The sequence below is a fragment of the Psittacula echo genome (assembly GCF_963264785.1).
Source record: "Psittacula echo genome assembly, chromosome: 4".
In the NCBI taxonomy this organism is placed as follows: Eukaryota; Metazoa; Chordata; class Aves; order Psittaciformes; family Psittacidae; genus Psittacula; species Psittacula echo.
Genome location: NC_137738.1, coordinates 20166149 through 20233535, shown reverse-complemented (window position 1 = coordinate 20233535; position 67387 = coordinate 20166149). Strand labels below are relative to the sequence as shown.

Below are 67387 nucleotides of genomic sequence, written 5' to 3'. Positions count from 1 at the left end.
CTGCCGGTGCTCAGGCCCTTGCCTGCTCTCCTCTATCCCACTGCCTGAGGGACAGCTTGGGATGATGCTTCCCGGTTCAGAAAGTCTGGACCTTCTCCCACCAGCCACCGCTGCTCCCCCCTCTCTGCATTCCCACCTTGCTGCCCACATGCCGCGGAGCCACTTAATCCTGTCGGCTGGCTAAGCCCTTCCCCGTGGGCTCCCGGTCACGGGTTGCTGGGGGAGGCCCCCCGGGTTGGGGTCCCCCAACAGTTACCGGCCTCTCACGGAGGCAGCCGCAAGGGGAGGGCTGCGCCGGGCCGCGCCAGCAGGGGGCAGCACCGGCATGCGTGAGCTTGTGGGTGCTCGGGGGGTTGCAGCGCAGCAGCCAGCAGAGACCCAGCACAGCCACAGCACAACCCCACTACATCCCGCCTGGGGTCGCGGAGCTTTACAAGGAGGATGGGCAGCGCCCAGAAGCAGGTGGCTCCCCTCTGGGGACAACCAAAACTCTGCCAGCCCCCCCCCCCCCCCCAGCAGCATGAGCACAGGGCATCCATGGAGGTTACACCCAGCCCCATGCGTGAGGGCTGCAGGACACCCCTCCTGAGAGTTCCCTTCTCCCTGGGCCGTGTGAGCACGGCCTCTGACCATGGGTGGATGCTGGGCTTTGCAGAGGGGCCGAGGGAGGAAGGGCAGGCCAGGTGATGCCCAGGTGATAGCTGATGGCTAGGCTGCCAGTCATGGGTTCAGCATGCCCCTTCTTTTGATGTCTCATGGCTCTGCTTCACCAGGTGGCCTGGGGGCCTCATTTCCACTTGGGAACCCATGGAAGCATAACTGGCAAGGAGGGAAAATGATGAATGGCTGGTACTGTTGGAAGCTGTGGGAAAGGGCCCTCCTGGAGACTTCTCTAAGGGATGTTTGGGAGCGTTCAGCCACAGCTCTGCTGCCGATTCGCCCAAGGGCGAAAGCATGACGGGACGGGCTTAGTCTCCGGGTTTAGTCTCCAAACAGGATTTAGTGAGCCGTGCCAGACATTTGCACAGGGCTGAATTCTGCCACACCAGCCAGCAACTGTTGGGTTGGGCACAGACCAGGGCCAACACAGCTGTGAGAGCTCCAGGCCCTGTGTTTGGAGCCCTCGTCTCTGCAGGTGGCCATGTGCCATGGTCCACGGGATGCCAGTGGCCACAGAGCCTGCCCAGGAGCAGGCTGGCTGCGGGAGCAGGGGGTGCCTTGCCCCTGCTCTGCCGTGCAGAGTGAGCAGCCTTTGGTGACTGAGAGCCAGAGCATGACTGCCCAGTGCCACCGAGGTGCCTCAGGAAGGCTGATGGGCAGCCACGGCTTCAGGCGTCCACTCAGGTCTTGGATTCAGCCATGCTCTGCAAAGGCTTTGCAGGGAGCGGGACCACACAGCGGCTGCCACCCTCTTCCTCCTGCAGGTTCCCCGGTTCCCAGCTGCCCACAGCTCCCCTGTGGTGGTTTACGAGGGTGGCCGGGTGCCAGCAGGCTCCTTCCTCAATGGCTCTGCTCCATCGCGGGAGGCTGGTGCTGCCGGCCAAGGAGAGGGATGTGCCCCCGGTGCGGCTTCAATGGGCCGGATGACTTTGACTATAGTGCAGCTCTCCCTGCCCATGCCAGCTCCCTCCTCCACCAAGGACACCCAGTGTGAGACCATGACATGATGAGGCTGGGTGCTCAGAATGGCCTAGCCCCGGGGCTGCTGTGCCTGAATGCTGCAGAGCATTGCTGCCTGCAGCTGTGCCAGGGGTTAACCTTGGCTGGTGGGAGCCTGCACTCTGTGTCTTGAGTTTGCCCAGGTCTCAGCAGGGGTTAACCCTTGGCCCGTGGCTGTGCAGCTGTCACTCAGTAACTAGTCACCCAGCAACTCAGTGACTAATTGGTGTCATTAGGCAGTAAATACTTGTAAGAGTAAGCAAATGGGCAGCTGGAGCAGAGGAGAGGGCAGCAGCAGTGCAAGAAGGGAGGCATAGTGATGGAGATGGAGTGGAGAGGGATTGCTGTGGGAAGGATCATGCCAGGAGGTGACAGGGGCAAGAGACCCTCAGCAGTAGTTTAGGCAGAGGGGTTTGTGTCCCCCCCACAACCTTTCAGCTGGGAGATGCTCTGCATCCCAAAGATGCTGCTGTCCCACAGGGTACCAGGCCCTTGGCCCTCCCCTCCGGTCATCTGGGAGGGGCTGAAGCTTGGCTGGACCCCACTGTCCATGTCAGCCCCTGGGAGCCCCTTACCGAGCTGTGCCCACCCAGTGCACAATGGGGTTTGTTTCTGCTTGCCCAGCTGGAAAATACCCTCAGCCCCACCACTGCGCTGGAGGTGCTCGGGGTCGAGGCCCTTCCCTGCTGCTCACTGGAGCTATGAGTGCTTTGGGCGTAGCAGTGCACACACATTGCATCTTGGTGTTGCCAGTGAGGGGGGATGCTGGGCATGGGCAGGCAGTGGGGCCAATTGGCAGCATTTGCCTCCCTCTCCCTGGCCTCTCCTTGCAGGTTTTCACCCAGTGCTCCTCCTCTGCTGCCCTCAGTGACCTGGTGAAGAAATCTCAGGCAGCTGCCTGACTTTATCCCCACAGGTTGAGTCGTGTGAGGAAGCAGAAGGATGGCGGGATGATGGAGATCCACATGGCTCCCTGCAAGCGGTGACATGCGTGGCTGAATCGCCGTGCCACAGGCAGAGCTCAGGAGGGGATCACAGACTGCTCCTTTCCCACCTCATTCCAGCCAGGCTCAGGCCATCAGGTGAGCATCACCTCCATCTTGCCACCTCTCTTCCCAAAATGCAGGGCAGGGCATCAAGGTCTCAGGGGGTCACCATCAGGAGCCCTGCAAGTAATGACCAGAGAACTTCCCCCCCGGAAGGATCTGCCAGCAGCTCTGGAGCCAGGGCCCTGCTCCGGGGTCAGCCAGGGCCAGCAAGAGAACAGGAAGACTAAAACTGTCCCCAGGCCGTTCACTGGTCTCAGCAACAGGCTGAGATGCTTTGACTATCAAAGCATCCGGCAGCCTCACTATAACTGGATTCCCAGGACCCTGTAGTGGTCACCCCTCCCCAGCCCACCCCATTGGCTAATAGGTTATTAACCTGGTGGCACTTGACAGGTCCAGCATCTTCTGTGTTTCCCTCCATGTGACTGATTAAAATGCCCCTTCTCCCCCTTTCCCAACCCGGCTGTGCTCCGCTGCATTGTCGCACATGCAGAGAATCGGATATGGCTGCTAATCTGCTTGCTACCCCACTCCTGCCTGCCTGCTCTGCCTTTTAAACACACTGGCTCTCTGTTTCTCTGCTCTGTGACACTGAGAGCCAGCGCAGAGGCTTTTTGAGGTGAGCTACAGGGTGGGCAGAGCCTGATGGAGGGAAATGCTGTTGCTGCGTGTCAAGCTTGCAAAGGGAAGGGCAGTTTCGCACTGGGAAGGAGAGCTTTATGTGTGCATCCTGCCCCGCTGGAAGGTGGCGGCCTCGCCGTGCCTCAGTTTCCCCTGCCCCAAGCACAGGCACATTAGAGGGAGAGGGAAATCTCATTGCAGAGGAGGGCTGGCAGGTTTATTAATGTATGGTTGCAAAGTGCTTGCAAATCTCCAAGGAAAACGGTTGACGTGAGTGCCAAGTGTAAAAGATCCTGGAAACACTGAGTGCCTGCAAATGCTGTCTCCTCAGGCCCTAAAACTCAAATATTACCGAAGAGGAATGGAAAATATTCCTTCATCTCATATGATGCATTACCCACTGCCTGGAATAAATCTCCTTTTTCACTCTTGCTTTCCAAACCAGCTGTTTGTTTGCTTCCCACTTTTGGATTTCATGGCTTTCGTTGAAGCAGGGAATTGCTACAAAAAGGGAGGGGAAAAAAAAAGCCCAACTGAAAAAAAACAGCTTTTGTGAATGGTTTGGCAGCAGATGCCTCTAAAGGGAGCGCACTTTGCCTGTTTGTTCTGCCTGTTACGGACTAGCTTAGAGCAGAGTGTACAAATTGGGGTTCAGGTGCCTGTGGTGCGCGTTTGAGGTTGCAGAAAAAACCTCAAAGGTGTGGGCAGCTCGAGCCCCATCAGCGTGTCCTGGGGAGCATGTCCATGGGACTCCCAGCTTTATGTAAGGGAGAGGCTTTGCTGGCTGCCTTCCTTCGGGAAAGCAGGGCTCTGCCTTCCCCCTTTGCTCGGAGGATAGCAGCAATCTGCCAACAGCAGCAGCATGTTTTGGCACCATGCTGCTGCTTCGAGGATGGGGAGGGTGGAACAGCAACAAGCCCCCAGGTTCCACTCGAGGCTGCCTTTTCTCCTTGCCTACATTTCATAGGGGAGAAACATCTAGCTCTGTGTGTTGTACTGGTGGTGTACAGCGGTGGGCCCAGTACCAGTACTGGGCAAAGCAACAGCTGTTTCCAGTTTGGAGCAGAAACCATTTTGGTAGTTGTTTGCTTCTTCTGGGAAGCTTGTTATTGTACTTACAAAGGTGAAGACGATAACATGAGAGTCACTTGGGAGCAGAGGGCTCTGCAAAGGCAACACATCCCCCATCAAGAGGAAGCAAGGCAGCTCTGCTCTCCAGCAAAGGCTCATCATGCTTGTGGGGCAGTGAGTTGTCACCAGCAGTGTCATTTGTCACCTCCCCTCACAGAGCAGGTGTTGTCCCCCTGAGACCACACACCGGCGTTGGCATCATACACCCCAAGGGCTGTGCATTGCTCTTGAGGTCTGTGCACATACACTGCAGACAGCCCGTCCTGTCTTTAGGAGCTGGAAGCTGCCTTTCTCCTCTCCTCCCCTCGGGTGTATGTGCTGGCCTCCTGTCTGCCTGCAGTCACCCGTGGCTGTGACGCTGCTCAGTGCTAATGGATTTCAACCCCCCTGTCTCCACCGAGAGGCTTATCTTTTGAGAGATGTTGATTCGGCTGTGTGGACAGGAACAGAGCTATGAATTAGAGAACACTTAATCCCGTCCTTTGGTGATAGTTAAGTGCTATGCACCTCGTTGCTGAAAGCCTGAGGTGAGGCATTGGCTGCACTCACCCTGTCCCGAAGCAGACACTTCCCAGAATATCCACTCAAAGGCAAATTTTGCGATGTTTCTCCTTCTGACGGGGCCTGAGGCTCTTAATGATGCTGAGAGCCCTGTCATGGCTACTGGAAGCATGGTGGTGGTTCGGCTGGGCACCGCCAGTCTGAACCCTGTGCTCAGGTGTCAGTTCTCACAGCTTTTAGTCTGTGCTGAAGTCAGAGGTTATATAGAAGAATAAAACTGTAGTGCTGACACATTTTAGCTCACGCTGCTGAGCATGTGGACGTGACAAGGGGAAACGTGAGCCCTGAGGAGCCACAGCATCCATGTTCCAGGGACTGCCACGGGGGCTCACAGGGCTCTTTGACAGCAGGGCACACCTGAAAGTTAGCGAGGAGGTGACGTGAGACATCCCACAGTAGGCAACCTTGCTCTTCTATTTTGCTTTTTCTGGAGAGAAGAGGAAAAGAGAGAAAGAGGAGCAGAGAGGATGGAGGTTTTTCCTGTGTTGAAGCTTAACCCAGAAGACCTTCCAGATTGGAAAGGCTTAGGGAAAGTGGGCTGAAGAAAGGCAGGCCTAGGGCTTGGATCCATCATTGCCTGGGAGACACAGCAGGAGCTTAATTGGAGCAGAGATGGGAGCTTTTAAATTGAATTTGATCTGATATGAATCTTACATTTAAGACCAGAGCCTCCTGTCTTCCTGTCTTAGTATCTGAGAACATTGTCTGCTGCTCACTTGATGTTGTCAGTGCACCCTGCTATCTGGCCTCAGAACCCCATAACCACAACAAGTATCTACCATCAGCAAGAGGGAGAGATCCAGCGGCAGAGGCTGCTGCAGAGCAGGACAGCAAAGAAGCTGCTTCCTGGGGGTGACATTCCGCAGTGGCATCATTGTGTCTCAGAGAGCACTGAGAGCTGTCTCACCCCTGTTCCTTGCCTCTTTCTCAGGCTTTGGGGACTCCTTGCTTACAGAATCATAGATTCAACTGGATTGGAAAAGACCTTTAAGTTCATCAACTCCAACCGTTCCCCAGCACTGCCAAGGCCACCACTAACCCATGTCACTGTGGGCCTCACCTACACAGTTCGTGAACGCTTACAGGAACGGTGATTCCTGGGAAGGAATGTTTATACACATTCCCTGGGAAGCCTGTACATATATATATATATATATATATGCATTTTCTGCATAGATTTATGGGCCATTTGTGTCTCTCAGGTGCCCTTTTGGATGTGCTCGTATTCTCCTGGCAAAGGAGATAGGAAAGTTAATGCAGAATATAGAAAATAGACAATAAAAGAAAATAAAGACAACTCCAAGAGGCCAAAGGGGTAAAAAGGGAGAAAAAGTGAAAATCAGTGAAGACAGAAATATTGTAAAAAATGTATGTTAGATTTTAAAAGAACATGTCCTTCCTCTAAGGCCTAGTTGTGTGGTGGTGTTTTGCACATCTCTTAAAATACAAGCTTGGTGCTTGGATTCTGCAGGAAGGTGTGTGTTAGAGATCATCGCACTGAGAGAGCGTGAGGATGGGAATCTGCCAGAGCGTTCGGGGGTGTTTTAACTTCTGATTTTCATTTCCAACCCAAACTGCATCACTGTCTGCAGAGAATTTTCCAAGGCTGTTTATTAATGGATCAAACGCTTTTGCAGTCAAAGCAGCCACAGGGACTTCCTGGTGCCAGCATAGAGGAGCAGAGAGTGAGGAGGGGCCCATGCTCCAGCAGAAGCACCTGGAGACACTGAGATACATAAAACAGATTTCTGCAGAACATTTAACCACCCGGATACGAGGTTGGATTCAGGTGCACTCCCCTTTGCTGCAGGACAAAGTACCCTGAGTCCTGCTGCACCCTGGCACTTAAGCAAACCAACAGGCTTTTATCACAGTGGAGTAGATACCTATTCTGGAGAGATAGGAGCCTGGAGATCGGCAGCCAGAAAAAAACCTGGCTTTGAGCCCGTGTGTGTCCAGTATCCCCTTTGGATACTGGACACACATGACACTTATTCTTTGGATACAGAGGAATGGCTAAATTCAGAGGGGTCTGCACATTGCCTGCCATCCTGGGTAGCACCACCATGAATGCACAGTGAAAAGCTGTCTTTGAGCCTCTCTGCAACCCAAGATAATGATAATTTTTTATATATATATATATACATACACATATATATACACATATATATATATATAAGATGATCAGGGCTGGAACATCTCTTCTGTGAGGACAGGCTGAAAGAACTGAGCTCGTTCAGCCTGGAGAAAAGAAGGCTCTGGGGAGACTTCAGAGCAGCTTCAGTGAGTAAAGGAGGGCTACAAGAAATCTGGAGAGGGACTTTTTACACAGGCATGTAGTGACAGGACAAGGGGGAATAGTTTTAAACTGGAAAAGGGTATAGATTTAGATAAGATATATGGAAGAAATTCTTTACTGTGAGGGTGTTGAGGCACTTGCACAGGTTGCCCAGAGAAGCTGTGGCTGCCCCATCCCTGGCAGTGTTCAAGGCCAGGTTAGATGGGGCTTTGAGCAACCTGATCTACTGGAAGGTGTCCCTTCCCGTGGCAGGGAGGTTGAAACTGGGTGAACTTTAAGGTCCCTTCCAACTCTAACCATTCTATGATTCTATATACACCTGTATATATATATTTATTTACACTCATCAGTGCTAACTGCCAGCAGAGGGAACCCCCTCTGTCTTCTTCCTCTGCCGCCTTCTGCCCCTTCTTCTTCTGCCTGCATTAGGACGGAGCGTGGGGGACAAGCGATGGACTTAGCAAACGGAGCCAGTTCGCGCTCCATTTAGCGCCGTAATATAACGTGCAGCTCCTTCTGGAGCTATGATATTTAGCAACGTAAGGGCACGGCCGCAAGAGCGGAGCTGGGTGCAGCTCAGGATGGGGGTGTGTGTGTCTGCGCTGCTTCCCCCGGAGGGGAGCCAGGAGGAGGTGTCGGAGCGCGGCGCAGGTGGAACGGCTGCCCCCGAGGGTCCCGCCGCCTCTGACCCGGTCCCTCCCCGCGGGGGGAGGCAGGGGGAGGCGGGGAAACCCATGCGGGGACCGCGTGGCGCTGAAGGCGGCAAAAGAGGAAGGAGGAGTTTGCGGAGCGGGCAGGGAGGAGGTGGTTTCCCGTCCGCACTGGGGTCAGAAGGCGCCAGAGCCGGCAAGGAGCGGGGCGCAGCGGTGGGCAGCCGGGTCCAAGGTATTGGCTTAAAGTCGGGGAGATTGCAACCTGCTCTCCGAGCACCAACCCCCCCCACCCTCCCGGCTCCCTACGTGGCTCCCAGCAGCGTTTCAAAGCTGCCGGGTACGTGGTCCCCCCGGCCCCAGGAGCCCTGGGAAGGAGCCGGCGGCGCCGCAAGCGCCGCGGCGAGGTGGGGATGCGGCGTGTGAGTGACGGGTAGGGGGGTTTGTGTGCATACATGCTGCCTTTTGGGATGGCGGGGCTTCTGTGGCTTTTCTTTGCTGCCTCTCACGGTGACTCCAAATCTCCTTCCGTAGTTACTGCTGTGGGGAGAACGTGGTTTTGGGCAGGCAAAGCAGAGCAGCTAGCATGTGTTTTTGGGAAGCGCAGTGATGCTGGGATGCAGGACTTCACCGAGAAGGTAGTGCCGCGGTCCTCCAGCTGCAGGGATGCACATCTCTGCGAGCACCCATGTTTGTGTCTGTTTGTGTGCAGTGCCGCAGCTGGGCGCGCGTTGCGAGGACCCACGGGAAGGCACATGGGCTGGGCGCCATGTGCTGCTCTCCGAGCAGGGGGGCACAGCCTCCTGGCTGGCAGCAAAGCCGCGGGGACGGGCTCGCTCCAGGTCCTGCTTGAGAAAATGCTCCCAGTTTTGGCTGTGGGATGCTGTGGAAGATTTCTTTCCTCCCCTTCCTGAGCAAACTAGTTGTGTTAACGGAGAGCCTGGCCCAGGCAGGAGCACCAGCAGCTCCTGTGGAGCCCTTTTATGCTGTCCTCCCCACCCCTGTAGTAAAATCTGAACCTGTAGTTAAATCTGAGCTCACACCCCTGCTAGGTGCTAATACTGCCAGACCAACACAGTCGCTGCCTGTACTCACCAGAGCTCTCGGGAGCAGGCTGTGGAGCTGCAGGCTGTGTGGGAAGGCGGCAGCAGCCAAGCCCTGGTGCTGTGGGATTGCAGACAAGTGAGCCTGTATTCTTGAGCCCACTAGATTCCCCAGGGCTAGGGGCTGCAGGAGGAATTTGTGCAGCTGTTGGCCACAGCTGGGTGCACTTCCCGGCTGCTCCAAAGCAGGAAGCAGCCCAACGGCCCCTCAGTTGCCTGTTGTGAGCCGACACAATTGAAGGACATCAGTGAGTGCCGACATGGGAAATCCCACTCCCCTTCTGCACCCCATCCCGGCATCGTTCCTGCTTGTCAGCCCCTGCAGGCTGCCAGACGCCTTGGGTTCCCTCCAGCCCTGCCTTCATAGAATCATAGAATGGTTTGGGTTGGAAAGGACCTTAAGATCATCCAGTTCCAACCCCACTGCCATGGGCAGGGACACCTTCCACTAGACCAGGTTGCTCCAAGCCCTGTCCAACCTGGCCTTGAACACTGCCAGGGATGGAGCATTCACAATTTCCTTGGGCAGCCTGTGCTGCCACCACTCTCACAGTAAAAAATTTCTTTCTTATATGTAACCCAAATATCCACTGTTTAAGTCTGAACCCATTACCCCTTGTTTTATTGCTACAGTCCCTGATGAAGAATCCTTCTCCAGCATCCTTGTAGGTCCCTTCCAATACTGGAAGCTGCTGCGAGGTCTCCACGCAGCCTTCCCTTCTCCAAGCTGAACAGCCCCAACTTTCTCACCCTGTCTTCATACGAGAGGTGCTCCAGTCCCCTGATCATCCTCGTGGCCCTCCTCTGGACTTGTTCCAACAGTTCCATGTCCTTTTTATGTTGAGGACATCAGAACTGTACACAATACTCCAAGTGAGGTCTCACCAGAGCACTACAAAGCTGTCTCAGGATGTGACTATGCAGGGATGCTTTTCTCTCAGATTCACTGGTTGTCTGAGTGTGACTCATGGGCTATTGCTACAGTGTCAGTGCAGTGCTGGCACCACACATGTGCTCTCCAGGGCACTCCTGCTCTCACCATCACCTTTTGCTCCTGGAAAAGACAGGTAGGCTTTCTCTTGGCTCACTGAGATGTTCTTTAGAGAACAGGGCACTTTCTGCACAGCACTGAGGGCTGTAACACAGCCCGCAGGAGGTGGTTTGCCCCTAGCTAGTGCAGACAAGGGGCCCTGCTCTGTGCCAGGTACCTGCAGTGAAGATGCTGAAGAAACTCGCTTCAGCCTGAACCAGTGCCATCACACAGAGCAGTAGGAAACCTCCATCCTGCAGTTGTCCCTCTTCACCTTTCTTCCCCAAGCTGCATAATTAACTGCTGGCATAATTTCCCTGTCATGTCATCTTTGCTCTTATTATCTTGGGCTGGGAGGTATTAATGAGCCTCTTCCTCTTTGAAGATGAGCCATGGGCTTTGTTTTTGCCCTGTCCCGACCTATCTCCCTCCTTGTTCTGATCTGGAGGGAATACAGGGCACAGAGGACAAAGGCACCCATTGACCCATTCATTCCTATAGTGCACCTTCCTCACTCTGCCTGGCTCTATTCCCAGCTGCCCTGGCAGAAGCAGGACTTGGGGACCACCCCATTGGGTCGGAGGGAGCCCAGGAGCACCCACCTGCCGTGCTCAGATGGGAATGCACCAGCCGTCAGCTTCAGGAAGAAGAGAGCAGCCCATGTTGCTTTCTCTGGGGCACATGTAGATCAATGTTGCTTTCGTCCAGCCTAACATGCAGGTCCTTGGCAAGTGTTAAAGAAGCTGCAGCACCCGCTCTTACCAGCAGAGTGCAATTGCTTGTGGTCCTTGCTATGTCATACAGAGCCCCCACGGTGCAAACTCCACTCTCCCCCGTGCACCTTCCTGAGCCTCCCTAACACCTCACTCTGCCCTGTGACCCCTACCAGCCTGGCACTGTTCCTGCTGGGATGCAGGACAGCAAGCTCGTGGGGTCACATCTCTGTGCTAACTAGGACCCAGCTCAGGTGCAGGGCACTGTATGGAGTGAGATACATGCATTCCCACATGGGCAGGAGTCAGGGTTTTAACAGCCACCCAGCTATTAGGATTTAATTAAGCAGTGCTTCCAGTGTGCAAGATGTGGGATGGGGAAAGATGCGTATGGAGTAGGGGCAGACGGTGGGTGAGTTTGGTCATATCAGGATCTCTTGCTTTAGTAGTTCAGGTATGGAGGGACCTGAGTGCCCCAGCTGAGGTTGCACTCCATCTCCTGCTCCAGACCCTGCAGACCTGATCAGGCTTTGGCTCTACATGGGCTCTGAGGTCCCCACATGGGAGAGGAGACATGGTGCTGTGTGAGGACCATGCATGAGGGTTGTTGCTCCCATGAGACAAGGGAAGCTGTTGCATAGGGATAGTGCGTAACTTCACTGCTGATGCTGGAGGTGTGAGTAACATCACTGTTGTGACATTTTGGTCCTGCTCTGGCTTTTCTCTGGTCTCACCCATCCTGAGAAAGGGGAGGCTCAAAGCACTGGGTATGCATGGCTGTTATGGCTGGCATTCTGAGTGCAGTGCTTGAGGCTCTCTTTCAGCCTGTTAGTTAAGCCATGATAAGCACAGTCAGATTTCAGCTCCAGGAGAGCAGCTTTTTTCTCTTTCAGGCCAAAGGGGAGCTGAGGCCTGTTGCCTGCTGCTGGCTCGTGCAGAAGGGGCCAGCAGGAAATTAGGCAGATTTCCGCAGAGCCTTATTGCCTTCTTCCCACCACTGCCAGTGAGATTTGCTTTAGTTCATTTCCTTTAGGACTTGTCTGATGGGAAAGCACCTCACTGTGAGATTTCCGGTGGGAAATTCGTGGAGTGAGCAGACTGGGGAAACTACAGAGGGAGGATGCAGGCAGGGGCTGGAGGTGGAGAAGAGCAAGGCTGGGTTGGGAGCAGCCTGCTCCAGCCATTTACCAAGGCTGAGTCATGGCAGCAGGACCGGGCCATCAGCCTTGCTTAGCTGAGTGGAAGCCATCAACCTGAATGCCTGCCAGTGCCCCTGGACTACCACTGAAATGGCCCCAGCCTCTTGCAAGGAGTGTCCCACCTGGGCCATCCTGCTTGGCTTCCCTCACTGCTGCCCAAGCTGCAGCTCCAGGTGTGGTCATCACCCCTGCCTGGTTCCTCACACTTAGCACAGCCTCTCACTAATGCCATGCAGGGACAGGGAGATGATTTACACCTCCAGAGCAGGGCTGGCTCAAAGACACCAAGGGCTTTCGGGTGAGCAGCCCTGTTAGAGTTTTGCTACAGGTCTGCTTGTGGGAAACCCTTGTGAGAGGATCTCCCTCCTTTTTGGCTTGGGGATTACTTCTGGAGAACAGCTCAGGAGGGTGAGAGGGACTGGTGGCACAGCTCTCTTCTTGGTCCTGGCCAGGATCTCAGGGCTGAAAGAGCTGCTTGCCCTTCCTTCAACAGCCTTTGTCTTCTCTTGACCTCAGCACCAAGTTTGAGGCAATTCTATTTTCTTGGGAAATACCATCAGTGTTTGTAGGTGTAGGAGTTGGATAGATCTCTGTTCCATCCTGATGAAACCAGGAGTGTTATCCATTAACCACAGGAGGAGGCAAACCAACAGCAACACAACCGAGCTATTAAGAAGCAATCCACCCTTCTCTACAGCTTCTCCTTCCCACCTTCACATCCACTCCTCGTGGCAATACAAGGCTGGTGTGTCTGTGTGGTGAACCACATCAGGGCATTGATCTGCCAGCGTGTTCCCTGACAGGGCTGTTACCCTGGGGGCAGTGGGTGCAGGCTTTCCAAGCCATGCGGAGCAAGAGCTGTGCCTTGCGGAGGGTGAAGGGAGCTGCTGTGCTCCCCTGCCTGGGCTCTGCAGCTGGGCTTGATCCAAAAGTGGGGCCTTTGTCCAGAAACAAAACCCAACAGCAGTAAAAATCCTGGCCATCAATAAACAAATACAAGTCGTCTGCCACAAGCTGTCCCTCCCTTCCTTCCCCTGTGTCTGCGAGGGATGATGCTGTGTGCCAGAAAGGGATCCCTTCAGCACGACTCAGCTCCTGGGCTCCCTGTTGCCTGGCGTCACTGTGGGAATGCATCAGTGTCCAAGCGTGTTCAGGCACCCGAGCAAGCTCCGGCAGGATGCCTCGCCAGATGGCCAGCACATCCCGATGAAGGCTATGGTACCATCAGGGTTTCTCAGCGCCGCCCTCATCTCCTTTGCTCCCCAGATCAACACGGGGGAGGTTTGCAGAGCCTGCAAGCCAGTGCCAACACCTGCAGAGCACTGTTTCCACATGAGCAGAGCACTCAGTGGCTCTCATGCAGGGTTCTGCACTTTCCTGAGGCATCCCTGAGGATGCTCATGGTCCCAGGCAGTGCAGGACCTCATAGCTGTAGCACACTGGGTGGTGGCTGGTTGCATGGATGTGGCAGTGCCTCCAGGTTGGGATTTGGAATGGATGTGACTTGCCCTTTCCCTACTTGCAGCAGGCTTATTATTATCAGTCGTGTGGGGGACTGTTTTGCCAGGGATGGGCAGACGCAGCTCCTCACCTCCTGTTGGCTCTCCCTGCCTGATCCTACTCAGGCAAAGCTTCTCTTTGCCATGGGTTTGCCATGGCCAGTGCAAAGAGTGGGAGGTTTGGGCTCTGACTTACTCCGGAGGAGGTGTCCGCCTGGAGCCTTGCTCTGGCTCCACATGTGAGACCTGAGTCCTGGCAGGCTGTCTGGGGAAGCTGAGCTGTTCAGGGAGGAGGGAAGAGGGTGCCAGCAGTGGTGTTTCCGCTCTAGGTGTTTACTCCAAGTCCTTTGCTTGCTCCACACCATTACCACTGATGGCTCGCTGCCACCGTGGCTTCCCATGCCCCACAGACCATGTGCTGCCCAGACAGCTCTTCTGGAGCTGCCGCAAAGCAGGGACGTGGCAAGCCTGGCTTTCAGCAGGCAGTGTTTTCCCCTCAGCCTAGTTTAAAATCCACTGGGAAACATGCAGGCCTGTGTGGCTCCTCGAGGCGCATACCCAGCAAGGGTACCCATTGTTTATCCCTACTTTTCTTTCTGGGGATATTGGGAATGCCCCTTGGCTAGGGGTGACAGATATGAACCACTTCCTGGGGCAGAGCTGCCATAACCCCATCCATTGTGAGATGGCTGCATTTAGCAGCTGAAGCGTTAGGGCTTTGAGAGATACTGTGGCTGTCCAGACAGCGAGCAGGATCTTGGCAGGACAAGGCAGCTGGCAGAGGGACAACGGCAGGTGCCAAATCCTGCTTCCCTGCTTGCCATCCGCTTTCTCAGTCAGGCTGCGGACATTCCATGCGGAAAGCAGCAGTCAGCCAGGGCCCCTGTTCCTGAGTTGGCCTACACCAAAGGTCACTTTGGTCTGCAGGGACCCAAAATAGCCCTTGTATTTCTGTCCTTGCTGCCGGGCACAGCTGACATGCGGAGGATGGAGCCAACCTCAACCTGCCACAGGCCCGGCTGTGGTTGTCCCAGCATCTCTGTCCCAGCCTCTGCCAGGGGTCAGCAGGAAGGAATCACCTCCAAAGCTTGGGAGCTGGGGAGATGGTGGCACGGGGGGAAGTCGGTGTTGTTCTGGCTCTGGTTTTACTCCTCCACCCCACCACTAACCTGGAAGCAGCTGTGCGGCCTGGACCAGCCTCCAGAAAACTGCCAGTGGGGGCAAAATGAGCTCTGCCTGTCCGGGCTGCAGCCCCTCTGCTGAGTGTCGGTGTGCAGGGCAAGGCATGCACTGTTCCCGCTCCAGGGATGTTCTTCCACATGGGCAGAGGTGGGACCCAGGTGAGGTGAAGGGACAGCACGGCCCAGATCCATGTGGATCAGCAGCTCCCACAGGGTGTGGGAAGATGTTGTGCCCTGAGGGCCCTGCCTCCCTGCTGCCAGCTCTGTGCATTTGCATCCAGCACTGGCTCCATGTGTAAAGCAGCCAGAGCTGTAAGGACAGAGCATGTTTGGGGTTGAGTTAAATTCTGCAGGCCTCCTATGCCAGGGACTCTGTGCATAGAGGGGGCTCCATGTATAGCTTGGGGAAGGATTTAAAAGGACTTTCCAATGATTTCACAGCCCCCCCACCTTGTGCCTCACTGCAGGGCTGTTTTGAGGAGCTCCTGGCTGCAACGTAAGCTGTCCCATCCTTCCCCCCAGCCCTCATCGCAGATTGCTCTGTGCTCAGCTCCTTTCCATTGTTCCTGGCCTGGCTGTTTCCTGGGTCTGGCAGGTCTGAGTTCAGTTCGGGGGCTGGGAACAGAGGAATCCTTTCCACTCACTGTTCCAGCACCCTGAGGCCACCAGTGGCGGGTGGCCTCCTGCAGGGCTGCTCTTCCTTTCCAGTACTGCTCCTGAGTGGTGACCTTGGAATACTACATGTTGCAGGTAGTTATGGTCCTTCCAAGCCCAGGAGAAGGCAGGGTATGGAGAAACTCATCTTTCCCCTCTTCCATTCCTCAGCCATGGGACTTCTCCCATGGGTTTCTGCCCATGCATTCATTGAGTCCTTGTCTTCTGGCTTGTCTGGCCGTGAGCTGTTTTGTTCTCGTCCTGTCTTGCTGTGTGCTCTCTCCTGTGGGTCTCACCTTCATTCCTTTCAGCTGCAGACGTGAGGGGGAAACCGGGGACACTATCCTAGAGGCTCAGCCCATCCCTTCGATGTGCTGTAGCTGCTGCCCAAGGCGCGGCCAAGCGAGATGCTATCTGCACAAATGGAGATTCCTCTTGAGCAAGCCCAAGCCTGACTCAGGGGGAACTACTAAAGCAAGAGATCCATCTGGCAGCCATGCCCTACGGGGTCTTACCTAAGTGCTGCCCCAGCCCACCCAGGGGCTGGGTGGAAACAAGGAGTGTCACTGCCTGCGGGGGAGCTGGGAGCCAGCACTGTGCCTTGAGCTGTGTCATGGTTGGGATTGCCTCTGTCCATGCATGGCTACCCAGCTACGTGGTGGTCTATGCCACCGCTGCACGAGGCCGCAGGTATGGAGATGCAAGAAGGACCTGCTCCTGCCTCAGGGCTTCCTCTGGCCACTTCACCTGGCTTTTACATTAATGGTGTCCGGTTGCTCTCCCCAGGGTCCTGTAAGGTTTTCTCCATTGGGAAGCGGAAACCTGGTTTCCTCCCATTGTGTCTCTTCCCGCCACAGCCCCCAGGCCAACCCTAGGGAGCACCCCTTCCCTCAGCACCCCCCTCTTCCCATGGCCTTCGGCAGAGCCAGGCAGCACCTCCACCAACCATGCCAGCACCCCTGGGGCACTTGGACCAGCCCTGCAGATATGAATGGTCCAGCTGGCTGCAAGAGGATGCCACGCGAGGATGAAGGTCTGTGATAAGGAGGCATTCCCTGGCACTCCCTAAACCCATGGGAGGCCGTGGGCAGGTGGCCTCTCTGTCTGCCAATAGCTGGTCACCCCACCACACCTCCCCGGAGGCATCATTCAGGTCCTGGAGGTGGTTTCTGCAGCTGCATTGAATGCAGCCCTGAGCAAATCCTTCCCTCCACCCTTGGGAGAAAGGGTCTTTATTCTTCTGAATTTCCAACAAATGGAGCCCCAACCCAGCCCAGCCCTGGAAAAACATGCCTCTTTCCCCAGCCTGCCGAGAAGCAGGTCAGGGTTGTGGCTTGGAGGGAATGCTCTTTTGCCCTCAGGGACAACAGCCTAGCAGGTTCCATTAAGGAAACCAGCTCCTTGGAAGAGCCCCTGCAAATCCTGACTCTGCAAACACACTCCTGAGAGCAGCTTATCTCTCCCTGTGTGACGCTGCTGCCTCAGAAATGACGTCCCTCCTCAGCTCCTGCCCCCGCGGGCGCTGTATCTCCTTCTGCACCCCTAAACCAGTGGCCTTGGGGCAGGCAACTGCTCCAATGTTTGTGGGGCTTTTCCTGCCTCTCCCACGTCTGCACTGTCCCAGCAGTCCTGTGGCTTGAAGTGACCGGGAGCAAAGGTCTGGGACCAAGCTGCCTTGCTGGTAAGCTCCTTGCTGTGACATTAAAATCCTCCCTCCACCCTGCAGCATTTGATGGGACGCTGAGCAGAAGCACCCATCCGGGTGGCCAGGGGCTTGTCTGGGTGCTTGGAGGGGCTTTCTCCGGCTAAGGGTTTGCCTGGGCTTGGGCACTCACTGGGTGCTGAGGAGAGAGGTGTGTGCATTCACTGTGAGGCTGCCATCCCTAGGACCTCTTTGCTGGCATGGGATGTCAGGCCTGGAAACCCACTCAGCAGCCCTGGTTGGGAGGCAGATGGCCATGGCCTTGTGAGACTTGGTGATGGGTGGGAGAGCTGTGTGACCTGGGGTAGTTGTAGGGCCCCATCACTGCCAATCCCCCTCTCCCTGGTGGGGAGCCCTACAGGGACAGCGTCCCGCTGGGCCCTGGGGAATGTCCCTTGCAGATGGTTTGCTTTACCTGCTGCGCCTGGGGAGCCTCTCGGAGCTCCTTGGTCTCTCCAGATAAGGGCCTCGGCAGCTGTCTGGTGTGCGCAGTTCAAAACACACCGCAGGGCTGAACGCTCCCCCCACGCCACCCGGCAGCAGAGATAACAGCGGGTGCTGGGAGCGGGTCTAGCGTTGCCTCTGCTCTTGCCCATGGGGGAGTGGAGGGAGCAAGGTGAAGCAGGTCAGAAACGTTGCCCAGGGACCCTCGCCTCATTAAGGGTCCTCATGGGGCTGCCCTGCAGGAGGTTTTACTCTGCCTGCCAGGCCCTGACAATGCAGAGAGGTTTGTGTGCAGGCAGCAAGGCAAGGGAGGAGGCAGCCATGTCCTCATCCTGCCCTCCCCGGTAAATTCGCTCCTTGGGACGGAGGCACGAGCAGCGCTGGGGGAGCGGATGGCGCAGCCTGTTGCAGAGAGGCAGGGCTCAGAAAGGAGAAGAACAAGAATAATAGGAAGTGCTATCAGCTGTCTGATGGAAACTGTTCACAAGGCACACCAGGAGCAGGAAGCCTGCTGCAGTCCACTGATGGGATGGGGCATCAGTGGAGGAGAGGCTGTAGCAGGAAAGCCAGATGAAGCTTTTGCCTCTCTGCTCCAGAAGAGTTTCTTCCACCTTCTTTTGGGGTGCTCCTTAGAGCATCTGCAGAGGGAGGGTTAGAAAGCAAAGCCTGAACAACAACAAGTTGCTAGGGCAAGACGATGTTTACCAGAAGGAAAGGGAGGGTAAACTGGCTGGCTGTCACATGTGGCCTCTGGTCATTCATTCACAACTGCCCTGGCCCCCGGGGACTGGGAGGGGGGAAAGATGTGACGTTCGTTTCTAAGAAAGGCTTGAAGGAACTTCATGGAAAAGCTGAGTGGTGAATCTGCTGTGTGTCCTGTCTGTGCAGGGATGGGGTCCATGGGCAGCCGGGGAGGTTCCTGCTGAGGGGCCCCCGAGCTGGGGCAGCGCTTAGTAGGGACTTGGCTCGGGTGCCCGCACTGCTTCCCAAAAAACATTCAGTCAGGGCTTTCAGCCCAGATTCTAAGGGAACTGGCTGGTCAAGAGGGTAGGTCTCCATATGGCTCCGTAATTGGTACAAAAACAGGAAGGAGGGTGTAGGAGTCAGTGGTCACTTGCTGCAGTGGAAAGAGATCGCTGCGTTGGGTCCCATGGTTTTTCAGCGCATTTGCGAGTGACCTGGAAAAGGGAATGAGCAATGAGATGATGGGGCTTGCTGAGGTGATTGGATTACTCAGGTTTATGAGGACAAGTGCCAGCTAGGAAGAGTACAGAAGGCCATTACAACACTGGGTGGTAGGCTGATGAAATTCAGTTTAGATAAATATCAACTGATATTTATCAACCGAGGAGGCAGGGGAAACAAAAACCCCCAAATCCACAAACAAGATTATGTGCTGAGCTGGTCACTCCTCGCAAGGCCTGTGGCTGTTTCGGGTAGCTTGGTGTGCATAAAAACACATCATAGAATCATCCTCTTGAGAATCAAGGCGGGAAAGCCATGTGCTGCTCTTCAGATTGGCATCTCGCTGCCTCGCAGTCCCTGTGTGCCCCCAACCCCAGTGCCTCTGGAAGGGTCGAGGGGAAGGTTGGGAGGAAAGCAGCAAGGAGGACCGAAGGCAGCAAGGAGGAGCTGTGCTGGATGACTAAGTGAGTTAGAATTTCTCTGTTTGGAAAATGTGCTGTAGGGTGGATACAATCCAGGCCTGTAAAGCCTTGGCTGGCATGGAGAAGCCGCTCTAATGTTCATCCACCCTTTGATGGTGAGTGTAAGGGAGCCCCAGCTGAGGCCCTGTGCACAGGGAGAGATGCTCTCGCTCAGAGACTCCTGAGTTAGAGGGATAAGCAGCAATTCACAGAAATGAAACCCACTGTGGGCTACAAAACACACCAACAGCGTGTCCCTCCCAGCTCGGAGGCTGGGGGAGCCGTCAGGGAGTTAGTCTCTGTTAGTTAGAGTGCCTGTGCCAGTCTTGCCCTTTGATGGAGACAAGCTCTTGAGTCAGACTGGCCTCTGATTTGACCTAGGGAGCACTTGCAATTTGGGAGCACTTGCATTTGTCCCAACGCTGCAGTAATGGTGCACAATTGTGCACACTCATACGTCTTGTGCAATACTAGCACGTGTGCTCGCAGCTGGTGGCAGAAGGTGGAGGCAGGCAGGACGCTGCCCAGCAGGCTGGTTCCCCAGACCCCAGCACAAGGTAGGAGGACCTGAGAGTGGTATGGTCAAAGTTCAGGCATGCACATGAAACCTCATGAAACGGGTGGTCTCAGAGTGTTTCACATCCTCCATCTGAGTCATGGCCACCAGCACTTCATGCCAGCTTGTTCCCTGCCCACAGTAAACCTGGATGAGCCCCCATTCTGGTGTCACCCAGGGGTGAGCAGATGTAGGGATGGGGTGAAGCCTGGTGAGGCACCTGGCCCAGCTCCATCTTGGTCACGCTCAGAGGAAGCAATGACCTTATCCCTGCAAAGTGATCCCCTGCAGGTGATGGCAGGAGGACATGGGGTGCTTGCTTCAGGTCTGATGGCTGCCCCTTGTGTAGGGACTGCAAGGACAGTGCTACGCTGGTGTGGTGTAAAGGGCTTTTCTTCAAAGAGGTGGTGGTTCTGTGTATAACATGCCTACCCAGCACCTTGAAATTGCTCCAGAGTGGAAAGCCAAGTGTGTGTGCTGTGCTCATCTTAGGGGAAAGCAGAAACCAGGAGGGTAGGCAAGGCATGGGAAGGGGGAGGCAGGGAGATTTGGTGACAAATGGCTGCCTGCAGGTGTGGCTGTCCTGCAGTGCGAGTTCTGCAGAGGTTGGGTGGCTTTGGTGATGGCTGGTGCTGCCCTGGGCTCCCAGGGCTTGGCTGGCAATGGGATTGAGTGTGGCCCAATACGCAGGTGTCACTTAGCATCTGTCAAGGCCTTTCTGCAGCGTGAATAGGCAATTAAAATTGTGCCATCTCTTGTTTGTACCTGCTTAGAGGTGCTAGCCTGAGGTTTGTTAAGCCCATTGCTTGTTATCTTGCTCCTTCTGCTTACACATCAATTCCGAGGGGATAAGACGGACTGTTCTACGCCCAGGAATAAAATGGATGGCCTCACGTTAAGGCCCATCATTGCTGCTCCTTTTCCCTGTCCCAAGCTGTGCAGCCACAGGGCTGGTGGCCGGGTTAGACATCAGGGAGCCTCTCCAGGACATGGTTAGAGCTGTGCTGTGCCAGCCCGGCGGCTGCAGGGTGGCCTCCATCCCCTGGTCCCTTATGTCCCCGTGTCCCTTATGGTAGGGCTGCTCTCAGCGGGTTGGGAGCAGGATTTGCCACCTGCTGCTGGCTTTGGTTTGTGTTTGCTGTAGGGTTGTTTGTACGCGCGGTGGCTGGACGGGCTTCCTGCTGTAATGAGTGCTGACCCAGGCGCCCCTTGGCACACAGGCACCAGCTCTTTGTGGAAAAAATTAGGAGGCACTTAGCGAAGTGAGACAGAAAACAAACAGAGCGGGTCAGAAGCTGCGGCCGGCAGCGCCCGCGGGGAGGTCGGGCTCCTGACGCAAGGATGCGGGCGCTGTCCGGACGGAAGCAGGAGGTGGCTGGGAAGCGGCATGGTGGAGTGCCCTGCCCAGCACCCCCAGACATGCTCCCTGCTCCACAGCTCCCTTCCCTTCCTCCCTTGGCCAGGCAGCGGGGCTCGGCCCTGTGCCAGCTCTGGTACCCGACACCTCTCCTCCTCCTCTTGCGGATGCCACCAGGCTCGCATGGCCTCAGCCCCCGTGACTTGACTGGGGCCTCACGCTCACCCCAAGAGCAGGGGGTGTGGAAGGGACACACGCCCCTTCAAATACACCGAACACGGGGCTTGCCCTGGCTCTGTTCTGCTCCCCAGGTATGTCTGCAGGGTCCCTGCCCCTGTTTCTTGGGACACCGGTGTGATCTGTTGGGGGCTGGGAGGGGAGCTGGGGGCCTGGCTGCGCAAGGGGCAATGTGTTCAGGGTTTGCTGGGGATCCATGGGGGGAGTTGGAGCTCTCCCGCCTGTTGTAGGGTGAGATCTGTTCGCTCGGGGACAAGCCGTGGCCCCAGTGGGGCAGCGGGGTGTCAGCTGTGTTTGCAGATCCCCCTGCTAATCCAGGGTCAGGGCTCAGGGCACCTCCTGCCCACAGAGGCACTGGCAGGCTGCTGGGAGGAGATTCTGGGATCTTTTCTCTGGAAGCCCAGGTGTCTCCCAAGGGCAAGACAGGAGCTGTCTGCATGGGAAGGCAGGGGAGTTGTGCTGCAGATGGCTCTGGCATCAACAGGATGGTTCATGACGTGTTGGTGGGGCTCTGGGTTCCAAGCAGACATACCTGTCATCCTGATCTGGCTTTTCCAAGCAGCCAGCAGGCTTCCCAAATCCCTCTCCACATCCTGCCAGCTGTGTTTTGGCTCCATCGCAGCTGTAGGCTCCCCACCCTGCAGGAACCCACCAAGGGAGGAGGCGAGCTGTGCCCAGAACCATGCGAGCACAGGGGACGGGCTCCGCTGCCTTTAACACATACTGGGGCTGGCAGGGACTACAGATCCCAGAATGCTGCTTCCCGCCTGCCTCCTCCCATACCTGGCAGGGAGCAGGCAGGGATGCTGTAGGCGGCAGCAGCGGTGCAGCTGGCTGAGGGGCATGCCCTGGGTGGACCGGGGGCTCAGCACCGAGAGCCTCACTGCAGATGACGGCCTGGGAGAGGTGCTGGAACATCCCATGCTGCGCTGCCCACACTGGAAAAGGACGAGGCAGGCCTGTGGCTTCTCTGGGTGGCTAATCCCACTGTGCCCCAGGAAGAGGAGGGGGGGAGCGGGGAGGGAAGGTCACTTTTTGGGACTCCTGGGGCTACAGGGTAGTGGCAGGCGCTGGGCAGGTGGTGATGGGGGAAAAAGAGCGGTGGGTGCTCAAGGAGGGGGAGCAGCAGTGCCAGGGATGCCCTTGGCTTTCCAAGGTGACCCAGGAAAGGGCTGTGAGCGCCCCAGGGAAGCGGGAATTAGAAGCAGGGGTTTGCGTCGGTGGTTCTGGCCGCAGAGGCTGCCGAATTAAATGTGTCTTTTGTGCCGCTGTGCCCCGAGCATTGGAGGGAGGTGGGGAGGGCAGAGGGTGGACACAGCCTGCTGCGCATATGCTTTGCTCACAGCCCCGGGATTGGGGGCAGAGAGCTGCAGGCTCACAAATCCCTTAAGAGCCTGCTGCAGAGCAGCTGGGCAGCCAGGGCACCTCGGGAAAGCTGTGTCCCTTGTGGAGAGAAGGCTTCCTGTGCTCCTGCTGAAGGACTGAGCCATAGGTTTCCAAAGCTGTTGTGCTGTGCTCTCACCATTTGCCGGCTCTGTGTGGCTCCCTGTGGAGCACTTGCCTGGTGGCATGGCTGGGGGGGTTGAACCCAGCACTGCCCCTGCCTGGCCTGTGTCCCTCACTCCATGTAAAATTCTCTGTTTGCTTTCCAGACGGAGAGTGGCCACGAGACTCACTGGGACCTGTGCTGAATCTTGCTGCACAGGATGACAGCAAGAGACGGGCCCCAAGATAGGTAATGCCGGGCTGGGGTGTAGGTGTGGGGGCACGTCCAGGATACCAGGAGGTGAGGGAGAGGACAGGGGCACCCAGCATCTGTGGGACCGCCTCTCCTGCATGCTCACTGGGGTACTGAGCTGTCCCTTCCCTGAGGGGCTCAGCTTTTCCATTACAAGTGGGCTGTGACCAGGAGTGTGACTCCCTCCCAGCTCTGCTGACAGCCGCTGTGTCTCTGGGTACCATGTGCCAGCCTCCTCCTGCCTTCGTACCTTCCTGGGGAGGGTCTCCCATGGCCCTCCTGCATCCCAAGACTAGCAGGGGCTGTGGGGCAGGACAATAAATTCCATTTTCCCTCCTCCTCCTCCTGGTGCCTCCCACTGCTGTAGATAGTCAGAAGCGATGCCTGTTGCCTCCCTGCCCACCGTCTCACTCCAAACCGCTCTGTCCCCTTTGCAGGTACAAAGCTGTCTGGCTGATCTTCTTCATTCTTGGCCTGGGAACACTGCTGCCATGGAATTTCTTCATGACCGCCAGGGAGGTGAGGGCTTCCCTCCTGCTGTTGCCCATGACACTAATCATGCCCTGTCACATCTAGGGACCATGGTGTAGGTGTGGCAGCACAGCACAGAAGAGCCCCCAGTTTACTGAGCTCCCTACAGGAAACAGAAGCATGGGTGACTTGGCTGGAACGAGTTGTGCTGAGGCAGTAGGAGGGCTGGGCATGGGGCTGGAGGGGGACAAGGGTTGCCTGAGTGTGCTACGGGGAGACCTCGCATTACCTAGGCCCCACCAGGCTCCTTCCCTCGCAGTATTTCATCAGCCGCCTTGCAGACCCGGAAGAGAACAGCCGCGGCTGGAACCAGACCGGTGGGGCTCCTGCGTCCCCATCCTACCTGCAGTCCATGTTTGACAACTTCATGACTCTCTGCGCCATGGTGCCCCTCCTCATCTTCACCTGCCTCAACTCCTTCATCCACCAGCGGTGAGCCTTGCCCCGTCCTTGCCATTGCCAGCCCCCATCGGGCTGCCCAGCCCTGGCCCATCCTGCCCCAGCTCTGAGCCAAGCTGCAGCCTGTTCAGTCAAGTCAAAGGCAAAACACCAGTCTCCGATTCCCATGGGAAAGCTTGTCCCCAGCCTCACGGGCTTTTGGTGAGCGGGTTTTCCTCACTGAGACCCTCTCCTGCAGGATTCCCCAGCAGATCCGCATCTCGGGCAGCCTGGTGGCCATTGGGCTGGTGTTTTTAGTCACTGCAATCATGGTGAAGGTTGCCATGGAGCCTCTTCCCTTCTTCGTCTTTACCATGATAAGCATCGTCTTCATCAACTGTGAGTAAGGCAGTGTGGGGAAGCAAAGGGGCACAGCCCCATGGGTAGGGAGAAAAGCATGAAACTCACTGAGGGAGAGCCAAGGAGGAGGAGGACCTGCCTTGCCTTGCAGGGCAAGGGCCTTGGCTCCCTGCAGGGGTGCAGTCCATCCTTGCTTTTGGTTTCTCATTTCTGCTCATCTTTTCCCTTTGCAGCCTTTGGAGCCATCCTCCAGAGCAGCCTCTTTGGGCTGGCAGGGCTCCTGCCTGCCAGCTACACAGCTCCCATCATGAGTGGGCAGGGCTTGGCAGGCACCTTTGCTGCTTTGGCGATGATCTTCAGTATTGCCAGTGAGTAATCCCAGCCCTGTGGGTGACTGGGCCTTTCCAGAGCACTGCTGTTGACAGGATCTGCTGGGATCATGCTGTAGGGTTGGGTGGGAGATGGCAGCAGAGCCTTTTCCTACTGGCCCTCATCATCTTCGTGCTTTTTCCCTCCTGTTTCCTCCCTTTCTGTGCTCCAGTTGGCGCCCAGCAGCCCGAGAGCTTCATTGGTTACTTCACCACGGCCTGTGTAGCGATCGTGCTGGCAATCTTCTCCTACATCCTTCTGCCTCGCATGGTGAGACTTTGTCACCCTGGTGGGGAAGGCAGTGGGGACGTGGGACCTTTGTGCACCATGGCAAGAGGACTGTATCCCACCAGCACCCCACCATTGGCTGCTACCAGCCTTCACCTCCTGGGTCAGGGCAAGCTCTCCCCTGTTCCGAGGGACCTCTCTGGGATACTGGTACTGTGGGAATGAGCCCCTGGGTAAGCAGGAAAGCATCAGTATCAGACACAAGTGGAGGGAACTCTTCACCCATATTGCCCATTGCTGCTGTCACCATGCAGCCCCTGACAGCCTTCTTTCCTCAGGTGTGAATGAGTTCTCTGTGGTTGTCTCTCTGCAGGATTTCTTCCGATACTACTCCATGAAGGACAAGACAGAGTACAGTGTGTACTATGCAGAGCTGGAGACCAAGAGAGACCTGATTAAAAAAGGTGAGGGATTGAGAAGAGGAAAAGGAAAAAGAGGAAGAGCAGAGAGGAAGAATGAGACAGAAGGACTAAATCAGATCTCAGCTTTCTGGGGTCTGCTATGCCCTACTTGTGTCTCTCCCTGCAGATGAGCCCAATGGGAAGGAGCAGAATAACTCAAAAATCATCCCTATCCACAACCCTGATGAGAAGCCCTCGGTCATTGCTATTTTTAAGAAGGTCTGTGGATTGTCAGCAACCCCTGCCCTGCCCCTCATATCAGAGGATGAGGAGACCAGCCCTGCACTGGTCTTTTGCCTTGTGTTTGGTACCAGCCTCTTTCTTTCATCTGTCTAGCTCTGGGTCATGGCTGTGTCTGTCTGCTTCGTCTTCACCGTCACCATCGGCGTCTTTCCTGCCATCACAGCTAAGGTGTCCACTGTCCTCGGAGAGGGAAACAAATGGGGTAAGTGTGGCCAGGGATGGGGTGGGGTAGGAGGAAACTGGGAACAAAGTAAATGGGGGAGAAAGAAAGTGGGGCTTGAAGTAGTAGGTATGTGTGGTGGTTGGACCCTGTCTGGATGCCAGGTGCCCACCGAAGCCCCCCCCTAAATGGACAGGGGAGAGAAAATACAACAAAAGGCTTATTGGTTGAGATAAAGACAGGGAGAGATCATTCACCAAAATTACCATCACAGGCAAAACAGACTTGCCTTGGGGAAATGAGTTTAATTTGGGGAAATCAGTTTATTAAATCAGAGTAGGGTAATGAGAAATAAAAACTAAGCCATAAACCAACTTTCCCCTACCTTTCTCTTCTTCCCAGGCTTAACTTTACTTAGAATTTATTTACCTCTTCCCTCCCCAGCAGTGCAGGGGGATGAGGAATGGAGGCTGTGGTCAGTTCATCACGTTTCTGCTGCTCCTTCCTCCTCCGGGGAGGACTCTTCACACTGTTCCCCTGATCCACTGTGGGGTCCCTCTCACAGCAGGAACTTCTCCAACATGAATCCTCCCCATGGGGTGCAGTTCTTCACAGACTGCTCCACCATGGATCTCTTGTGGGGTCACAGGTCCTTCAGCAAACCTGCCCCAGTGCAGGCTCCTCTCACCACAAGGTCACAGCTCCTGCCAGGAGCCTGCTCCAGCACGGGCTTCCCACCAGGTCACAGCCTCCTTTGGGCAACCCTCTGCTGTGGCATGGGGTCTTCTTTGGGCTGCAGGTGGAGATCTGCTCCACCGTGGACCTCCATGGGCTGTAGGGGCACAGCTGCCTCACCATGGTCTGCAACACGGGCTGCAGGGGAATCTGCTTCACCTGTGTTGTCCCAGAGCTGCTACCACTGTTGCTGATGAGCTCAGCCTCAGTCAGTGGTGGGTCTGTCTTGGAGCCGGCTGGCATTGGCTCTGTTGGACACAGGGGAAGCTTCTGGCAGCTTCTCTCAGGAGCCACCCCTGTAGCTCTCCTCCTACTAAAACCTTGTCACACAAACCCCATAGAGTATGCCTGAGGGGAAGAAAAAACTGCTGTGTACAGTGGTTTGGATGTGGACACTGGCCTGGCTGGGAGACCGTTCCAGTGCTTAGTGGGAAACTAGGATGGCCTAGACCTGAAATACAGTCTCCATGTGAGTGGCAGGAGGCCCTGGGGCACCCTGGGCTCATCAGTTACCTTCTCCCCCCTTCTGCAGGTTTATACTTCATCCCTGTCTCCTGCTTCCTGCTCTTTAATGTCTTTGACTGGACAGGACGGAGTCTCACTGCCCTCTTCACATGGGTAAGCACGGGGCAGGGAGCAAAGGCAGACCAATGCCCAGGCAGACCCCCCGCCCCAGCCATGGCTCTCCCTGGGGCTACCATCCATGGTTTGGAACAGGAAGGAGGTGCAGAGCAACTCCGGCCTTGGTTTTAAGTACTAAGCAGAGATTTATGGGTCAGAGCCGAGAACCACAGTGTTGTCCTGTCCTCCCACCCTCCTTTGGCATGGCTTGGATGAAGCTGCCTCCTCCACTTCAGCCTCTTTGTAAACAAACCTTCACTCCAGCTATGCACACAGCGAGACAGGACGGCGGCAGGGAAAGAGGGTGAAAGACAGGGCAGCCCAAAGTAAAACCTCTGGACTCAGCACAGGACACAGCTGCTTTAAAGAGCCTTGTCCTGGGAGCAGGGCAGAGCCATGCCATGTGGGTCACAGAGCTGCCTCTGACCCGTCCCCTTGCTCCTTTCTCCCCTGCCTGGTGCAGAGCTGCTGGGGTTGAGTGATGGGAGCTGTAATGGGGGTGGCTGAGGAAGGGGCCTGTCCTGTCTGTCTCTTCCTGCCCTTTCACCCACCCCCCAAGCGCCATTTCCCCTGTATTGTTTAGGCTGTTTGTTTAGAGAAGTTCCTCAGCACCACACATGCTGTGGGTCTGTCCAGGCCCAGCTTCCCCACAGCCTGAAGCTGCTTCTCCCCTGGCCACCACTGCTGGCTGCCCTTGGCCTTGGCCATGGGCCGCATTGCCTGGTGTCCAGGCCACAGCCTCTCTGGTGGGATGACCCAGCAGGAGACATTTCCAAAACAAGGCTGTGTGGAAACTCTGACTGTGTGTGGTTTGGGCCTCATTTCCCTGGTTGGAGCCCTGCTTGCTCCTTTTCTCCTCCTCAAGCAGAAGAGGCTGCTGCTCTTGCTAGTTTGCCCATGGATGCAGCAGCTGTCCTAACCTCAGCTTCCTCCATGTGCATGCAGTGTCCCTTGGCTACGCCAGCCCAGGAGCTCCTGAGGCAGCTGTGGGTCCCTCCTGACCTCAGACCAATGAGCCTCATCTGCAACCCTGGCACCTCGTTGAGGGGACCCCAGATGGAGCCAGGAATGTCTGGTACCAGGGGCTGCCTCGGTCCCAGCTGCAGGAACAACATGGGGATGGTGCCTCCTCTTCATCCCAGCCTCACATGTCCAGGGACTCTGCTAGGATCCGGGAAGACCATAACTCAGTCTGCTTTTCCCAGCACTGTCCAGAACAGCCCCAGCATAATCCCTTTCCCAGATTGCTGGATCTTATCCTGCTTGGCTGGGGGATGGTGTAGGAGGCTGAGGAGCTGGTTAAGGCCCAGTTTGCAGGCCCTGAGGTGCCAGAAGGGATTTACCTCAGCCAGCCTTGTCTTCGAGGCTGCAGGAAGAGATTGCATGAGCATGAACAAGGCTCTCCTGCTTGCTTGTTTTTTCCAGCAAGGGTTTAGCAGTAGCCCACAAGCCCAGCTCAGTGTTTTGGCTCTAATGCTGCTGCTCTCCAGGTTGGCTGGAACAGGACTTTCAGACCTAGCAGGACCTCCTTACCATAGTTAGGTGGTGATGCTCAGATTTGTTTCAGCAGAGAAAGTCTCTCAGCAGCTATGCCATCTCTGTGGCTCCTCCACAGCCCTGGTGTAGTAGGGACAGCCTCTGTATAGACCCAGCCAGGATCCCATGGGATAGAGAATATCCCATTCTCAGCTGCTCAGTGACCTGTGTTTTTCTCCCAGCCCGGGAAGGACAGCTGCCTCTTGCCAGTGATGGTGGCCCTCCGTGTCATCTTTATCCCCCTTTTCATGCTGTGCAACGTGCAACCCCGTGACTACCTGCCTGTTGTATTCTCTCATGACGCCTGGTACATCATCTTCATGATCTTCTTCTCTGTCTCCAATGGCTACCTGGCCAGCCTCTGCATGTGCTTCGGGCCCAAGTGAGTAAGAGCTGTGGATGTGGAAGGGCTGTTTCCACCCCAGATGCCAGCCCCAGCACGACTGCTGGAGGGTGCCTCTGCTCAGCTCTCGCATCTTGAGAAGGGGGTGCAGGCGCAGAGGGCAACCCCAGGGAATCTCACTACCTCAGGGCAGACAACCCCAATGTCCCATCTGCCTTGCGCCTCCACATCCTAGAGATGAGGAAGCTGTTGTTTGGGCTCCCCATTTCCCTCACCTACCATGCTGGGGAGCACAGCACCCACAGCAGGGTGAGCAGCCTTGCTGTGGCTCAGGCAGGCAGGCTGCAGTGCATGGGGGCAGGAGCCAGGGAGGGGTGTCCCTGGCTCTGGAAGCTTGAGGGAAACCTGCCTGATGCACTCTGCTCTTATAAGCCCCTGCTTTGGAGGCAGGCTTTTGGAGCCAAGGTGGATTTGCTCTTGCTGTTCCTCTGTGCAGAGGAGCACAGCTTCTGGCTCCTTTGTGGCCTCCTCCCAGCTCTCCATTGAACTTAGCAGGGCACAGCCCCTAGGACACATCTGATAACCTGTTTTTCCACCTAGGAAAGTGCTTGCCCATGAAGCAGAGACAGCTGGAGCTGTCATGGCCTTTTTCCTGTCACTGGGCTTGGCCCTAGGAGCTGCCGTCTCCTTTCTGTTCCGAATTCTCATCTAGCAGAGGTACCTGGAGGGTGCAGGGACACCGAGAGACGGCTCCGCATCCTCCTCCAAGACCCTGGACACCTTGGCACCGTGGGGAAATAACCCCTCGCGCCTGCCCCTGCCAAACCGCACTGCCATGGCAGATGTTAGACCCAGGGACGGTTCCACTCCTGCAGGACTGGCCTGGCTCCTGCCATGCTTGGCTGTGTGATGCCTTCAGGCCTACGTGCCTTCTCCTTCCCCATGCTGTGTGTGTGTAAGACCCCCGGGATCTCACAGAGGTCCAGCTGCCTCCCACGCTCTGTAATTTCCCCAGCTCAAGGCCAAAAGCCATTCCCAGCCGTTGAGGGCTGGTATCCAGTGTTACTCCTCACTTGTCCTTGTTCCCGAGGCACCGAGGGACTTGCTCTCCTCTCCTTGCAGGGGGCTGGGAACATTCCACTTCTGCTGCTGAGATTGCAAGCAGGCAGGAGAGCCCCAGCCAGCCTCACATCCCTGCTGTCTGTTCGGCGCACGTCCCACTGCCCACCAGTATCCCTGAGCATAGATTATCTGTGTCCTACCCACATAAAGAGCCCACATAAAGAGCCCACACTGTGGCTAGGCTGAGGGAGAAGGGGGTCACACCACACCTTCTCGCCCTCTCCTTGCCTTTGTCCCCCTACTTTGTGTGTGTGTGATTGTTACTGTGTTTCTGCTTCCTGGTTGTGTGACAGGATGTCCCACCACGGGCTGCAAGAGGAGAGGCAGCAGCTTCTTTCCCACCCAGGCTGCCCTCCCTGTGCCCACCTGAGCTGCAGGGGGAGGCCTCACCTCCCCCTTGGCTTCCCCATCCCTCATCTGTGTAAACGCGTCTGTACAGTTGCCGTTTTCTATAAAAACACTGAAACACCCTTTTGGGTATGTGTGTGTCTCCATTGCCACAGGGCAGAGGGCCGTGGAGGGGTTAAGGGATGGAGGCAGCAGGCGTTGCCATAGCCAGCACTGGGCGGTGAAGTGGCTTGTGTTCCCTCAGCAGGCAGGCTCAGTGGGGAGCCAGCACGGGGAGGAGTTGCAGCCCTCAGGGTTCATCAGGGGACCACCGGCACTTACAAGGAGGGAATGGACCTGCGTATTCTGGGGTGCACTGACCCGCAGTACACGCACCCGAAAGCTTCCTTGTGCCTGGAACAGCCGGAGTGCCACCTCCTGCTCCTGGGGGGGAACTGCAGCCCCTACCAGCGGCTCCCACCCCACAGCACCCACAGCCACCGCTTCCTCAGCCAAAGGCTGTGGGGCAGGGTGCCCTCATCCCACCTCTGGCTTCTCCGCGCCCACAGCCCCGAAAGGAAGGATAAAACACGAGGCTTGTTTTACCCTTGAACGCTAAAAACATAGCACACTCAGACACTCTTTTCCAGTGGGATCCGCTTTACTCTCAGACCCTGACATGATCTCCACATCCCGTCTCTCCCGCCATCTTGCCCCCCTCCTCAGCCGCAGCATCTGCGTACACCCAGCCTCGGGACGGCAGAGCTGCGTGGTTCTCAGCCTCGGGAATGCTGCTGGAACAGCAGAAACCTCCCGCACCCGCGGCTGTAGGGAGCCTACAACCAGCTGCTACCGCCAGCATCACTTATAACCCCCATGAAAGCCTCTGGAAGCATGTCGGTAATGCTGCCCACCGCGATGGTCTTATTCCGCTGCCAGCAGCAGGCCCGAAAGCGGCATGAAGCTGAAGACTGCGGCCCGCCCCCACCATGGCCGCCGCCGTTAAAACGGCAACGCTGGTTGCCGGTTACTGTGAGCTGCCAGAACCAGGGACGCTTTAAGGCGGAAGGAGACGGTGTGAGGTGAGTCCCGGCCGTGCCTAGAAAACGCGTGCGGCGGAAGGAGTCTCTCCTGAGGCGGTTGCTCGCGCCTCACACAGTGGGTGCTGCGCGGCCTGTGGAGCCGGTGTGGTATGGTTCGGTTCGGTTCTCCTCGGTGCTGATGGGCTGTGCTTGCCTTGCAGATGCCTGAGCAAGTGCAGCGCGATGAGGAGGATGCGGAGACCTTCGCTTTCCAGGCGGAGATCGCCCAGCTCATGTCGCTCATCATCAACACTTTCTACTCCAACAAGGAGATCTTCTTGCGGGAGCTCATCTCCAACGCCTCTGACGTGAGCCCGGTCCCCTTCCTCGGTGTGGGGGGAAGCTGATGTCGCGTGGGGGTGCCCAGGGAAAGGCGGGTGTCTGCTGCGGAAGGGAGGTGTGTGCTGAGGGGGGAGGCGGCGGTGAGCATCACTCTCTCCCCTAGGCATTGGATAAGATCCGCTATGAGAGCCTGACTGACCCCTCAAAGCTAGACAGTGGTAAAGATCTCAAGATTGACATAGTCCCCAACCCCCGGGAGCGCACACTCACCTTGGTGGACACTGGCATTGGGATGACAAAAGCAGACCTCATCAACAACCTGGGCACCATTGCCAAATCTGGAACCAAAGCCTTCATGGAAGCCCTGCAGGTGGGTTGTCCTTAGCTGCATGAGATTCTTAGGGCCTGGGCCACAGGCTTGCACTAGAATATAACCATATTTATGCTGCCTTTTTGGCTGTGGGAGCTGTTGGTGTACCCAGCTGTGCTTCCGCACCTTCCCAGCAGCAGGGAGAAGCCGAGGGTAGGGCTGGCTGCCTATTGGCACTTGTGTTTTTCTCCGCATGCTTGACCCAGTTCTTTGCTGCTGTGAATCAGCTGTAGACACCTCTTGTTTCTTCACTGATCTGTCAATCTTTCTCTGCTTTCACAGGCTGGTGCAGACATTTCCATGATTGGGCAGTTTGGTGTGGGTTTCTATTCTGCCTATCTAGTGGCTGAGAAGGTGGCTGTTATTACCAAGCACAATGATGATGAGCAGTATGCTTGGGAGTCATCAGCTGGGGGCTCCTTCACTGTCCAAACTGATCATGGTATGTATTGTACAGAAAATCCACAAATATATTTACTTGCTAGAAGCATTCCTTTTCTTGGAGCTTTTTAGAACTATGCTGCATTGTCAGGCACACTTGTTAGGTATCAAGTAGTGTTTAGAATCAAGAAGCTGGTCCTGCTTGTACTCAGCCCTTTAATACTATGCCCTGAAATGCTTATGTTTCTCTCAACGCACGGTAGGTGAGCCCATTGGACGGGGCACCAAAGTGATCCTATATTTGAAGGAGGACCAGACAGAGTACTTGGAGGAGCGACGTGTCAAAGAGGTGGTGAAGAAGCACTCTCAGTTTATTGGCTACCCCATCACACTCTATGTACGTAAGGGAAGGACTGCAGGGACCCATTGGGAAGCTTAGAGGCAGGGGTGGGTGGTGTTGCAAGCAGCAGCCCTGGAAAGGGCAGAGTAACTTTGGTTCACTTCCATAGCTTCAGGCTGCTGGGTATTGAGCAGTGGTGCTTCCAGCTTCTGCAGCCAGAGATGATTTGAGGTTGGGGGCTTCCTGAAGGGTGAATGTGGTGGGTATCCAGGCACACTTTAGGCCTTTGATCTGCGCAGCTAGAGGTCATCTAAACCAGCCATGGAGGCTTGGTGGCTTTGTGCCTCTTGTCTCATCTTCTCAGACATAGCTTTTGGTTGCATTTGCTGTGGAGGGACTCTGAGGGCTGGCTTCAGGAGAAGCCCTGCTTTCAGGTGTTGCATTTGTTGGGCCTTGGAGGGTACTCATTTCTCTCACCTAGAGCAAAACGATTCCTGGTAACAGTTGCCTGGGGATAAACCTGACTCTTGCTTGTCCCTTTCTCCATAGACTGAGAAGGAGCGTGAGAAAGAGATCAGTGGCGATGAGGCTGAGGAGGAGAAAGATGAGAAGGAAGAGGAAGAGTCAGCATCCAAAGATGAGGAGAAACCCAAAATTGAGGATGTGGGCTCTGATGAGGAGGAAGGAGGTAAAGGCAAGAAGAAGACCAAGAAAATCAAGGAGAAATATATTGACCAGGAGGAGCTGAACAAGACCAAGCCTATTTGGACACGCAACCCTGACGACATCACCCAGGAGGAGTATGGCGAGTTCTATAAGAGCCTTACCAATGATTGGGAAGACCATCTGGCTGTCAAGGTAGGTGCTGGACTACCCTGGCTTCCAGGGTGAGGCAGAGGGCCCCTTTCTGGTCCATACGCAGAACTACTGCATGGTTGGGCCTCAGTGGGACTGAGGGCTCTAGGCCTCTTGGTGCCTCAGCCTGCACTGCAACTCTGACGCAGGTAGAGAGGTTGGTAGTGCCAGCCTCGAATCAGGATGGGAGCGTGTTTGGCCTCAGAGAGGCATAACTTCTCTCTCCAGGCCTGCTGGATGGCAGAGACCCCTGGCACATAGGAGGAAGTGAGGCTGAGGAGGAACAAATGCAGGCTCCTTGGATGTGCCAGGCCCGCCAGCCCACGTGCTGATGAGCAGTAGTTCAGCCTGCCCACAGTGAGCCCTGGGACAGAAGTGAAGCACCCTGGCAGCTGTTTTTCCTTCCTGTCTCTGCAGCACTTCTCTGTGGAAGGGCAGCTGGAGTTCAGGGCCCTGCTTTTCATCCCACGCCGTGCCCCTTTTGATCTCTTCGAGAACAAGAAAAAGAAGAATAACATTAAGCTGTATGTGAGGCGTGTCTTCATCATGGACAGCTGTGATGAGCTCATCCCTGAGTACCTAAGTAAGAGCCCCCTGCCTCTGTCTCCCAGTATGGAGCTGGGACTACCACAGCCTGTGGTACTGCTCCCAGTACAGAGTGGCACGGCTGGCGTGGGCACACAGCAGTCAGTGTCTTAATGGTTTTCCTCCTGTGATGAAGCTCAGAGCTCTTAACCTGATGCCTGTTTTCATTTCCCCTGCTCAGACTTTATCTGGGGTGTTGTGGACTCCGAGGACCTGCCTGTGAACATCTCCCGTGAGATGCTCCAGCAGAGCAAGATCCTCAAGGTGGTCCGCAAAAACATTGTGAAGAAGTGTTTGGAGCTCTTCTGCGAGCTGGCAGAGGACAAGGAGAACTACAAGAAATTTTATGAGGCTTTTTCCAAGAATCTGAAGGTGAGGTGGCACCCTGCACCTGCAGGAGGGGGGCGGCCCATGACCTGTCTGTCTTGAAGAGCAGCCTGGTCGCTGTGCTATGTCTTCTCTGCATGGGTGTTGAGATACAGTGGGTTTTGCAAGTGCCCCAGAGACTTTGTGGGCATCTGGTGGCTCTGGCTGCCCTAAGCTCAACACTCAAATGATCGGGGTGGGCAGAGGTGGCCAGGTGCATGTGCTTCCCATCCTGGACGCTTCATGCATCTCCTCTGCTCCCAGCTGGGCATCCACGAGGACTCGACCAACCAAAAGCGCCTTTCGGAGCTGCTGCGGTACCACACATCCCAGTCGGGTGATGAGATGACTTCGCTTTCAGAATATGTGTCCCGTATGAAGGACAACCAGAAGAGTATCTACTACATCACAGGTGAGCCAGAGCTTCTCTGTGTCCTAGTGAGGTGGAGGCAGGTTACCTGCCGACCAGCCCCTGACTTAGAGCAGGTTTTTCCAGGTAGGTGCTGATGCCCTCAGCAGACCTTCCTGGCTGAATCGCAGCCTGTCCCTGGGCACTGGAGGAAGACCACCAGGCTTTAGAGCCCTGGTTGCATCCAGTTTCATGCTAGGGGTTCTGAGTGACTGATACTGTTTGTCCTGCTGAAACCATGTCTTGGTGACATCTCATTTCTACACCTCACAAACACAGGGGAGAGTAAGGAGCAGGTTGCCAACTCAGCCTTTGTGGAATGCGTGTGGAAACGTGGCTTTGAAGTGGTGTACATGACAGAGCCCATTGATGAGTACTGTGTGCAGCAGCTCAAGGAGTTTGATGGCAAAAGCGTGGTATCGGTCACCAAAGAGGGGCTGGAGCTGCCTGAGGATGAGGAGGAGAAAAAGAAGATGGAGGAGAGCAAGGCCAAGTTCGAGACCCTCTGCAAACTCATGAAGGAGATCCTGGACAAGAAGGTGGAGAAGGTGAGATGGGCAGGGTGCTCAGCTCTGGGCTGGAGGGAGCAGGCTCGCTCTCCTCTGTGATACAGGCAAGGGCCTCAGCTCAACGCATGCCTCTCATCTCCTGCAGAGGAGCCGCTAAAGGAGACTGGAGATCCCAGCATGCACCATCTTCCTCTAAGCAGCCAGGCTGCAGGTGAGGGGCACTGACCCAAAAACGTGCATTGATGGGAGAAGGTAAGTGTTGGAAACATCAGCGGGTGCTGAAGGTGCTGGCTGAGCTGTCCAAACCAATCTGTGCAGCAGTCCTGGAGCTGCTTTGGAGGATCTGTGCTTGCTTTGGAGTGTACTCAGGTGAACCTGGGGCAAAGACCCCTGTGGTATCCTGTATGTTGTGGCTGGGCCCAGTCCAGGGTGTATGGACCTTGCTCAGCTAACCCTTGGCTACGTTGGCAGGTAACTGTCTCAAACCGGTTGGTCTCATCTCCCTGCTGCATTGTCACCAGCACCTATGGTTGGACAGCCAACATGGAGCGCATCATGAAGGCTCAGGCACTGAGAGACAACTCTACCATGGGCTATATGATGGCTAAGAAGCACCTGGAGATCAACCCTGACCACCCAATTGTGGAAACCCTCCGCCAGAAGGCTGATGCTGACAAGAATGACAAAGCTGTCAAAGATCGGGTGGTGCTACTCTTTGAGACTGCTCTGCTCTCCTCTGGCTTCTCCCTGGAGGATCCGCAAACCCACTCCAACCGCATCTACAGGATGATCAAACTGGGGCTTGGTAGGTGTCCATGCAGCTTCTCAGGGCTGGAGCAGGTCTGAAAGCAAGTAAGCTGGTCAGGCTAGTGTGTACTGTCTTGGGGCAGGGGAGGCCAGTAACTGTGGTGCTGGTGTGTTGTGCAGAACTGGCTCCCTACATAAATAAGGTGGCTAGGGGCAAGTAGAAACCTGGAATTAAGGTACTCTGAGTGGGTCTCAGGGCTCAGAGTGGACTGTCCTGTCCTTCCCAGAGCAAGGAGCCACTGCCAGACTGCTCAAATCACAAACTGAGACTTTTTTTACTACTTCAGAGTGGATGTCAAAAATCTGTTGTGGGAGATATGACCCATTTGATAAAACAGCTTGTACCTGCACCCAACTTTGTTTCCTCCAAATTTGCTATTTAGCTAAAAATGTAAATCAGAAGATGGGGCTTGACATAACTACTGGGTGGTAATAGTCCTGTCCTTCAAACTGCTGGCAGAAAATGCCTTTGGGATCAGGTGTCACCTGGAGGTCTTCCCTTTCCTCCCTTCTTCCAGGCATTGATGAAGATGAGGTGATTGCAGAGGTACCCAGTGCAGCTGCCTCTGATGAAATTCCCCCTCTGGAGGGAGATGAAGATACATCCCGCATGGAAGAGGTAGACTAAAGCAGGAGTAAGCCTCTTCCCTCACCTGCCAGGCCTCTGCCCCCTTATCATGTCTGCTTAGAAGGGGGGGTCTGCTGCCACCAGCTGCTACTGACTCTTTGGTGGTGTCTTTTTTCTTGGGTTTGCTTGTTTGGGGTTGTTTTTGGCAGGGTGCAGGAGGTAATCATTCCCTGTGTGCCAGTAGTGAGTGGTTCAGACAGCCTGAGGCATGTCTGTTCTGTGTTCTTCTGCTTGTGTAGGAACAGCTCCCATCAGCTGATGGGGTGTGGAGGGGAGGAGGCATCAGACTTCTCTTATGTCCCCACCATGGAGCCTTCCATGTTCCCAGTAGGCATCAAACCTTGTTCTACTGGGGTGGGAGAGACCTTCCTCTGAGCTGTTGCTTCCCTGAACCCCCAGGGTAGGATATTGTATTTCAGTTATGTTTTGTTTTCCTGGGGCTTTTATGGTCTGAAATTAAAATATTGAAGAATGTGATTTACCTACCCAGGGTCCCTTGTGTTTCATGCTTACCTTACAGAGGAAAGGGTCTCAGCCTCCGCCTGAGGGTAATGGCCCACTGGTCTCCCCCCCTACCCTGTGACTGGTTTTCAGATTGCTTTAGGTGATCTCTACCCTATCCTATGCCTGACCAGGCACCAAGAAGGGGGTAGGAAAAACACAAGGCCTGCTGTGGAGGCAGGGATATCTCCTGTGGGCAGCTCTCCAGCTGGACTGCTGCATACCCACAGCCTGGGAACAAACATGTTCCAAACTGCACATGGAGCTGCTGCCAGTGCCTGAGCCCACACTGCTGCTGGCTGGTGTGATCTGAGCGTCCCTGGGGCAGGAGCTGTGGCAGGAGCCATCTGCTTGCTCTGCTGTGGTGCAGGGCAGGGGGGAAGTGACAGCTCAGCACTGTACTCCAGCTGCCTCTCTTCAGCTCTTAGGCCAAAAGGTTTCATTCTCTGGACTCCTTTACTCCCACCTCTAGCCTGCTCTTTCTGGGCTTCTACAGCCCTGGGGGTGGGTGGGTGTTGGCAGTATTTGGCCACCAGTATCTGGTCTTTTGCCTGGGTTTCCTGAGAAGCCTGGGGCATCTGACTAATCTACTGCTTGCACTGAACTCCCACCATGAATGGGGTTTGTCACCATCAGCCACAGTGCCTCCTGGGGTTTGTCAGGGAAGAGTGACATCATCCAGTTCTCCGTCTGCCTGCCAGCCACCACAGGCACAAAATGGAGTGGGCTTTAGCCAGTGTCCATCTTCAGCAGGGAGGGAAGGAGGCAGCAGAGCCTGCTGGGGTCTCTCACTGCACACCAAGGTGTGGTGCTGCCTGTGTGGGCAGCTGTCAGGGAGCTAGGGCAGTGCTGGAGCTGAGCTGGCAAATGCCTTCAGCATGGGTTTATCTCCCTCAGGAGAGGAGGGGGGGAAAGTGTTTAACAGAGGTTTCTGTCTGGATAGGAAGGTTTTGCCAAATATCAAATCAGTAAAGTCATGCCCCCATTCCTGGCAGTGTTCAAGGCCAGCCTGGACAGGGCTCTGATCAACCTGGTCTAGCAGAAGGTGTCCCTGCTCATGGCAGGGGATTGGAACAGGATCAGCTTTAAGGTGCCTTCTACCCGCAACCATTCTATGGAAGTCCATTATTTTTAACTTTATTTTGGGGTTTGTTTCCTACTGTTTTCTCTTCAACTCTACACTTACATTACAGAGATCCCATTCCAACCTGGCACACAACATTTTTATTTTTTTTTTCTCCCCTCTTCTTTTGACAGAAGGAAAAATTAATTCCGTTTCCGGTCTGTCAGCAGGGAGTGGGGGCAGGTGCTTGGGGTGGCATTTGCAGAGGCAGGATGAAGGGCTGTGAGGCTGCACAGGCACTTCCAAGAGCTAAGAGCTAGGAAAGGAGCTCAGGCGAAACTGCTGGAGAGCCAAGTGCTCTGAAGCCTGGGCTGTGCTAGGCACAACCTCCGGTACCCCTGCTGGAACAGCACTGTGGTAAGCAGCTCCCCTCCTCTTGCAGCCCTCACCCTTTCTCCAGTTGTTAGGTCAGGGTCCGTTTCTGACCCGAGACCTTACTATGACAGGATTGCATAGGCCTACAGCTAAGGTTTTTCAGCAGGTCTCCACATATACCAATAGAGTGTACCATCTGCACCCCCAAGCCTCCACTGGCTCTGGTGGGGGGGCCTGTGGAGCTTGTCTTGGTGCAGATGCACCCTGTAAATGATAGGTTCCTCCAGGCCTTGCTCCAGCACTGGCGACTCAGGCCTCTGCACCACCCCTCTCTAGGTACACAGGCTGTAGCTACACTCCCTGGGGCTGCCCAAGCTGCACCATGGAGGAAACCCTGGAGCCAAACCAGGGGCAGGCTAAAAGCTCCTCCACCTCCCCACCAGCATAAGCAGTGGTCCAAACCTGGCAATGCTCCCCAGTCATGTGTGCAAAGATCTCATGTCAGGCCTTGCAGCTTTAGGTCCAACCCTGTCTGATACCTGCCTGGGCAGAGGCACCTGTGTTTGGAAAGAAAAGACAGATTTGCTGTCCTGAGGAGACTATTGAGGGGGGATGCACGAAGGGTTGGGAAGTCTCTCCCCTCCTTTGAGGTAGCTAGGAAAAAAAAAAACATGTACCCCCAGGGCACTATATGCAGCATATTTTTAATTTAATAAAATAAAAAGAGAAAAAAGTTGCCTTTCAAAAGTACCAAAACCTGCTGGCATTTCAGTCAGGTTGTGTTGAGGAGGAAAGGGTTAACCAGTAAAACCCAGGCTCCTGGGGAAGAGCAGCTTCCACTGCTCCATCCCTTGCTGCCTGGGGAAGCAGGTGCCCAACTTGCTCATCCCCTGCTGCCTGTGGAGCAGGAGCAAGGCACCGCAAGCAAATTCTGCCCTACTGCTCAGCCCCCCAGGCACAGTGCGGCTCTGGCCAGGCTCCAAGAAAGCTGGGCCTGTTGCCTCCAGTTGGCAGGAAGAAGAGGGGCTGTTTGTGCTTCTCTGAATGGCAACTGCAAAGCCCAGAACCTGTGGCACTAAGGCACCCCGAGGTGATGCTCGGGCTTCTGGACAGAGCAGCCTTTGGCCTGTGACAGCAGTGGATGTAACCAAAAAGCAAACTAGAACAACTCAGCAAGCCTGGAGAACTGTACCGGCCAGCCTGGCCTAAGGGGTGCGGAGAAAAGTGGCTCAGAGCAGGGGTAAAGAACTGAGAAAACCAACCAGAGAGGTACCGGCCTGCACTGCAGAGTGCTCTCCCAGAGCAGAGCCCAGGCCTGGGGTAGGACAGGCTGGGGGTCCTTCCCTTAACTGTGCTTGTCCTACCTGGAGCACCTCACCTGCCTTGTGACAGGCTCAGGCTGGGACTTTACTCACATGGAGTTGTTTGAAAGCTAGTGTTCTGCTTGCCCTTTCCTCCAGTTGAGCTCTGTAGCAATGACAGAAATGGAGGAGCATTAGCCAGAGGCAAGATGGTGCCAGGAAAAAGAGCTCCCTTGTTCATCAGTGACTTTGGAGAAGCCACAAGACAGAGGTGGGGCAGGAGTACCAGCAGCCTCATGCTGGCTTTCCCCCAGGATGTGAGCCCCCAGGCCCATGCCTTGCCTGAAAGTCTTTGACCTATTAAGGCAAATGGAAAGGTTTGGAGCTGTGGCAGCCCAAAGCATTCCCTGGGCTTGTTTCAGTCCCTTCCCCAGGAAGAGCAGGTGGAAAAATAAGTCACTGGTCCAGCCTATCCATACCCCACCCTGCTCCTCAGTGGGTTCTCAGAAATCAAGCAAGTATCCCAGGGCAGAGGCAGGACAGCAGGCACGGTTTAAACACCGTGGCCCCAGCTCCTTAGACCTTTTGCACAGGGGTCTCGCCTGGTGGGAGCTTCTTACTGCGCTTCTTCATGCGGCTGCGGGCATAGACACGGAGGAAGAGGGCCATGAAGACAACAGCTACGCCCAGCCCACCCACAACAGTGACAGTGTGCCCATAGATGAGGCAGGAAAGGAGGATTGCAAAGGCCTGGCGCAGTGTCATGATGATGGTGAAGACAGCAGCCCCGAACTGGTTGATGGTGTAGAAGATGAAGAGCTGGCCGAAGGCGGAGCACACAGAGAGCAGCACGGCATGGGCTGTGAACTCCGAGTGCCGGGACATGAAGCGAACTGACTCCAGCAAGGCACCCTGCTCCAAGAGCGAGCCCACCGTGAAGAGGCAGGAGAAGATGTTGACACCAAACATCATCTGCACAGGAGACATCTTGTAAGCAAAGAGGGCATCCTGCCAGTTGGAGGTGAAGCTGTCAAAGATAATGTAGCCAGCCAGGAGAATTATGCCTGAGAAAGTGGTAACAGTGGACACATGTCTGTTTGGAGCACTGGAGAGCAGGAACATGCTGACCCCCACAGAGATGAGGGCAGCAGTCAGGTACTCCCAGTACTCGTAACTCTTGCGTGACACCAGTTTGCCCATCATCATCACTGGGATCACTTTGGAGGCCTTGGCCAGCACTTGGGTGGGGAAACTGATGTATTTGAGTGCCTCATACTGGCACCAGCTGCTGAGGATATTGGAGAGGGAAGCAAAGGAGTATTTGTACATGGGAGCCCCATGGCGCGGCTGCTTGGTCAGGGCACAGTACAGACCAGCCACTGTAAAGGCCAGGATGCGGTTCATGAACACGAGGAACTGGGAGTCCTTGAACTTCTCACCGGGGTCTGTTTCAGTGGCACCATACGTTCTCGTCATCACACGCTCCTGCAGGACGCCCCATGTGAGGTAGGAGGCCTGCAAAGCAGGAGGAGCACAGGGACAGTCAGGACCCACGAAGGGCAGCTGCAAGCAGTCACAGGGAGAACAGACCCCAGGAGATCCTTGCTTGCCCCACCGTTGCCTCACCCTTCGCGTGGCAATGGGACCCTGGGAGATGGGGCCACCTCCCACTCCACCCCTCTGAGGGAACCCAGTGTCCCGTCTAGTTACAACCGGGAACATCCTGTCCCACACAAAACCTGCTCAGTTTACAGCCTCTTCAAGGGAGAGAGGCCGTCAAAGCAAACACCCGGGTGTACTGCGAGCCGTTACACTGTAAGCTCCCTGTTGAACCAGACCAACAGAATCAGGGAATGTTAGCCGCGTGTTGCTGCAGGTTTGGTGCCAGCTCCCTGCGGCAGGTCCTGCCAGTTTTCCCAGGGGCCTCTGCATTGGTTTTTTTTTTATTTCCAGCTCCCTAGGCTCAGTTCTTCCACCCAAATCTAGTCTGAAACCCAGCAGACAAAACTGTTCTCCAGGGATTATCACTGTTCTGGCTGTCACCTCTGCTATGTCTGGTGTGAAAGCACCAAGCCTCTCTCAAAAGTAACACAGACTTCTCTCACCACACATCCCCTTCAGAGAAACTGAGGCACAGAGAGATGGAAGGACTTGCTGGTGAGCTGCAAGTCTGAATGGATGGGGTAGTCTGCCAGCAGGTGGATGTCTTCTGCTGGCTGCATGGGGTTTTCTCTCACAATGCCCACGTTTCTATTTTTATTCCTCAAAGACTCCCAAAGCTGCCCTTCCTAATGACACTCAGGCTGTAGCTGAGACTTAGGAAAACTCACATTAAAAATTCCTGTTTATCTGTAGCTGAATTCAGTAATTCTCCCCAGTATTTGAATCTAATCCATCAAGGTAGGATATAGCAGCCCCAGAAGATGACCCAGAGATAAGAGGGAAATAAGAGGGCTAAAACTATCTGCTACTCTGACATGATGGCTAGAACAAAAGCAGCCCTAACAATGTGCTGAATCACAGAATTTTCCCTGTCCATGGCTGCAGAGGACTGCAATCAGATGGACAGTGTTCACAGCCCAGACGACACCAGCTTAATTAAACAGACCTCCACAGCCCTTAGAGGTGACACAGCACCTCTGGTGGACTACCCTGGTTGAGAGGCTGTCCCCCAGCCTCCAACCCTGCCCCAGTCAAGGACAGCACCTTGCATCCTTGCTTTTCAAAGAACTGATGGCCACAAACCTGCTGCCCATGCCCTCCTCCCAGAGAGAAATGGCCACTCATGGGGCCCCTACCTGTAGACCAGCAGCGCAGAAGAGCAGTTTGAAGACCTGTCGTGCTGTAGATGACTCTATGGGCTCTGCTCGGGGTGGCAGGGAGCCATCCTCCTGGTGTACAGACTTCACCTCAGAGCCAAACACACATGATTTGATGACAGGGAAGCAAATGCCTCGGCCTGAACAGGGTAGGGAAACACAGAGACAAGAGTTAACCAGAGCCTTGGGCACCACAAGCTGCACCAGCTTGAGAGGTGAAGCCTCCTTCTTTACCGAGACAGCTCTGGGATACATCTCTGTTCAAGCCTGGTTTGACAAAGGAGGTTGGGGAGATGACCTTTCAGCATTGAACAGTGTTGACCAAGGGGGTGCAGAGAACTCAGAGGGAGGCAGGATGTGGAAGGGAAGCTCCTGCCATTACCTGTCTCCAGGTAATTCCTTCTCTTGAAGTACTGGATGAGGAGGAATCCCGGCACCACAATACTCGCGTAGCCAGCAGCATTAATAAAGAAACGGAAGAGCCAGAAGTCGCCCCATGAGTCCTGCAGGGCAGGGACGATCTCTTCACCAGTAGCCATCGTAGAGAGGGAAGCCAGCACGAGGGGAAGGCAAAATCTGCACAGAGAAAGAGGCAGCTGATGGGCTGCTAGTACCTAGTCAGCTCCTCTCTGCATGCCCACACCCCCTGCTGCCCAGCCTGCTCCCCACCAGCACCCAAATCCTACCCCAGCGACAGCAGTGATGAATCATAGAATCACAGAACAGTTAGGGTTGGAAAGGACCTTAAGATCATCTAGTTGCAACCCCCCTGCCATGGGCAGGGACACCTCACACTAAACCAGGTCACCCAAGGCTCTCTCCAATCTGGCCTTGAACACCACCAGGGATGGCGCATTCACAGCCTCCCTGGGCAACCCATTCCAGTGCCTCACCACCCTCACAGTAAAGAATTTCTTCCTTATATCTAATCTAAACTTCTCCTGTTTAAGTTTTAACCCATTACCCCTTGTCCTGTCACTACAGTCCCTAATGAAGGCTCCATCCCCAGCATCCTTGTAGGCCCCCTTCAGATACTGGAAGGCTGCTATGAGATCTCCACGCAGCCTTCTCTTCTCCAGGCTGAACAGCCCCAACTTTCTCAGCCTGTCTCCATATGGGAGGTGCTCCAGTCCCCTGATCATCCTCGTGGCCCTCCTCTGGACTTGTTCCAACAGTTCCATGTCCTTTTTATGTTGAGGACAGCAGAACTGCACACAATACCCCAAGTGAGGTCTCACGAGAGCAGAGTAGAGGGGCAGGATCACCTCCTTCGAGCTGCTGGTCACGCTCCTTTTGATGCAGCCCAGGATATGGTTGGGCAGCACATGGAGTAGGAAAAGCTCTCTGGAGTTGAAGAGCATATGCCACACATTTATAAGTGCTTCTGTTAAGGGTGTTTGCTCTGGGTTAGGAACACGTGGACTTGGAAACTTCAGTTTCCAGCACTGGAGAGATTGTTTGCACACTGTTGTAACCATCAGATTCTGACAACGCCCTTCCTCCAAATGCAAGAAGCACCTTGCACCTCACCGTTTTAGGTTAAACTTTAGCACAACTCCCGGCTGGAAAAAAGTAAAGGTCATTGAATGGAAAAAGTGACTCCTACCTACAGCTCATGTTTCAAGCCTGTGGCCAGAGCCACCTTCCTCTGAGAGCAAACAGCTCAGAGCTTTCCCCTCCGGCTGTGCAGGTGAGTGGAGGAGAGCAGAGGGCTCAGGCTGTCAGCCTCCCCCACCACCCCACGCAGCCCTGGCAGAGAGCGTGCCAAGGCACTCCCCACAGCCCAGAGGAAACTACCAGGGTCACCCGTGCGGCAAGACACAGCCAGAGAGCAAGGCTGGGAAGGAACTTTCCTGCCAGCTGCCTGGTTGGGATTTTACCAGGACTATCTGATAAGGCATAGCTGATATTCTTCAGCTACAGCCCTAGCAGGTGACCTAGCCAGCTTTAAAACCCCCTGAAGGAGTTCCTCCCTCTGCTGTACCCTCCCTCACAGAGGCAAACCTGTGATATTCAGGGGCCACACAAAGAACAAGAGCACCAAGTACACAACAGAATGAGCAAGCAGGCAAGAAGTTCCTCCATCCAAGGCCACATGTGCATCCTCTCCCTTGCAAAGCAATCCACTGCTTCCTGCATCAGGGTATGAGGTTTCCTTGGTTCATGCTCCATCCCTGCCTCAATTTTCTCAGTAGAGAAAGCCTCCAGATTACCTTGAGGGCCAGGTGAGGGTGCTGTGGGGCTGGCTACATAAACGCACCAGAAGACACTGAGCTCCTGTGACAGAAAAGGGCCAGATATGTTAATCCCCTCTCCCCAAAAAACAAGCAAGTCAAAGGAATTTAGGCTCTGTTTAGGGGTGTACCTGGCCCCAGTACAATAGTGCTGTGATATACGGCGGCCCCCACATGAAACTCACAGATGAAGAAACTCAGAACTTTAAAGGCAAGAAAGTCCCCCATCATTTCATGCACAAATCCTCCCCATAACCCCCCTGTCACCTTGGGAAAGGCCTCAGGGGCTTTTCTCATCCTCAGTTGCTGTGGCCAGGCTCCCAGAACCCAACAACCTGACCTAAGCTGAGGCTCGTGTTTCACCCTGAAATCTCCCTTCTCTGATTTAAGGACCCAGAAATTCCCAGCCTGTGGAGAAGTACAAACAGCTGTGGGTGGGTTTCTGTGCCTGCTTCCAATCCCTCCCCCTGCTGTCCCCCGCAGATAAAGGCAGATTGACACCTCCACCCATCATCTCTCCTGCTGCAGGGGCATCACTGCAGGCTGCAACAACAGGGTTGGGTGCAGACACCTGGGGCTGAAACTGTCCACGTGCTGCTGGGTCTGCCTGTGTTAAGTAACCCTGGCTGATCACAGCAGCCCTCTTGTTGTGCAGAGGGTGCAGAAACGCCGTTTGCTTTTGCAGAAGTCAGACATAATGGCGGGATCGGTTACTACATTCATGGGCCACGACTCCCTTCAACCTGACGGGGACTGAAAGCCAGCCAGCTTTGCTCAGCACGACTGTGCCTGCTGTTACCCCGCCGGCCCCCTCAGTGTGGCCATGGGAGGAGAACCAGCCCTGCTCCCCCACAGCGACAGTGAAGAGGAGGCTATGAGGGACAATGGCTCTCTCTATGCCTGCGCTAGCAATTCCCAGGCCCCGAGAGATGACTCAGTGCAGCAGGGGCTGCCCTCCCCACCGAGGCTGGGAAGGAACAGGGACGCCAGTGTTACAGGTAGAAAGCGGGAGGGGGGGGGGGCCGCGCACGGCAAGCAGGCGGCACTCTGAGGCATGAAAGGAACCTTAGTCTGGGGCCGGGGAGCCGAGACAACAGACTCGGGTACTGTTCCCCTCGGCACAGGAGGGGCAGTGCTCGAACGCACCGCTTCGGCGCCAGGCTGGGCTACAGCCCTCTGCCTGCGGTGCACAGTCTGGGTCCCGGGCCAGAGGTCTGAATACAGTCCCTGCCTGCAGCCCCGCTCTTCAGGAGCTCAACTCCAGCGCCTCGAAGGGCTCAGCCCAAACGCAAGCCTGGAGCGTGGAAGCGCACGGCCCCCACTCACAGCGCCGGGCAGCAGGGGTACCCTGCCGCGGCCGCCGGGCTGCCGATCCCCGCCGGCCGCTCCTAGGGTCTCCCCAGCGGCGGGCCGGGCCCCGGGGGTGCCCGGCAAAGAGGAGGCGTACGGCATTCCGGCCCCCGCCCGGGGACTTTGCTATTCCGAGGCTCCGGCGGCCTCAGCCCGGGGACCGGCCCCGTGAGCCCGTGCAGAAGCGGCCTCTGGGTGCGAGGCGAGCGGAGCCCCGGGGACACCTCCCGGCTCGGCAGCCACGTCCTCAGCGAACGGGCCGGCAGCCCTCTCCCACCCTTGTCCCCTTGCCTAGCGGGGACCGCTGCCGCCCGCAGCCCGACCCGCCCTCCGTGCCCACCCCAGCCTCGCTACCCACCTTGCACCCGGCCTGGCCCCGGCCCCGCTCCCGGCCGGCTCCCCCGAGCTCCGCTCCCGGCGGCGGCAGCGGTGGCGGAACACCCGCCCTGTGGGTGAGCAGCGGCGGCTCACAGCGCCCCCTGCCGCTCCGGAGGAGCGCCGCCGTGCCCCCGGCGGAGTCCGGCCGCGCTGGGTCTTGCCGGCAGGAGCGGCCCGTGAACAGTGGAGCAGGGGAAGGAGAGGCCAGAGGGCCCGGGAGACCCCGGCTCCAGGCCGGGCACCAGAACGGCGAGAGAGCCGAGAGCTAGCCCAGGCCCTGCCCCAGGCACACAAAGCTGCCTCCTCCAGCCCCGGCCCAGCCCCCAGGGAGGCTGCAGGTCCGGCTGCCGCCCTCAGGCGGACACCAGTCACGTTTTACAAGGCATCTTCAAAAAAAAAACCACCCCCGGTTTATTTAAAACAATGACAGAAACAGTGCAGATCACTGGCTTCTGCCCTTTCCCTCCCCTTCCCACCAGCTGCAACCCCAGCCCTACCATGCCACTGCCCAGCAGCACCCATCACTCCCAGGAGTGCCCCACATTTCCCTGTGAAGGTGGCACCAGGGTTGCCCCATGGGGCACCAGCTCCTGGCAGGCACTGGCTGAGCCCCATGAGCAGAACATGGCTCATTCGTAGCACGGCTGAGAGGCAAAGAGTCAAAAGAAACAGAACAATGCAGCCCAGGGTTGCTGAGGAGACCGGGGCCAGCTACAGCGAGGTCTGCAGGGAACCTGTGCTGCCTCCCTGACAGCATTCCCTTACTATTTGTCTTCCCAGGAAGGCAGGAAGGCAACAGCAGCACACTGCTCACTGCAGAGCCCTTGTGCGATTGCGCCACCCAGGATTTGCCCCAAGCAAGAGCAGCTGCTCCCAGGCATCAAGTGGGGAATTTCGCTGGCTGCGGTAGGGTCAGGCACACTCAGTGTCTTCATTCCCCCAGCACCTTTGGCTGCTGGTTCCTTAATGCCTCACATGTGCTTCTCTGGCTTGGAGACGAGGCAGGGAAGGGGAGCGAGCTGAACATCAGCAGGGATGTGGAAATAACCCTGCCATCTCCTCCCCTCTCAGCTTGAGGGAAGCTAAAACCCATGGAAGACCCATGCCCCAAGTTTTTTAACACCCTCCCAAGCCAGGAGATGGGGCAGGATCTTTGTATCCTCCGCACAAGAGGAAACCACAGCACAACAAGGCAGCAAGATGTCAGGCACACCAGCAGAAACAGGGATCCACAACCTGGTCTTCCAGCATCTCCTGTGCTCTTTCTTCAGCCCTGAAGCTCGGCAGGACAGCATGGGAATGGAGCGCCAGGCTGGGATCCCCCAGCCTCAGCCTTGAGCACTGGAAAGGCTTTGCAAGCAGGGAAGCCCCTCTGTTCCCACTCACCTTCTGCTGTGCAAAGGCCCAGAGGGAGCAGGTGGGCTGGGGAAGCCCCTGCAGCCCTGTGCCCGGCCCCCAGGGTGATGTTCAGCCTCCTGATGCTGCGGGGGAGCAGCGTGGGTTTGATCACACGAGACCTCAGGTGCCCGCAGCAAGAACAAACGTTTATTAGAGTAAGCGTTCATTCGCCTCACCCCACGCTTACTCTGATGGTGTTTGGGGGGATGCCACAGGATGCTCTGTCCACCATGCAGCATGAAAAGGAGTCGTCTTCTGCTCCTTCCCTGTGTAAGCTAGAGACCTCTGTTCAGTCCTGCCGCTGGGCACAAATACTCCCCTGTGTAGTGCTCATAGTGCTGCCTTCTTCCCTCTGGGAAGGCAGCCTGAGGCCAACAAAACTTTTCTGAAGAGGAGAGGGGGGGACAGGTGTCCCACAGTGGTGCTGCTCCCACTGAACTGCAGGCAGGCAAGGTCCCAGCAGGCAGCAGCCCAACAGGGTAAAGGAGTCCAGCCACTCATTCAGAGCACACCACAGGCTTCCCTGAGATCTTCAGGTCATCGAAGGGCAGCAAGGCGAGGAGCTGCAAAGGCCAAGGTGTGGATGTATAAAGATCCAAGGTAGTGTGTCCACAGAGCTAGGGTAGCAGCCCAGACCTAAGTCCCCCCCTCAAGTCCTAAAGCCTCCCACCTCGCTGGGGAAGTGCCAAGAAACCCTTTAAGGGCATTCCCCAGGGCTTGAGGCAACAGGCAGCCACCCCACGCACCCCCGAGCCAATGCCTGCACCCTATAAGGGAGGACAGGCACAACTAGAAACTCCTCTGGGGAGCTTCCCCCCTAACACACTTGCAGAGCCACAGGCCTCCCCACACACGGACTCACATCATCGTTGCCATCAGCGAGGTCCTGGGCTGTCTCATTCTCCATGTTCCTCAGCAGGGTGTCAGCCCCGCAGTGCGAGAGCATGGCAGCGATAGCGGCATCCTTGCGGCCCACGGCGAGGTGGAGTGGGGTGCACCCATTGTACATCTGTGCGTCCACGTACGCCCCATTGCACAGCAGGAACTGGACAGCCCTGTGGTTGTGGCACTCCACGGCCAAGTGCAATGGGGTCTTCCCGCTTGTGCCCTCCTGCAACCCACAGGCCACAAGGGTGTGAGTGCAGGGTCCCCTCAGGTGGGTCCCACAGCACCCCCTTCACAGAGTGCAGAGGGGGCAGTCCTCACCCCGACTGCTGTCACAGCACCCAACAAGCCCTCAAGGACCTTTTCTTTCTGCTCCCTCAGAATCCAGTGCCTCCCATTCCCACAGCAGTGCCTGCCCTGAAGCTGGAGGAAGTGCTCAAGGGAGCCATGAACCATGACCAGCCTTGCCCAAACATCGCCCCATGCCCAGCCTTACCCGAACATCAATGTTGGCACCTCTCTCCAGCAGCAAAGACATCATCGGGATGTTCCCCTTCAAGGTGCTGATGTGCAGACAGGCCAAGCCTGGGATGGGGAGGCGGACAGAGAGCCACAGTCAGCCCAACGCACCCTGAGGCACACCAGCCCTGTCCGCATGCCCACTCTGCTGCACTCCCAGATCCCTGTGTACACAGCTCATAGTCTGTGCCCCAGCCCGGCCACTGGCACCTCACCGGGCTGCCTGCGGGTCTCACCTTGCCAGTTCTGGAGCTGCAGGTCGTGGTGGTGCCCATGGGGCTGTGGGGTGCCCTGCGGTGGGGCCGTGCCCTGCAGCAGCTGCTGGGCGCACTGCATGTGCTGCTGCTCGCAGGCTAGGTGCAGCGGCGTGTTGCCGTTGCGGTCCTGCAGCCTGGGGTTCACTCCCTTGTGGATCAGTGCCTGGATCACACTGGGCTGCTCCAGGTACACGGCGAGGTGCAGCGGGGTCTAGAGAGGAGGTGGGGACAGAAATCAGGGAAGCGGGGGGATGCCCTGCAGGACACCAGGTGGGATGAGACACACCAGCCTACAGGAGCCAGCCTGGTGGCACAGGCAGGCTGCCAAGCAGGAACCCATCCCTGTCCCGGCACTAAGCGTGGCTAACACTGGGGCAGTGCAAACAGCTTGCTGCCCCCCGGGCCTCAGCTCAGGGATCACCCGCGGGGGCAGATCTCACTCTCCCAGGTTATCTACCCTGCCACATTCAAGCCATGCCTGCTCCACCCTCCCAGGGCACTCTGAAATGTCCTAGGCCTTGTAAAGGACCCCTTCACCCTGTGCTGCTGGGAGCTGTCACACCTCTTTCTCAGGGTATCTCCCATACCCTTCTTCCCCTCCCTGAAAAGGGGCTGCTCACATGGGATGTTCGCCATGCTCTGGAGGAAGCAGGTTTGCGGGCCTGGAGGCAGATTGGGCATCTATCAAGGGAGGACCTACCTTCCTCCCATCTTCTGCCTATCACATCCTCATACCTGGAAAAGATCATTTTGGATCTCCAGCACCTCCCTGGGCAGATGAGCGATACAGCAGAGTGCCACAGCTGGGATGCAGTGGATAATGGCCAGGTGAACCAACCTATGGAGGGAACGGGGGGGGGGGGGGGGGGCGGGGAAAGAAAAATAAGTCCCAAGTGCTGTGCTCAGAAGCAGATATCCTCCACTGCTGCATGGAGGAGTGATCTACGCACCTTCCCCAGACCCCTTCCCTTGTCCCCAACTTGGAGCTCCTCCATCCTGCCCTCTCCCTGGGGAAACTCAGCAGCAGGTCAAGACAGGAATGTGGCCTGAGGCTCCCCAGGGCAGTCCTTCATGCTGATCTACATGGGGAACAGACCCTCTTGATCATGCTGAGTCCTCCCTCAGACCTCACAGCACACACGGGGCTTAGACTCAGCACTGGCCAAAGCCAGGCCTCCAACTGGTGCAGGTCCGAAAAGCCTGGGATGTGTTTCCCAGAGCCTAAGGGCTGGGTTTGGCAGCTGCAGAGGGAGATAGGGGCTCTGGCAGCTGCCTGGGGAATTCCATTAACCTGCTGCCAGCTGTGAGCTGCGCTTCTGCTTTCCCCTCGTGCAGGCAGGCAGGCAGGCAGCCAACGCTGGGCAGGAGCCTGGCACCCATCCAAGGTCACCTGCAGGGTACAGTCCCCATGCCAGCCACGCTGCCGGGCCACACCGATTTCCTCTTCTCTCCCCTGCATCCTTTCCTTCCAGCCCTGCTGTGGCAGTGCTGGCATGGAGCCGGAGAATGCACAGGGACACTGGAGCCATCAGAGCTGGGTGGCCAGCATGCAATCCTGCTCCTCAGGACCATGGTCCCCACAGCCATGGGGTGGCCAGGCAGCCTGGAGTCCCCCAGCCCAAGGAAAGGCTTTATTTCCAGCCGGGTCTGACGCCAGCCACTGTGCACTCAGAACAGAAGTGAGATCGTGATAGAGGCAGAGCCGAGAGGGAATTTCCAGTCCCCTCCGATGACCTGCTGCACTCCTAGGCTTCCCTGGAAGGAGGGACCAGTCCCAGCCATGCTGAGCAGCAGTGAGGAGCAGGCAGCAGAGCATAGCAGGCATGAGCTGAGTGAGCCTCCTGCCACCCTGTTGCCACTGTGCAGGGTGGCTTTTATCTCTGTTAGATGTCAGCTCCAAAGTGAAACCCAGGCTCTAACCCACTCATGCTGCTTGGTGAAGGCAAACAGGGCTGACGGAGGGAGGGCAAGAGCTGTGCCAGCCCCAGCAAGACACCCTACTCACCATACAGCCCAGCTCTGGGATGCCACCTGCAGTGAGAGATGGACAGCATCCCTCACAGGCAGGAGGGCAAGACCTGGCCCCAAAGTGTTGCAGTGAAGATGTGGGGCTGCCTTCTCGCCAGCTGCCAGGGGACATGGGTGTGCTGAGAAACCCAGAGGCCAGTCCCCCAAGGTTAAGCCCCATTTTTGGTGACAAAACAAGGCTGGTTCCCCTTCGCTCTGCCATCATGGGGAAAAGATGTGGCCAGCAGGAGAGGCTTTGTCCCCGGGGAAGCCCCAGGTCATGCTGCAGCAGGGAACTCCCCAATGGAAGGGGAGGCCACTCACATTTGCCACTGCACCACCACGGGGTGCAACCCCACTGTCAGTGCTCCCAGGGCAGGGGAGGGGGCTGTGAGCCGTGGCAGAGCAGCTCCACGGGCAGGGGCAGAGGCACAGCCAAGGGGCCCAGGCCAGGGTAGCAGAGGGCAAGAGTGAGGGGCACAGCTGCAGAAACAGCTCTAAGAACACCCCTCCCCTTGGCAGGCTCTTGCCTAGGTATGATCCAGGCAGGGAGATTCCCCGCGGGCTTTGCATCAGGCCTCTGGTCCCCATGGTGGCACCTGCACCAAGGTGTCCTTTGCCCGCTTGTAGGGACAGCCCCTGTTTCTCCACACTCGTTCCCAGGCACCACATGCAAAAGGCCACGGGATCTGCTTTTTTCAGGTACGGAAGAGATACAACTGCTCAGGCAGGGGACTTCCCAAGGCAACTGGGCTTGAACTTTAAACCTCTGGTGCTTTCACTTTCCAGAGCCGTGCTGGGCTCCTGGGAGAAAGAGCAGAGCCCCGGGGTCTCGCCTCCCCACAGCCAGCCCCAACCTGCTCAGGAATCCCCCAGCCCCTCTGCCACTACCCACAGCACACCACGCCATCACATGGGGACAAGTGGGGCAGTCACCCAGGGGACGTGGAAATCCCAGGCAGCTCTTCCTGGCTTGGGTGACTTTGCAGCTCGCAAGGCAGCAGACACTCAGGGCTGAGCAAGTTTGGGATCTATGCTGTGGAGGCAATGAGGCTGAGCATCCCCAGCCACCCAGAGCTCAGGCTTTCACCCCAAAGCTGGGATGTGCCTGCTTCAAAGGATTGCTTTCACCCTTCCCTCTTCATTCTCCGCCCGGGTGCAGCCTTCTCCTGTGCTTTCATTTCTGCATTCGTTCCCCCCTCTCCTAATTGACAGCCCTCAACTTCCTGAAATGGCTGCAAGAGCCGTGAGCTACTTGGGGGAATCATGGCAAGGACACCTGGAATGAGCACACCAGGAGCATGTGTGCACGCTGTGCCACAGGCTGTTGATGCCAACCTGGAATCGAGACTGCCTCCCGCTAACCTGGGAAACCCCTAGGAGACCTGAGGTGCAAGCATCGTGCCAATCTCCACTCTCTTCAGGCCACGGCTACACGCACACATCTCTCTGCCGTGGCAGCATGCGGTCCAGCTGCTGACAGGCTGCTGCATGCTGGCACATAGCGCTAACAGCTGAGCTTCAGAGCCAGGGCACGGTGATGGAGAGATACCTGCTCGCTGCCAGGCAACACTCCTCACCCAGCCACGTGCCTTTGCCAGAATAAACCCTTCACCCCTCCATGCTCAGACCTTCTCTCAGCTGCCTGCACACCTCTGCCTTCTCTGCTTGCCTGCTCCCCACCTCCCCACGCCTGCAGCCGTGGGGTGGGTGCCCAGCAGGGACTTTTGGAAAGAGCAAACATGAGTTTGGAAAGGGCTGTGGATAGAGGAGCTGTGGGCAAAGGAAATGTGGTCAACCTAAGAGTACAGACTGCTGGGCTTGCTCTCAGCTTTGCCACTTGCTCACCAGCTCCATCCTGGCACAAGGGGTCTCATTAGCGCTCTGAATTGCAAAGGCACAGGGCATCCCTGGCACAAGGCCATCTACCCATCATCAGAGAGATAATGATGCTGGAGCAGAGAGGTCAGGACCATCCCTGGGGATGTCCCCACGTCTGAGAATGCCATGCTCAAGGCAGGCCTAGTTTAGGCACAGGAAAACATCCATTTCCATAGTGCTGTCCATCTCCCAAGCTTCTGAGTGACCTCAAGTGCCTGGTAGGAAAACTGTCCACACCTGAGGACTGGAGGCAGGAGAATGGGGTAAGGGTGACACCAGCTCAGACACAAGCAGAACTGAGGAAGTCCCAGCAGATCTCCAGCTATCCTCTCTTCTCCTTCCAGAAAAGGGGCAGACCATGCAGATCTGATCATGCAGATCCCCCCCATGTGTAGAACAAGACCACCTTGTCCTCAGAAGACTCTCCCTTCGCTATCTAACCCCAGAATCACCTAGGACAAGGGCTCCAGCATTCAGTAGAATTCTAGTATTCTTTTCTCTTTCTACTTTTTTCTCCCTTTCTAGATAAGATCCCTGTCTGCAGCAGGAATGGATCACTCCCAGCTCCTCATTTTGGCTGAGTGGAGCAGTGAGAAATCATGCAAACAATTAACACATGAAAAACTTGTTCAGGAGAGGAAATGGCCCCAGCAGCAACAGTGAGGAGAGCAAGGGAGGAGGAAAACAGCCGGGGAATTCCACACTTACCCTGCTCTCCTGTTCCAGCCCTGTAACCTGCACTGCTAACCGCTTCCTCAGCCATCAGCATGAACCTCTGCCAGCAGGCTCAGCCAGCACAGCCCCATCCTGCCCTGCAGCCCTCTGCCAGCTCAGCCTGGCTCCCTTCCTCCCTGCATACCAATGCGATGCTGCCCTGCTCCAAAAAGCTGTTCCAGCTGCCCTCCGGCAGCTCCAAGGGATCAGCGAATCCCAGCCAGCTGTAGGCTCATCCCCATATCCTCTGCTCCAGCCCTGGGTCTCCTGTTGTGCAGGTTTCCTTTCCCCTTCCCTGGGGAAGGGGGAAGGAAGGCTGCTGCTATTGGGACCAAAAAGAGAGCTGGGAACTGATGGAGCAGGGGAGCCAGCCTCTAGCTTTCCTGTGGTGCCCTGCAGAGGATCTGGTGTGGCTGCTGGCGATGAGGGGTGCTGGAGGCTGCCTGGTAGGGGAGGCACTGCAAGAGGGCTGTGGGTGTCTTGTTTTCCAGTGAGGTGGGTAGATGAAGGTGCCCCTGTTCACCCACATACGGCACCCCTGGCCTCACATCCCCTAGCCTCTGCACCCACACATGTGAGCATTCTTCTCGGTTTCTGAGCAGATGGTGTGTCCAGGATTGCACAAGCACTAAACATCAGATGCATGAGAACTGCGCCCTGCAAAACAAGGGTCTGTCCCACCCTACCATCACTGCAGGGATGGGCCCAGGCAGAAAGCAGGCCAGCCCACCCCAGAGGGTCATGGCTGAGGAGCAAGATGAGCAATTGCAATAAAAGCAGCAAACATCCCAAAATACCAGAGCCAATGGACCTTTTAAACGGAGCAAATTCCCATTCTCACTCATCAGGAGGGAAATACATTCTCCTACAGTTTCTGTACATGCAGAGATATCTTGAGGTCAGAACAGCCTCTCGGAAGAGGACAGTGCCTGGGCTTTGCCAGGGCCTGTACAACACACCCCAGCAATCATTTACAGCCCCGCAAGTATCCTCACTGCGCCTCAGGATTTTCTTCTAATGAGACCAGCAGTGGGTCTAGGATATCTCAGGGCCCCCTCAGCCCTGCATGTGCCCCATCAAAGGGGCTTCCCAGCTCCCAGATGCACAGAGTATCACATGGAGCTCATCGAGAGGTGCCCAGTACTCACTTTCACAGCTCAGACCCCATGGCCTTTCTTCCTGCACAGTCACATCTGACTCCTTTTATCCACATTGTATTAAAAAACCCCACAAGCCAACAAAAATCAAGCTTTCTGTGTTAATTTAGCTGAGCTCAACCCTTTCCCAGCAGCAGCTAAGCCTGCCTGCAGAGTGCAAGGACCTGAAGCCCTTCCACCTCAACTGATCTGTTACAGCCAGGCAGCAGGCTTCTGCATCCCAGGACATGGAAATTTCCAGTCATTCCTTCCCTTCCCCTGTGCTGAAGTTCCCTGTGTCTCTCCTCAGCTCCAAGGCAAACCAAGGCAGGTGGAAAGTGTGAAGAAACTTCCCCCAGGCCAGGCTGAAGTCACCCAAAACAGGGGAAAAAACCTCCGTGCCTGTATGATCTCAGAAGGCTGTGCCAGAACTTACCCACCTTACACCAAGGCTGTCCATGACAGCCCTGCAGCAGCCAGCAGCTTCTGGGGCATCCTAAAGGAGCCTGTGCCCTCTCCTGCTCCCCAAACTCCTGAGGATGTACAGAGGAAGAGCTGAGAGTTCAGGAAGAGGGAGCTGGACGCAGGAGGTTCCCCTGTCCCTCTGGCCAGCCCCACATTAGGACTCATTCTCTTTTCTGCCCTACAACAGGAGTGTGCTAGGGAAAAATGCGTGACAGACTTGAATTTCCCTGGCAATTGGGTAAAGGAGATTTCCAAAGGCCCTCTGGAAAAAACAAGAGCATCCCTGCTTCCCACTAACCACAGCCATCTGGACAGCCAGCAACAGCCCAAGGGACTCCCAGACCAAACAGCAACCAGGTTTGCTCTCTGCATCCATCTTTTCTTAATCATTCCTGAAACTGTGTCTCTCCAGCCCTCTGCTTCTTTCACAGTGGTTTTCCTTCGCTGTCACACACACTGGGATCCAGGGGTTCAGCAACACCAGTGTTCAGCAGGGCAAGCATCGAGCAGGCAGCCTGGATGGGTCAACCTCTGTCCCCCTGCACAAGGAAGGCCTCTAGCACAGAGAGACGTGAGGTGGGAGGATTATGACTGGCACACGCTGGTGAATGCTGAGAAGCAGCTCGTGGCCCCACAGGGTGCCTACCCACGCAGGGAAGGGCTCAGCGGGGAAGGCCACTTCCCTACCATCGTGGTGGAGGAGAGCTCAGAACATCAGCTCCCATGGGGCCCCAATTTTACTCGATTAACTGTCCCCTAAGCCCTTGTTAAGGCATCTCAGCCCACGAGTCACTGGCACGTGATTTCTTAACAGCAGACAGGCCAGCACTTGTCTCTGGTGGAAGGAGGAAGTCAGGCTTCCTCTGCTCCCCTCCCTCCCCAAAACATGCACCCAACCAAAACCACTCGGTCCCATTTTCCATCTGAAAGAGGCCAAGGTCTCTCTCTCATGACTGAGCTGGGGTCCCCCGAACCTCAGCCCCACAGAGGAACCATGCTCCTTTGCATGTGGATCCCCATGCAGAAGACAGCCACCCTCCTGCAGAGGCATAGCCTTCAGCCTTCTGCAGCGTGGCACAGCCAGATAGCTCAGAGCAAGACCACACACGCTCTACCAGTGCCCAAGGGGCCCATCACCATGCATCAGGTACCAATGCCATAAACTAGTACGTGGCCCAAGGACCAGCCTGGGCAGAAAGGAAAATATGTTTTGAAGACAGAATATGTAGTCCTAGAGAGTGGAAAGCTCTGCCTAATTTCCCACACTGGTGAATCAACTCTGCCTCATCAGGGCTGGCAGAACTGCCATAAGCCCATGTAAAAGGTGAAGTTTTCCCCTGTGCTGGAATGCAATAGGTGATCCCATCACATTCCATCTCATTTCATAGGAGCTGGTCCCATACTCACCACTTTCCCAGGACACTGGACTCATGCATCTGCCTTGCAAGGCTGGGAAAGAGAGTTTCCTCAGTGAAGCCTAGCAAAGGCTGAGCTTGTTCAGAGGCCGGGGCACAGCAATATAGCTGACTGCAGCCTGGTCAGAACTAGCCATTCCTGCATGCTGGAAAGCCCATCTCTTCACTTCCACATGGAGCAGTCCCACCGGGACTCCATTCAGCAGAAAAGGAGCTGGTTTACATGGAAGAGATGGCTGCTTGGAGGAGGCCACTTGCTTCTCAAGGAAAAGATGGATGCTTGGAGGAAACTGCTTGTGCTGGAGCTCACAGGCCTTGTTCTCTACCCAGCCACTTCCCCAAGGCAGAGGGACTGCCAGCAGCGCTGGGCAGGCAGGAGGGGAGCTGACGCTTGGGCAGATGATTGTTGGAAGACGGCACCCACACATTTCACTGGCCATCACCCCTCCCCATCTCCCTTGTTAGCCAATTTCCTTCCTGCAGAAACAGGACCCCTTCTAATTTTGAGCACAGGAAGAATCCGTTTTAGCCCCATTGCTTCAGCCTGCCTGGGTTAACGCTCCTCTCCCCCAGAGGCAGGCAGGAAGGTTTCCAAGGAGGATGCTGCTGATGCTCCAACCGCCTGAGCACGTCTCCTCCACCTCCCATACTTCCCTCACAAGCACTGGGCTGACAAACACAGCCCGCTCACAGGCACACCGCAAAGCAGCACGGGTGGGCAAGCCTGGGGCAGCTACGGACAGCAAAGGTTTTTGTCAGATGGAGAGCCAAGACTTCTGCCAGCTCCCTTTGTGCAGGCTCCTCTCTGCTCGGTACCAGCCAGGGCATCTGGGGAAACAGGAACTACTTGGCCAAAACCCCTGAAGTTCTTGTGTTTTCAGAATTACAATTACAGGAAAGTGTTGTTGCCCAAGCCTCCTGACATACAATGATAGCATGATTTTAATTCTCAGCCTGGAGCTGTTTTGTGGCAGATATTAAAGCAAGGCACACAAAGGAAATGCGCCACTGACAGAGATTAAAAGAAGTTGATGGGTTTGTCTGGCTGGATGTAAGGGATGCAGCCTGAAGCCATCTGATCCCTTTTCTCTGGGGACTTTCTGTCACCGGATGAGCAACTGCTCCATAGACTTCAGCATTACTAGCAGCCGCGACTTGGTTTTGCATACAGAACCGGAGGCAGCTCAATGAGTCGCTGGGTGTTCTCAGTCCCCGTTTGCATCAACCCAGTGGTGGATGTTCAGCATTTCTAAATATAAATGCCGCCTACCTCTGCCACAGGGTCAGGAGGAGAGACAGGAATAGCGGAGGCAGAAATCCACAGCCACACTAACCACAAGAAAAGGGTTTTTTTTCACAGCGCTGGGAGCAGATCCCGAGAAAGCCAGCTCTGACACGGACACAGCCTGCCCAGAGCTCTATGAGCTGCACCACCAGCGGACTTTTCACTCCTTCCCTCACTCTTTACTGATTTCCTGTTCTGAACTGTGAGAGAAAACAGAAGAGCAACTGCAACCATTTGGAGAGCTCTCCAAGAGCCTCTCCTGCCTACAGTAACCAAGGCACCACAGATTAATGTTTTCCTAGTTAATGAGATGCTTGTTGTTAGGTCTCTCCAAGCATGTCTGACAAGCAAAGGGCTCAGCCACCTTACAGAACAGCCCCAAGCAGCCAAAGCATCTCCAAGCAGCCAGATCTATCAGGTTCACCAAAGAACAGCAAGCAGGGAGCCCTGGGCACTGTGTGACTGATGAGCCCGGGGAGTTTGCCTTCCACAGTTTAGAAGACTCCTGGGTCTCCCTGTGGGCACCTTGGCTCTAGTATTACAGTTGGGAAAGGTGGTGAAGCTCCTCCACTCGGAGGAGCCCCAGAGCCAGCCTGCAGACAGGACAGGACTAGGAAGCACCATCCAGGAGCCTGACTGGGGAGCGTGGGAGGCTGGTTTAGGATAACCTTGCTTGCTGCAAGACTTCCAGCCAATCCTGGGAGCAGATCCCCCAGCGAGCGTTAATGAACTAATTAGCAGATGCACAGGCTCCTTCCTAACCGGGAAGTAAACATTCCAGCTGGCTCCCAGCTCATCTTCAGCCTCAGAACCAATGTGCTCTGCCAGGCAAGGACAGAACCTCCTTCCTGCTCGCTCTACAGAAAACATTTGCTTGCTTGTGCCAGTGCTTCTCAGTTTCTCTTCCTCTTGCACTACTTGGTATTAAAGTCCAACCTGGGTCTGGAGCAAAGTTTTTGCCCTTCTTAGCTGTGAGCACGCTTTGCTCATGCTCTGTATGTGCACCCATGCACTCATTATGAAAACCTTCTGGCGAGGGAACGTATGACAGGAAAGCGCTGTGATTAGCTGAACGCAATTACCAGAAGCCAAACCAAGTAACTCTGGTGTGATGCCTCTGCCCTCGAGAGGGCATCACAGATGTGGGAAGCCCCCCCCCGTGAAAAGAAACACTCATCTCCGTCACAAAGGCTCAGGAGGGCAGCCCTGTAGCAGGGCATGCGTCACAACTGTGCTGAAAGCTGTGCTGTGCGGGTGGATTGGCAAGGCAAGGCGATTTCCACCTGAGAACAAACAGTTCTTGGGTTGCTCGGTTGAGCAGCATCTCTGGCCCTAACACAGCCATCTCAAGGTCTTGCCCTGCATAGCCAATCTCTTGCTTATGTGTTATCTCATACAACCAAAGCTTCTTCCTTGGGGAGGAAACACTGCACTGTCTGGGGAAGACAGAGTGGGGGTTTGATTTGCCCCTCCAGTTACTAGCAGCCCCATAGCAAGTAGAATTTTACTTCCCAAAGTGGGTCCATTCTGTGCCACGTTGCCTGCAGTGCCTCTCCCTGCTCACTCTCTGGTCCTGGCTCAGATGCTCCAACTGGTCACTCACCCAAACCCATGCCAGGGTGCTCAGCATCCATGCTCAGCACTAGGACAGGGGCTTATGGAGTCCCTCACATCCCGGCAGAATGGGTGCTCCTTGGAGAGGGCTGGGGACCACTGCAGATAAACCCGGCTTATCTCTAAGCACCGGCTCTCCGCTGCCGGCTGGCTGCGAGGGGCCAACCCCGGGGCTGGGGGGTCCAGGCTGGCAAGCCGCCCCTGCAGGGGTGGATGGAGGAAGGATGGATGGACGGGGGGCAGGTTCCGCGGTCACTCACGTGTCTCCGTCCTCCGAAAGGTAGGTGAGGGCTTCCAGCTGCTGCCGGCTGAGCCCCTCGGGCGGCGGCTCCTCGGCGCGGTAGGCGGCCGGCAGTGCGGGCAAGGGCTCGGGAAGGACGCCGGAGCCGTAGCTGGAGTCGAGCCGCTCCTCAGCAGCGGCGGCCTCAGCAAAGGTGTCAGCGGGAGGGATCCCGGCGGCGGCGGAGGGGATCTCAGTAGGTGCGGTCTCGGCGGCGGCGGGGGGGATCTCAGCGGAGGGGGTCTCGGCGGCGGCGGGGGTCTCCCTCCCGCCCGGCAGCGAGCGCAGTGACTCGATGCCCGAGTCGCACTGCCCGTCCTCGCCTTCCCAGCCCGCAGCCTCCTTGCGGCACTCGCCGCCCGCCGCTCGCGACATCGCTCAGCGCCCGCCGCCCGCTCGCCGAGGCCGCAGCCCCGACACGGCCGGGGGGCTCATGGCCGGAAAGGCAGAGAGCAGCAGCCGGCGCCGAGGCTAAACCCCCACGGCTCCTCCTCCTGACTCAGCCGCGCCCGGCCCCGCCTGCCCGGGATTCCCCCTCTGCCGGCCCGCCCCGGCCTGGTCCCCCCTGAGCGGGGCTGCCTCTCGCCTCTCCGGCTCTGAAGCACCGGGAGAGAGAGAACCCGCCCAGGTGCGCGATGGAGAATGCTGCACTGAAGCACCGGTGTGCCCCGGACCTGCCTCCTCCCCTGCCCGGTTTGCCGGGGTTCTTTAAACAGCAGACGGGTCTGCTAGAGGTGGGAGAGGGGTTTTGTCAAACCGGTGGTGAGCCGGAGGGGATGGTGTTACTTGAGCGGGTGCTGACTGAAGCCGCAGGCTCTGTGGAAAACGACACGGTGGATGACGCTTGCAGGCAGCAGAGATAGGTGCGAGGAGGCGTCTGCTTTTCCCACGTGCATGGTTTAACCCGTTCCAACCACGGAGACGCTTCTTGCCTGTTCTGCCTGTACAGGCAAAGGGAGAAGCCAGGCAGTTTCTACAGCTGGCTGAACAACTCAGTTGGTCCAGCCACTTCCCACTGCCTTGCTGTGTGCAAATAGCCCACAGTGGACTGCTGGGTCTCACACAAGAACAGCCAGAACACAGAGGTCAAAGCTGAAAATAGAAGCTCAAACAATAGTCCCTGCCTGTGAATGATTGATGAGGCTGCCTTTCAGTGCCCCCTTCCAACATCAAAACTATTCAGTTGCGCTCCTCATGGATCTGCACAGACTTCATCTAGTTACTTTACAGTGTCGCAAGCAGTGAGGTTTCCTCAGAATATACCTAAATAGCTCTGAATGCAGGTGACACTTCAAAATCAGTTTGACTTATCACTTCTATTGCTTTACATGCCTTTCTGCCTCTACAGGGTGCCCACCTTTCCAGCTCAGCCCAGCAGGAGGGGAAGGATCCCTTGCAAGGGAGCTCACCTGGGGAGAGCTTGGTGGTGGGAAGGGGATCCACTTTACACAAACCACATGCAAAGAGCCTATGACTTTCCCCTCTCATGCTGCAGCTGCCACCTTGAATTTGTGTCACTCTCCCCACACAGGCCTTGCTGCAGGCGAGCTACCCATGAAAAGTGACTCCGGCCAACAGGAAGAAAGGTTTTGGGGTGCGAGGGTAGCAGGAGGCAGGCAGGGGAAGTTTCTGTTGGCATCGGTAGCTTCCAGTCACAAACTTTCCTCCCACGCTCAGGATCTGCTTCAGTATTCCAGCTGTGTCCCTGGCGCTGCCTTGGCTGCGAGACTACAATTACTAAGAGAAAGGAGCTTCTCCCACATCTTATCAGCTGTGCCCAATGCAGGGCAGGGATATAGGCCACTCCTGTCACTCCCTCTCACACCCTGGTGGTGGTTGCACCCCAGCTCCATGTGCATCTGGAGTTCTGACCTCCACCCAGAATTTCTTCTCATTCAGCTTTCTGTACCCAGCTGCTACTTGGTTACCCATCAAATACCTTACAAAATTCCTTTGCCATTTTCTCTAGTAACATGCTAGATGTTACTAAAGATGCAGCTCCATCATGGAATGGTTCCTTATGCACTTCTGCATGGATAAAATCAAATACTGGGAGAAACCCAGTTTGGTCAAATGAGCACAAACCTGTGTGGTGATGCACAAAGACTTAACTTCACTGTGAACTAATTGCTGCTCGCTTTGCAGAGAGTGGCAGTCACCCCTTGAGTATCTTGTCCTGTTCTGGTTGGGGTACAGGTGCGTAGCCCGCTCCCAGGGTAGTACAGGTTCAGGAGTGGCTCAGCCAAAGCACAGAGCCTGAGCTAATAAGCTCTGGACCAGCTCTGCAGGGAGGCAACTCGAGAGCCCTCACTTGGGACTCACAGTGTGCTGCAAGCCGTTGACACCTCTGGCTGCCCAGCAGCCCCTGGAGGTGGCCTTCCTCTGATGATGATGTGAGCTTAGCTGGAGTTAGCGATCTTGCAGCATCCCTAAGGTGAGCCTTGAACTTTCTTGAGCTCATGCTTGTGCTTGGCTACTGCTCTCCCAGGGCTGTGTTGCAGTGGTCTGCTGCTGCTCAGCTCTGGAGACCAGGCATTCCCCATTAAAATCAGCTATGCCACCCAGGCATTCAGGTCCAGCCATTCTCTGCTCTGACCTTACAACTGCACCCACTAATACCCAGCTCAGGCACCATCTCCTTGACACCTCTCTTCTGTCTTGGTGTTAACCCTTTGGGCAGTTTGACTGGGAAGTCTGAAAGATGAACTTGGCCACTCTGCCCTGTTACTTGCCTTCTGTCACCCATTCAGCAAGGCTTGGGCTTTGTTTCAGGCTGTCTTCCTAACAGAGAGCTTTTCTGCCTGGACATGTGGGTTTGGGACTTTCATTATTTTCAGAGGCTTTAAATAGATATAGATATAGATCTATAGATATATACACATACACATACATACACATACATGTACACATACATATACATACATATGCACATGCATATATATAATATGTCTACAGTATATTGGCAAGCAGTGGTAGAAGGAATAAAAATATTTAAATATAATACGAGGCCAATCTTGATGTTATGATTTACTCTTAAGGATTTTAAAACTGAATCTGTAATTCTGAGCTCTCTCCAGTCCCCCTTAAGATGTGCCACTTAAAATGGCTAAAATTGCAGGGAAATACTGAAGTGGGAGGGATCTGTTCCCACTAGAGGTCAGTGTAAACACACGCTGCTCGAAGGTACCCAGCGCTACTCAAAACAGCCACTCCGGCAAGAAACCGGGCCCAGAAAGTCCCTTCACCGGTTGCACTGCCGGGAGCATCGTGACAGAGCCTGGGCATGGGAATGACTCCCCCGGCGACCTGTGACCCCCGGCACTGTTGCTAATAACGTCCTCTCCCCAATTCCATCCTCTGATCCCCTAAGTGAAACCCAGGTCTCTGCATCTGCCTTCTCAAACTCAAGCTCTGCTCACTTCAGTTGCGCCTTCCCTGGCGCCAGCATCTTCTCCACAGTTCCTTGAGCTGTTAACTGGGTGAGATAAATGAGGTGTGGCTGGGAGTGATGGGGAAAATGAGTTTATGTTCAGTATGCATCTGGTCTGAGGAAACATAATGGCACTGTAATTCCCACCTGTGGTCCTCTGCCATGTTTAAGCAACACTAAATTGTTATAAGTAGTTGTTGCCACAGTAATTCACACCAGGCAATGTGACTGGTGCTACGTTCCCCCACATAGACTGCCAACTGCACAGCTTTCGTTCCATGCTAGCACTGGTTTGTCTCATTTCCTAGGAATGCAGCCCTTTTCGGCCATTCCCAGCATTAGAAGCACTGAACCCCTCAGAAAGGTGCTAGATCCCTACCTGAGGAAGCTCCCACTGCATTTTTCACACCAGAGATGTCTCTGGGCACCCTAAGCACCAAAGCAGTCCTCTGCCTGGGACTCCAGCTATGGGATCTCAGCCCAGAAGCCATGTGCACTGGGGTCTTGACTGGGAGCAGATGCCCTGAGAGACTGAGGAAAGCTGCAGGAAAGGCAACAGGCTCTCTCTGACTGCTGCTCCATATATCTGACAGCAAATAGCTCTGTAATGCACCAAACTGGGTCAGTCTGCTCTCTGGCCTAACAGAGTAAAGCACGAACATGGCTCTTAAAGATTCAATGCCCAGAAGTGAGACTGAGCTTCCTAACAGATCAGTGCAAAGCAGGTCCTCCTCAGGTACACATTTTCTGGGGCAATCAGCCTAGAAAACACTGGCTGGTCTTTTGTGGCAAGTCTGGCTGAAACCATGGGGTCACTTTGAATGTCTCCAAGGATGCTGCTCCAGGTACCTGCTTGCTTTTGTAGTAAGGGATTATTTCTAGTTAGAGTTCTCATCCTTGGAGTCCATATTGGTTGACTCTAGTCCTTCTGCTGTGCACTCCCATAATGTTATAGGATCCATCACACCAATATGATGGCATAATCTGAAGTAGATTAGGTTTGTCTACATATGGTAGGTGGTCAGCATGTTGCCCAGGTAGTTACTCCCTGAGAAGGAGACATGATTCCTATTGTTGCTCAGGGTCCCACAGTGGACGGGGCAGTTTCTAGTTCCTTCTGTAGTTCATTGTGTATATATATGTGTGTGTGAGGAGCAGGAAGTCTGACAAGGAGGATTAGTTAATACTTTGAATGGGAATCACACCTAACTCACCCCATCCTCACCCACGGCACTCACTTCCACAAGCAGAATGTGATCTATAAAAGATGCACTAAAAAATCTTCGAGCTTACAAAGCGAATTAACAAAACCTGCAGATAGTTTAACCAAATTTCATTCTAAATTAGATCCTCCTTGTGTAACTGCTGTCAGCTCAGTGGCTACAGCAGCAGCACTCTCTGCTCACATCTGAGCAAATGCATGGCTGATAAGGTCTCCGTATGCATTTATTTATGTGTGTGTGTGTGTGTGTGCAGCTGTATGTGCTCAGAGCTCTCCCAAAGGAGATGGCAGATGTGGTTACGAATGGGGAAGGGATGGCAGATGGTCTTGGAGAACTGATAATAAAACCGTGCTTAAATAGATGGTGAAACTGTGCCCTAGGTGAGAAATCTCGGCACCTGGGGCTCCCTTTATAGCTAGTGGAGAGACAGACTCACTTCCAGAGGGTGGCTCGGATAAGTGGCTCTGATAACCTGTCAGGCCACACTGCTTTAATGAAGAGTGCTCCTCCCTCCCTGTAGAATAGCTGTGGAAGGCAGTGCTCCATCACCAGGATATCACTTATTCATGACTCTCTAAGCACAGTTTATCAGCAGCGACTACCAAAGACAGAACAAAAATCTCAACTCCCCTAACCATCCCTCAGCTCACCTTGCCTGAGAGCACAGATGGATGCTATGTGCTTCAGCATCACCACACTGGAGCTGAGGGTTATTAGAAAGGAGGATGGGTTAACTTTAATTTTTGAGTTCATTCTGCTTGAGTTGTTTCCTGCTTCATCTCAGCACCTCACCGCAGCCCTGCAGCCCCCCAGTAGCCCAGTCCTTGCCTCCTAACAGTGCTTCAAGTGGCTATTCACTCTGCCGGTCCCTAACAAGCTGTGCTGTGCTGACAGAGGTATTACTCATGCAAGCTCAGCTCTGCTCTCAGTAGTGTTAAACCACCCAGCTGCCAGACCGAATTAGAGCTTGTGACTCTCCACACTTGCATCAGAGTGATTTGGGAACAGGTCTGGTGGAGCCACTCTACTGTAAGCAAGCAAGAAGCCCAGGCAGGGGTTAGGAGGGAAGAGTGAGCAGGATGGCTAGCTCAGGGCAGTGGGGAGGTAGGGTGAGGAAGATGAAATATTAATGTGTTGAAATACTGTGAAATAATGTGAAATAATAATGTGCTGAGCAGGAGCACAGGGCACACAGGTGGCCATCCCCGGGGATGGAGGAGCCCCAGCACCGTGAATAAGTGATGAACAAGTCCATGTTGCCCAGATAATGGGTGCTCCCGGCACACCGAAGGTGGGATTGCAGCCATTCCCCAAGGTAGGATCACAGCCATACCCCAGGACATTGGCCTCACTGCCAGCCCCAGCCTGTGTGATAGTCCCTAAGTAATGCAGCCAGTCATGCAGTGGGCTTTTAGCACCTTCCTCGGAAGGGCCTCATCTCCTCTGCCTGCTCAGGTCCATGGGGAGAGTTGGGTGGAGAAGGGATGCCTCTCCAGACCAGGATCCATCAGCTCCAACTGTTCAGTGCAGGGTAGGCAAATTGCAACAATCCTATTTTCTGCTTTCAGGGAGTTGACTCCCAGGACCATAACTGGGGATAGGCTAAATTCTCTGAGGCATTAGTTTCCATGCCTTGTTTATTTTTGGGGGTGATGGGTGAAAAAGCTCAGGCAGAACAAGGCATTTGCCAGAGGATGATTTGGCTCATTTGCCGGGCACTTGGGGTGGTAGCTTCTGCTCCAGAGTTACATCAGATGAAATGTCCTGAGGACTGTCAAACAGCATCTGGGCAGCTCTGAA

The 67387-nt window shown here is 55.6% G+C and overlaps 4 protein-coding genes across 8 annotated transcripts; 2 read left to right on the top strand and 2 right to left on the bottom strand.

Moving 5' to 3' along the window:
• Window positions 1-16869: 16869 nt before the first annotated feature.
• SLC29A1 (solute carrier family 29 member 1 (Augustine blood group)) lies at window positions 16870-30586 on the top strand. Its single transcript, XM_080614575.1, has 13 exons — window positions 16870-17030; window positions 22944-23026; window positions 23467-23548; window positions 23820-23992; window positions 24198-24337; window positions 24532-24666; window positions 24840-24937; window positions 25269-25359; window positions 25484-25575; window positions 25693-25801; window positions 27027-27112; window positions 28834-29033; window positions 29595-30586. Exons 2-13 carry the CDS (start codon window positions 22998-23000, stop codon window positions 29704-29706), a joined length of 1347 nt encoding a protein of 448 aa, XP_080470701.1. The 5' UTR covers window positions 16870-17030; window positions 22944-22997; the 3' UTR covers window positions 29707-30586.
• A 137-nt stretch (window positions 30587-30723) lies between these two features.
• Window positions 30724-37792, top strand: HSP90AB1 (heat shock protein 90 alpha family class B member 1). Of its 4 annotated transcripts, none has more exons than XR_013956511.1 (11): window positions 30724-31833; window positions 31971-32177; window positions 32460-32619; window positions 32822-32955; window positions 33448-33756; window positions 34171-34336; window positions 34520-34710; window positions 34969-35116; window positions 35393-35661; window positions 35768-35991; window positions 36094-36228. XR_013956511.1 is itself a non-coding variant. In XM_080614574.1 (11 exons), the coding sequence occupies exons 1-11, from the start codon at window positions 31687-31689 to the stop codon at window positions 37055-37057; spliced, it is 2175 nt and encodes a 724-aa protein (XP_080470700.1). In that variant the 5' UTR covers window positions 30724-31686; the 3' UTR covers window positions 37058-37792. The 4 variants fall into 4 exon arrangements, 2 of the variants coding, with proteins under 2 accessions (XP_080470700.1, XP_080470699.1); XR_013956512.1 differs by having other exon boundaries at window positions 35768-35833; window positions 36094-36202; XM_080614574.1 differs by lacking the exon at window positions 35768-35991 and adding an exon at window positions 36948-37792 and having other exon boundaries at window positions 36094-36427.
• A 189-nt stretch (window positions 37793-37981) lies between these two features.
• On the bottom strand, window positions 37982-47133 carry SLC35B2 (solute carrier family 35 member B2). 2 transcript variants are annotated; one of them, XM_080614577.1, is made up of 5 exons: window positions 47059-47098; window positions 45330-45393; window positions 43499-43692; window positions 43096-43256; window positions 37982-41812 (listed from the first exon to the last, which is right to left on the bottom strand). In XM_080614577.1, exons 3-5 carry the CDS (start codon window positions 43653-43655, stop codon window positions 40874-40876), a joined length of 1257 nt encoding a protein of 418 aa, XP_080470703.1. In that variant the 5' UTR covers window positions 43656-43692; window positions 45330-45393; window positions 47059-47098; the 3' UTR covers window positions 37982-40873. The 2 variants fall into 2 exon arrangements, with proteins under 2 accessions (XP_080470703.1, XP_080470702.1); XM_080614576.1 differs by lacking the exon at window positions 45330-45393 and having other exon boundaries at window positions 47059-47133.
• Window positions 47134-48609: 1476 nt separating this feature from the next.
• NFKBIE (NFKB inhibitor epsilon) lies at window positions 48610-61402 on the bottom strand. Its single transcript, XM_080615277.1, has 6 exons — window positions 60915-61402; window positions 50873-50975; window positions 50117-50348; window positions 49858-49946; window positions 49339-49587; window positions 48610-49039 (listed from the first exon to the last, which is right to left on the bottom strand). The coding sequence occupies exons 1-6, from the start codon at window positions 61307-61309 to the stop codon at window positions 48974-48976; spliced, it is 1134 nt and encodes a 377-aa protein (XP_080471403.1). The 5' UTR covers window positions 61310-61402; the 3' UTR covers window positions 48610-48973.
• Window positions 61403-67387: the final 5985 nt, after the last annotated feature.

Coding starts and splice junctions, on each gene's coding strand:
- SLC29A1 (XM_080614575.1), top strand. CDS start 22,998: ATGACAGCAAGAGACGGGCCCCAAGATAG. Junction 23,993..24,197: donor AACTCCTTCATCCACCAGCG/GTGAGCCTTGCC, acceptor CCTCTCCTGCAG/GATTCCCCAGCAGATCCGCA. Junction 25,802..27,026: donor CGGAGAGGGAAACAAATGGG/GTAAGTGTGGCC, acceptor CCCCTTCTGCAG/GTTTATACTTCATCCCTGTC.
- HSP90AB1 (XM_080614574.1), top strand. CDS start 31,687: ATGCCTGAGCAAGTGCAGCGCGATGAGGAGGATGCGGAGACCTTCGCT. Junction 32,178..32,459: donor CCTTCATGGAAGCCCTGCAG/GTGGGTTGTCCT, acceptor CTGCTTTCACAG/GCTGGTGCAGACATTTCCAT. Junction 32,620..32,821: donor CACTGTCCAAACTGATCATG/GTATGTATTGTA, acceptor AACGCACGGTAG/GTGAGCCCATTGGACGGGGC.
- SLC35B2 (XM_080614576.1), bottom strand. CDS start 43,655: ATGGCTACTGGTGAAGAGATCGTCCCTGCCCTGCAGGACTCATGGGGC. Junction 43,257..43,498: donor AAGGAATTACCTGGAGACAG/GTAATGGCAGGA, acceptor TACCCTGTTCAG/GCCGAGGCATTTGCTTCCCT. Junction 41,813..43,095: donor TCTGCGCTGCTGGTCTACAG/GTAGGGGCCCCA, acceptor CCTGCTTTGCAG/GCCTCCTACCTCACATGGGG.
- NFKBIE (XM_080615277.1), bottom strand. CDS start 61,309: ATGTCGCGAGCGGCGGGCGGCGAGTGCCGCAAGGAGGCTGCGGGCTGG. Junction 50,349..50,872: donor TCCAAAATGATCTTTTCCAG/GTATGAGGATGT, acceptor CCTCCTCTCTAG/ACCCCGCTGCACCTCGCCGT. Junction 49,040..49,338: donor TCGCTGATGGCAACGATGAT/GTGAGTCCGTGT, acceptor TGGCCTTTGCAG/CTCCTCGCCTTGCTGCCCTT.